This window comes from Cetorhinus maximus, chromosome 19 (genome assembly GCF_964194155.1).
Source record: "Cetorhinus maximus chromosome 19, sCetMax3.hap1.1, whole genome shotgun sequence".
Taxonomy (NCBI): Eukaryota; Metazoa; Chordata; class Chondrichthyes; order Lamniformes; family Cetorhinidae; genus Cetorhinus; species Cetorhinus maximus.
The window spans coordinates 14697633-14769721 of NC_135897.1; the positions used below are offsets into that span (position 1 = coordinate 14697633).

At 47.2% G+C, this 72089-nt stretch overlaps 1 long non-coding RNA gene across 1 annotated transcript; it reads right to left on the reverse strand.

The window, feature by feature from the left end:
- Window positions 1-20498: 20498 nt before the first annotated feature.
- Window positions 20499-52090, reverse strand: LOC144694144 (uncharacterized). The gene is made up of 3 exons (XR_013579656.1): window positions 51991-52090; window positions 29744-29836; window positions 20499-20596 (listed from the first exon to the last, which is right to left on the reverse strand). It is a non-coding gene; the product is annotated as an uncharacterized LOC144694144 (long non-coding RNA).
- Between the last annotated feature and the right edge of the window lie 19999 nt (window positions 52091-72089).

Genomic DNA, 72089 nt, shown 5'->3' on the forward strand with positions numbered 1-72089 from the left:
CAAGCTTCAGCTTCAGAAGGACCAAGTGGATGATCCATCTCGGCCTTCTCCAGAGGTCCCCAGCAACATGGATGCCAGACTTCAGCCAATTCGATTCACTCCACATATCAAGAAATGGCTGAAGGCACTGGATACTGCAACAGCTATGGGCCCTGCCAACATGCTGGCAATAGTACTGAAGACCAGTGCTCCAGAACTTGCCGCGCCCTTAGCCAAGCTGTTCCAGTACAGATAAAACACTGACATCTATCCAGCAATGTGGAAAGTTGCCCAACAGTTGTCCTGTACTCAAAAATCAGGACAAATCCGCAATGTACAATATCCAACCTGGCCAATTACCATCCCATCAGTCTACTCTCGATCATCAGTAAAGTGATGGAAGTGGTCATCAACAGTGCTATCAAGCGGCACTTGCTTAGCAATAACCAGCTCATGGATGCTCAGTTTGAGTTCCGTCAGGATCACACAGCTCCTGACCTCATTACAGTCTTGGTTCAAACATAGAGAAAAGAGCTGAACTCCAGAGGTGAGGTGAGAGTGACTGCCCTTGACATCAAGGCAGCATTTGACCAAGTGTGGCATCAAGGAGCCCTAGCAAAACTGGAGTCAATGGGAATCAGGGGGGAAACTCTCCGCTGGTTGGAGTCATAGCTAGCACAAAGGAAAATGGTTGTGGTTGTTGGAGGTCAATCATCTCAGTTCCAGGACATAACTGCAGAGTTCCTCAGGTTAGTGTCCTAGGCGCAACTATCTTCAGCTGCTTCATCAATGATCTTTCTTCCATCATAACGTCAGAAGTGGGGATGTTCGCTGATGATTGCACAATGTTCAGCACCTTTCGCAACTCCTCAGATACTGAAGCAGTCCATGTCCAAATGCAGCACGACCTGGACAATATCCAGGCTTGGGCTGACAAGTGGCAAATAACATTCATGCCACACAAGTTCCAGGCAATTAATATTTCCAACAAAGAGAGAATACAACCATCTTTCTTTGACATTGAATGGCATTAACCATCGCTGAATCCCTCGCTATCAGCATCCTGGGGGTTACCATTGACCAGAAACTGAACTGGATGAGCCATATAAATACTGCGGCTACAAGAGCAGGTCAGAGGCTGGGAATCCTGCAGCGAGTAACTCACCTCCTGACTCCCCAAAGCCTGTTCATCAACTACAAGATACAAGTCAGGAGTGTGATGGGATATTCTCCACTTGCCTGGATGAGTGCAGCTCCAACAATACTCAAGAAGCTTGACACCGTCCAGGGCAAAGCAGCCCACTTGATTGGCACCCTATCCACAAACATTCACTCCCTCCACCACCGACACACAGTAGCAGCAGTGTGCACCGTCTACAAGGTGTGCTGCAGCAACACCCCAAGGCTCCTTAGACAGCACCTTCCAAACCCACAACCACTACCACCTAGAAGGACAAGGGCAGCAGATAGATGGGAACATCAGCACCTGGAATTTCCCCTCCAAGCCACTCACCATCCTGACTTAGAAATATATCGTCGTTCCATCACTGTCACTGGGTCAAAATCCTGGAACTTCCTCCCTAACAGCACTGTGGGTGTACCTACACCACATGGACTGCAGCGGTTCAAGAAGGAAGCTCACCACCACCTTCTCAAGGGCAACTAGGGATGGGCAATAAATCCTGGCCTAGCCAGTGATGCCCACATCCCATGAATGAATAAATAGAGAAATGAAAAGTTGAGGCACAACAGGAGAGAGAGAGAAGACGGGAGGGGACCTGTCTGAACTGAAGAACCTCAAGGAATTCCAGAAGTAGGCAGCCAAGCTGGCAGGAGAGGAACTGGACCGAGCCTGTGTAGATGGAGAGGTTGGCAGGCGGCCTCCATCCATTAATGATCCATACATAATATCATCATAGAAACCTAAGGGTCATGCGTTCCTCCATGTTGGAGGCAGCTCATGCAGTCACTCACTCTCTCCCCTCTCTCATTTACAGGTGCCAGCAGGAGTAGGGGAAGGGAGAAGAGAAAGCCCTGTCCGTCAGGTCCTGCAGTCCACAGAGGACCAAGGAGATTGGTCAGGGGGAGAAGGAAGAAACTGCACCTGTAGAGATATCACAGCAGTCACCTGCACCCTCCACCAGCGCAGAGACACACACCACAGTGGGTGCCAGGTGTAGATCAGGCCGGGTCTCACATTCTAGTGGTCACCGCATGGACACGTGTCTGCAGCAGGAGGGAGCAGCATCAGCCAAGGTCACCGGCACTCAGGGGGGCTGCTGGACAAGAGGCATCTGTAATGCCCAAGTTAGATGACGAGCCTCTGGGATGGGCCCTGCACGAGATGCTGGGGAAGCTGCGAGAGGCGGGGAAACAGCACGAGATGCTGGGGAAGCTGCAGGAGGCGGGTGAACAGCACGAGATGCTGGGGAAGCTGTGAGAGGCGGGGGAACAGCATGAGATGCTGGGGAAGCTGCAGGAGGCGGGTGAACAGCACGAGATGCTGGGGAAGCTGTGAGAGGCGGGGGAACAGCACGAGATGCTGGGGAAGCTGCGAGAGGCGGGGGAACAGCACGAGATGCTGGGGAAGCTGCGAGAGGCGGGGGAACAGCACGAGATGCTGGGGAAGCTGCGAGAGGCGGGGGAACAGCATGAGATGCTGGGGAAGCTGCGAGAGGCGGGGGAACAGCACGAGATGCTGGGGAAGCTGCGAGAGGCGGGGGAACAGCACGAGATGCTGGGGAAGCTGTGAGAGGCGGGGGAACAGCACGAGATGCTGGGGAAGCTGCGAGAGGCGGGGGAACAGCACGAGATGCTGGGGAAGCTGCGAGAGGCGGGGGAACAGCACGAGATGCTGGGGAAGCTGTGAGAGGCGGGGGAACAGCACGAGATGCTGGGGAAGCTGCAAGAGGCGGGGGAACATCAGGCAGAGGTGGCGAAGGCACTCAGTAGAGTAGCATGCAAGTCGGAGGAGTGTGTCTGCCTGCCCTCTGATGAAGTGGTTCCCACATGTGCACGCATTGAGGTCTCCATGAGGAGGATGGCAGATGCCATGGAGAACCTGGTCCAGCAGAACGCCCAGATTCTGCGAGAGATACACACGTCTGCACTCCATCGCTGCATCCATGGGTGAGATCCTGCTGTGGCTACATGGAAGGGGACGGGGCACCTCAACCTCCCTCTAGGTGTCCCTTCCCCTCAAGGAGTCAGATGGGGGCACTCAATAACTCAAAGGGTGGAGGAGTGGCTCTTGGACACACCTAGGGCCTCCAGTCGGGGCTCTCTGAGAGTGTCCGCCCCTTCGGAAGCCCCTTGCCTGTGACCCCTTCAGCTTCATTCTCTGTGGCCACAGAGGGAGCAGCTGCCCCACAGCGGGACAGGCAAAGTAAGGATGCCCGCTAAAGTCATCCAAGACAAGAGGACAGACTGGTCAGCAGGCTCCCTCTACCCCTGCTGCAGATGTTGGGGGAGCACTGGGAAGAAGTGGTGTGGAATGAGAGATGAAGGAGTTTTGATTTCGCATGTGGTTGCACAGGCGCACTATGATTGTTAATGTTCTGACACTTTTGTAAATAGGGTACACTTGTACTTTAATGAGGTCTGATGAATTGTGATTCATAGTTGTTAGCCCTGTGCGACCCTCATCCACCGCCCCCCTCCATAACCCCATGTTCAGTGACACCCCAGGCTGGTTCTATGTTCCCCGGAATCAGGCATGTGCAGGGAGACAAGGATCTTTGTCCGGGTCCTTGCAAGCCGTGTGCAAGAAGCCCCCAGTGCACACTGAGCCTTTGCCCTTCACACACTCACCTGTAGAAACACCCGAGCATTGTCAGTACTACATGCTGGGGTTCCCCTTCAGTTGTCCAGTGGAGCTGACCTGCCGCTCTGGCCGCCCCCAATGTTCCGACTCCCATGCTTCATCTCAAAATCTCCACCTTGCGCCTCTGGATAGTTGTGAGTGGCCATGGTGCCTGTGAGTTTTCAAGTGGTGTCAAACACCTTCTAACCACCCCCACACCCTACCCCCCACCATAGGTATTGACCCTCCTGGTTTGACCTTAGACCTCCCCACTGTCACCCTACAACCCTCCTCCATCACCCTCCATCCTATGCAGGTGAATGTCCATATCCCCTACCTTCCCAAGGAGCCCACCCCCACGACAATAGATATTCGGGATACAATGAGAAGGTAAAGAGAGGCTTTTAGCAGGTACAAGGAAAGCAAATCAGCAGAGGCATTAGTGGAGAACAGACAGTGCAAGGTGGAGCTTAAGAAAACAATTAGGAGAGCAAAGAGGGGATATGGGAAAGCTCTGGCTGGTAAAAGTAGGGAAAATCCCAAGATATCCTATAAGTATATCAATGGGAAGAGGATAACCAGGGAAAGAGTAGGGCCCATTAGGGACCAAAGGGGCAATCTATGAGTGGAGCCAGAGGACATCGCTAGAGTATTGAATGAATACTTCACATCTATCTTCACCCAAGAGAATGAGGATGAAGGTATGGAACTCGGGGAGAGAGACTGTGAGGTTCTTGAGCAAAGTGAGAGAGGGAGTGACAAGGTATTGGAGGTGTTGGCAGGCTTAAAAGTGGACAATTCTCCAGGTCCGGATGATCTGTGTCCCAGACTGCTGAGGGAGGCAAGGGAGGAGATCGCAGGGGCTCTGATCCAAATTTTTAATTCCTCTCTGGCCACAGGGGAGGTGCCAGAGGACTGGAGAACAGCTAATGTGGTTACGCTATTTAAGAAGGGTTGTAGAGATAAGCCAGGGAACGACAGACCACTGAGTCTCATGTCAGTGGTAGGGAAACTATTGGAGAAAATCCTGAAGGAGAGAATCTATCTCCACTTGAAGAGGCAAGGTTTGATCAGGGATAGTCAGCATGGCTTTGTCAGAGGGAGGTCATGCCTAACAAATTTGATTGAATTTTTTGAGGAGGTGACCAGGTGTGTAGATGAGGGTAGTGCAGTTGATGTAGTTTATATGGATTTCAGCAAAGCCTTTGACAAGGTCCCACATGGGAGACTTATAAAGAAGGCAAATGCACATGGGATACAGGATAATTTGATAAGGTGGATTCAAAACTGGTTTAGTTGTAGGAGACAGAGGGTGATGACAGAAGGATGCTTTAGTGACTGGAAGCCAGTGTCCAGTGGCGTACCACAGGGATCTGTGCTGGGTCCCCTATTATTCGTCATTTATAGAAACGACATAGATGACTATGTAGGGGGTAGAATTAGTAAGTTTGCAGATGACGCAAAGATTGGCGGGGTGGTTAACAGTGAGTTTGAGTGTCTTGGGTGTCAGGAAGATATAGACGGGATGGTCAAATTGGCAGATAAGTGGCAGATGGAATTTAACCCTGAAAAGTGTGAGGTGATACACTTTGGAAGGAGTAATTTGACAAGGAAGTATTCAATGAACGGCATGACACTAGGAAGTTCTGAGGAACAAAGGGGCCTTGGCGTGTGTGTCCATAGATCCCTGAAGGCGGAGGGGCATATTAGCATGCTGGTGAAAAAGGCATATGGGACTCTTGCCTTTATCAATCGAGGCATAGATTATAAAAGTAGGGAGGTCATGTTGAAGTTGCATAGAACCTTGGTGAGGCCACAGCTGGAGTACTGTGTGCAGTTCTGGTCGCCACATTATAGGAAGGGTGTGAAGGCACTAGATGGGGTGCAGAGGAGATTCACCCGGATGTTGCCTGGGATGAAACATTTAAGTTATGAAGAGAGGTTGGATAGACTTGGGTTGTTTTCGTTGGAGCAGAGAAGACTGAGGGGCGACCTGATCGAGGTGTACAAGATTATGAGGGGCATGGACAGGATGGATAGGGAGCAGCTGTTCCCCTTTGTTGAAGGGTCAGTCACAAGGGGACATAAGTTCAAGGTGAGGGGCAGGAAGTTTAGAGGGGATGTGAGGAAAAACTTTTTTACCCAGAGGGTGGTGACGGTCTGGAATGCACTGCCTGGGAGGGTGGTGGAGGCGGGTTGCTTCACATCCTTTAAAAAGTACCTGGATGAGCAATTGGCACTTCATAACATTCAAGGCTATGGGCCAAGTGCTGGTAAATGGGATTAGGTAGGTAGGTCAGGTTTTTCTCACCTGTCGGTGCAGACTCGATGGGCTGAAGGGCCTCTTCTGCACTGTGATTCTGTGATTCTGTGATATGCCACCATGATCCTGCCTACCCCAGAATCCAGTTTTACTTCCATGACCCCCCCAACAACCCTTCACCTGTCATCGCAGGACCCTCACCCTCACACTCTACCGTCTGCCCCCTTTAACCCTCACCACCTCTTCCTATTGACAATTCCCTCAATATGCCCTCCAGGGCTCATCAGTTGATACCACAGGCCACTTCCTCTGAAACCCTTTTCCTTGTTCTGCACCCCCTCCATGCCTATTCACACCTGCACACGCCCCGATGTTTCTTCACACCTGCACACCCCCATGCCCATTCACATCTGCACACACCCCCATGCCCATTCACATCTGCGCACACCCCCAGGCCCATTCACACCTATACACCCCCGTACCCGTTCACACCTGCACACCCCCAGGCCCATTCACACCTACACACACCCCATACCCGTTCACACCTGCACACCCCCATGCCCGTTCACACCTGCACACCCCCCAACGTTTCTTCACATCTGCACACACCCCCATGCCCATTCACATCTGCACACACCCATGCCTGTTCACTCCAGTACACACTCCTCATGCCCGTTCACATCTGCACACCCCCATGCCTGTTCACATCTGCACACACCCCCATGCCCGTTCACATCTGCACACACCCCCATGCCTGTTCACATCTGCACACCCCCAGGCCTGTTCACATCTGCACACCCCCAGGCCTGTTCACATCTGCACACACCCCCATGCCTGTTCACATCTGCACACCCCCAGGCCTGTTCACATCTGCACACACCCCCATGCCCATTCACATCTGCACACACCCCCATGCCCGTTCACACCTGCACACCCCCATGCCCGTTCACACCTGCACAAGAACCCCTTCATCCCGCCCACACTCCACCATGGGCCTTCTCACCTCTCTGCCCTATACTAGATCACCCATTCCATGACCCATGCAGCATCTCTCTCTTCCCTCTGCTACCTCCAACATCCCCTGCCCCACTCTAGGCTTCCACACCAATCTCACCTCTCCATTGTTTCGCTCCTTGTCTAATCCAACCCCCAGCACATACCATCGGAGCCCAACAGTACCTGATGCATCCGCCTGCAGTGAGGAGATCCACCTCCTGGAAGCTCCTGCAGTAAGAAGATCCACGTGGTAGATGCTCCACCCACCCACTGCTGCACGTGGTGTTCCAGGATCCACGGTTGCTGGAGGCCTCCATCTTCCAATCTCTGCAGGCTGCCCCAGGCCTTCTCCCAGGTTAACTCCGACATGTCCACACAATGTTTGTCCGGATGTGTTCCAGACCCGTGTGATATCCTGCTGGCAGCGCCTATAATTTGACAGGGAGGGGTGGATGTGGGACAATTCCGGTCTCATACTTCAACTCTAACTTCCAGCAACTTCGACAGTGTGTTTACTTTTCTCTGAGTCCAAACCCAGGCTAAACCAATCAATCACAGTGAGCATCAATAGTAAAGAGTCTCATATAATCAAATACAGTACAATTGAACGCTACAGTGACTTCCTCCACTCCCTCCAGGCATGCATATTGTTCCACTGACAGGCTTTCTCCTCTCTTCAGTGGCAAACAGGATCTCTGTGAGGGCCCTTACAGCCCCCAGCATCCCATCCAGGGAGGCATCACTAAAACGAGGTGCAGATTTTGAAAGGAATCCATTTGGTCAGCTTCTTCCGTTGCCATCCCAATTCCAAATGCTGTCATACTGCATGGTGGGTGTGTCCCTTTATCAACTGGAGTTTAAATTGATTCGGGCAGTTCATCATCACACCCACTCGCACTAATTGGTTGAAAAGCCCTGAAATGACCTGGTAATGCAATGAGCGGGCTATAAAGCCACGGACAGACATGCTGCAGTTAATTCTGGGTTCCCCATCTCTTTGTGAGCTTCTCTGAACTCCGCATGTCAGAAATCTAGTGTGGAATTTTCCGTGCCCGTTAGTGACCTGTGCATCATGGCAGGTTTGAGTGGACGATATAGCAGGAAAGCCATTGTGAAACCAGTTTACAATCATCCGCTCTGCCCGTCAATGGTGGGCCGTGTTTCCCATCACCGCACGTTGGGAACTTCACTGTAATACATCTGCATATCATTATAATCCCAGCTCGCCAGAATGACCCTCCCACACTGGATCATCCGAGCACGTCGGTGTGATTGCACGCTGACGTGTTTCATAACTGAACAGAAGTGATGTGCACCTGGCAAGCTGAACTTCGAGGGGAGCTCAGAGGTGAGTGCACAGTAACATTGTGCAGCACCCTGAGGGTCACCCATTCAACTTCAAGGTTGAGGCGCCGCACATTCAGGCAAGGGCACAGGCAAGTCGCATTTTCCCAGCTGGCTGACAGTGCGGTGCCAGGGCAAGGGCTGCCCTGCGGTTGGGGTGGGTGGCAAGGCAGCATGGTATGATGGTACGTGCTGGGGCAGGGGCAAGGAAGTGGCCACGCATTAGGGAAACCTTGTATAAAGTGACCATTCCTCTGCAGCTGAGACAGTTCAGGTGCAGCCACATTGACATGCGTGAAGTCGGGTCTCTAGCTTATCTGCCCACCCAAGCAACACAGAGGCATGAAAGTGCCACCAAATTCTCCAGGGCCTTTCACCCCTCGGGCATAGGCTGCAAACCAATGAGCGTTTTAGTGGACTGCAGAATAATTGGATGACTGGGCACGTTGTACAATCTCCTTGCTAAAGCTGGCTATGGGGCAGTCACTGCTGGAGGTGCTCATGGCCCCTTGCAATGTCATCTTCCCGGTTTGGATCAGTCTCTCCCATGGTTCAAGCTAACAGTGCAGCCTTGCAGTGCGGCTTAGGAGAATTCCTGTGCCTGAGCTGAGAGCACAGCATGCAGTCCAGTGGGCAAAGCTGCCCCAATCGATCAAGTGGAGTGGGGCAGATGTGGGTGGGCGTTTGGGCAGCCATGCAGCGCACTAAACTCTGGACATCCAAGTGATGACCAGCAGTCTCTGGGATCCGTTAAGAATTAATCAAGAGGGGTTCTGAGAACACTCATGCTAACCCACATGTCTTTCTCTTTCATCCTGCAGGAGGAGTACATCAGGAGCATGGAGCCTGGTGAACTAGCTGTATACCTCGTGGCGTACAGAGAGTGCAGGTGATGGAGGAGAGAGCAACGGAGGCGCCTGGCTGGGCAGAGGGAGGAGCAGCATCCTCAGGAAGAAGAGGTGGCTGAGGCTCCCATGCACACCGCTGAACAGCCACAGCGAACTGTTGCTGGTTGGCGTCTCGCTAGGCCCAGTGTCTATAGATGGCGCTTGTCCTTCCTGCAGATGACCAACAACCAGTGTCGCTGAAGACTGTGCTTGTCCAGGGAACTGATCGGTCACATCTGCCACCTGCGGCAGGATTTGGTGTCATGGGGACATGGGGGGCATCCACTGCCAGTGGCCATGAGAGTGACCACGGCACTCAATATTTAGGCCAGTGGCTCCTTTCAGGGCTCCACTGGTGACCTCTGTGGGATATCACAAGCCTCCACTTCAAGTGCATCCAGGAGGTCACAGGCACAATCTTCGCTGAGGCACATAACTTTGTGCATTTTATGCGGGATCAGGAATGCCAGGAAGCAAGAGCGTTGGGTTCTGCCCAGATCTCAGGTTTCCCACAGGTGCAGGGTGCCAGTGACTGCACTCATGTGGTGCTCAGATCTCCATGGCAACAATCAGTCAAGTATGTTAATTGTAAGGGCTCCCACTTAAGAACATAAGAAAAAGGAACAGGAGTAAACCATTCGGCCCCTCGAGCCTGCTCTGCCATTCAATAAGATCATGGCTGTTTTGATTTCCACATTCCTATCTACCCTTGATAACCTTTGATTCCCTCGCCTAGCACGAATCCACCTACCTCTGCCTTAAAAATATTCAATGACCCCTCCTCCACTACCTTCTGAGGCAGAGAATTCCAAAGTCTGACAACCCTCCTAAGAGAAAAAAATTCTCCTCATCTCTGTCCTAAAAGGTTACCCCTAATTTTAAAACAGTGCCCCCTAGTTCTGGACTCACCCACAACAGGAAACATCCTTTCCACATCCACCTTGTCAAGGCCATTCAGGATCATGTCTACTTCAATCAAATCACCCCTCACTCTTCTAAACTCCAGTGGAAAGAAGTCCAGTCTGTCCAACCTTTCCTCATAAGACAACCCACTCATTCCAGATATCAATCCAGTAAACCCCCTTTGAGCCATCTCCAATGCATTTACATCCTTCCTTAAATAAGGAGACCAAAACTACACACAGTATTCGAGGTGTGGTCTCACCAATGCCCTGTATAACTGAAACATAACATCCTTACTTTTATATCCAATCCCTCTTGTGATAAAGGATAGCGTTCCATTAGCCTTCTTAAATACTTTCTGCACCTGCATACTAACTTTTTGTGACTCATGTACTAGAACATCTGGATCTCTCTGCACCTCAGAATTATGCAGCCCTTCTCCATTTAAGTAATACTCTGCTTTGAGTAACACTTGCTGAATGTACAGCTGGGGTGCCACTACCACAAATGCATCCTGCAGGTCTGTGAGCATTTCCCAGGGAGTGTCCAGGACTCCTACATTCTCAGTTGGTCTCAGGTCCCTGACGTCTTCCAGGACATTGCCGCCGGCCCAGGACATTCTGGCAGCAATGACAAGCCCCATTGAGGTGCAGGCATGACTGATATGACCAGTGACAGGAGAAGGCGCACCACCAGTGCTGGGAAAGTTATACAAGGTACAGGAAGGAGGCCCTGGACTGAGACACCTGCCTTTATCTTGTGCAGGAAACAAGGTTTCACATCTGAGCGACACAAACACTGCTCATCAGAACAAGGAGCCATAGGCAAGGAAACATCCTTGGAAGGTTATTAACAAAGTGAAAGTTATATACAAGTGATTAACAACTGTGCCCAGGCTGAACAATTACATGTTCTTAACCTTCCTAACGCTGGCACTACGTCGGGAGTTGAAAAGGAGCACAAGAGGATTCGGGTGTTGAAAAGGAGCGCGAAAGGAGTCGGAAGTTGAAAAGGGGCTGGGAGAGCAGAGGTGACTGACGGAGTTTGGTGAGGAGGGAACAAGGTGAACCTTTGAGTACCGTGAGTACTGTCCGGTAAGTATTTACTACTTTTATCACCTACAGTTCTTAAGTTTTAATTTTGTGGTTCATCTTTTGTAAGGGCTATATTCTGTAACAATGAGGAGCAGGGAAGAAGGGCCCTAGAGTAATTGATATTATTTAATATTAAGTATCTTCCAAAAGGTTTAATTTAATTTAACGTGTAAGTCATGCCAGGAGAGCTCAAAGCCGTGGTGTGCGCCTCCTACTCTATGTGGGAAGCTGGGAACATTTCCAATGGCAGGGGCCAGCATGTGTGTAGGAAGTGTCTCCAGCTGCAGCTCCTGAAAGCCTGAGTTTCAGAGCTGGAGCAGCAGCTGTGGACACTGTGGAGCAAACACGAGGCAGAGAGCATCATGAATAGCACCTATCGAGAGGTGGTCACACCGCAGGCTAAGAGTCCGCAGGCGGGAAGTGAATGGGTGACCACCAGGCAGAGCAAGAGGACTAGGCAGGCGGTGCAGGAATCTCCTGTGGCTATTCTCCTGCAAAACAGTTATACCACTTTGGATACTGTTGAGGGGAATGGCCTCTCCGGGGAAAGCAGCAACAGCCAAATTTGTTGCACCACGGTTGGCTCTGCTGCACAGGGGAGGAGTAGAAAGTGTGGGAATGCAATAGTTATAGGGGATTAAATTGTAAGAGGAATAGATGGCATTTCTATGGCCGCAAATGAGACTCCAGGATGGTATGTTGCCTCCCTAGGGCTAGGGTCAAGGATGCCTCAGAGCAGCTACAGACATTCTGAAGGGGGAGGGTGAACAGCCAGTGGTTGTGGTACACATTGGTACAAACAACATAGGTTAAAAAAAGGGATGAGGCCCTAAAAGCAGAGTATAGGGAGTTAGGAAGTAAGTTGAAAAGTAGGGCCTCAAAGGTAGTGATCTCAGGATTACTACCAGTGCCACATGCAAGTCAGAGTAGAAATAGCAGGATATATCGGATCAATATGTGGCTGAAGAGGTGGTGTGAGGGGGAGGATTTCAGATTCCTGGGACATTGGGACCGGTTCTGGAGGAGGTGGGACCAGTACAAACTGGACGGGTTACACCTGGGCAGGACTGGGACTGATGTCCTAGGGGGAATATTTGCTAGAGTGGTTGGGGAGGGTTTAAACTAAAATGGCAGGGGGATGGGAACCTATGCAAGGAGTCAGAGGAGGGGGAATCAAGGACAAGAACAAAAGGCAGAAAGGGGAATAAGAAAAGTGATAGACAGAGAAATCAAGGGCAAGAATCAAACAGGGCCTCAGTGAAAAATAGTGGGAATGGGACAAGTAATGTTAAAAAGACAAGCCTTAAGGCTTTGTGCCTTAACGCAAGGAGCATTTACAATAAAGTGGATGAATTAACCGCGCAAATAGATTTAAACAGGTATGAAATAGTCAGGATTACGGCAACATGGCTGCAGGGTGACCAGAGATGGGAACTGAACATCCAGGGGTATTCAGTATTTAGGAAGGACAGATACAAAGGAAAAGGCGGTGGAGTTGCATTGTTGGTTAAAGAGGAAATTAACGCAATAGTGAGGAAAGATATTAGCTCCTACGATATGGAATCTGTATGGGTAGAGCTGAGAAACACTAAGCGGCAAAAAACGTTAGTGGGGGTTGTATATAGACCCCCAAACTGTTGTGGTGATGTTGGGAATGGCATTAAACAGGAAATTAGAGACGCATGCAATAATAACATCTGTAATTATGGGTGACTTTAATCTGCATATAGATTGGGCAAATCAAATTAGTAACAATACTGTAGAGGAGGAATTCCTGGAGTGTATACTGGATGGTTTTCTGGAACAATATGTTAAGGAACCAACTAGAGAACAGGCCATCCTCGACTGGGTATTGTGTAATGAGAAATAAATAATTGGCAATCTAGTTGTGCGAGGCCCCTTGGGGATGAGCGGCCATAATGTGATAGAACTCTTCATCAAGGTGGAGCGTGACGTAGTTGACTGAGACTAGGGTTCTCAATCTTAAGAAGGGAAACTACAGTGGTATGAGGCACGAGTTGCCTATGATGGATTGGGAAACGTCGCTTAAAGGGATGAAGGTGGATAGGCAAAGGCAAACATTCAAAGAGTGCATGGGTGAACTGCAACAGTTGTTTATTCCTGTCTGGCACAAAAGTAAAATAGGAAAGGTGGCCAAACCATGGATTACAAGGGAAATTAGAGTTAGTATTAGATCCAAGGAAGAGGCATACAAATTGGCCAGAAAAAACAACAGACCTGAGGATTGGGAGCACTTTAGAATTCAGCAAAGGAGGGCCAAGGGATTGATAGAGTACGAGAGTAAGCTTGCAGAGAACATAAAAACTGACTGTAAACATTTCTATAGGTATGTGAAGAGAAAAAGATTGGCGAAGACAAATGTAGGTCCCTTACAGTTAGAAACAGGGGAATTTATAATGGGGAACAAAGAAATGGCTGACCAACTAAATACATACTTTGGTTCTGTCTTCACAAAGGAGGACACAAATAACATACCATAAATGTTGGGGAACGCAGGGTTTAGTGAGAAGGGGGAACTGAAGGAAAACAATATTAGTAGGGAAATGGTGCTGGAGAAATTGATGGGATTGAAGGCTGATAAATCCCCAGGGCCTGATAATCTACATCCCAGAGTACTTAAGGAATTGGCCCCAGAAATAGTGGATGCATTGGTGGTCATCTTCCTAGATTCTATAGACCCCCTGAAACCGTTCCTACAGATTGGAGGGTAGCTAATGTAACCCCACTATTTAAAAAGGGAGGTAGAGAGAAAGCAGGGAATTATAGACCAGTCAGTCTGACATTGGTAGTGGGGAAAATTCTAGAGTCCATTATAAAAGATTTAATAGCTGAGCACGTGGCAAACAGTGGCAGAATCAGACAGAGTCAGCATGGATTAACAAAAGAGAAATCATGCCTGACAAATCTACTGGAATTTTTCAAGGATGTAACTAGTAGAGTTGATGAGGGGAAACCAGTGGATGTGGTTTATTTGGACTTTCAGAAGGCTTTCAACAATATTCCTCATAAGAGATTGGCGTGTAAAATTAAAGTGCATGGGATTGGAGATAGTGTATTGAGATGGTTAGAAAACTGGTTGGCAGACAGGAAACAAAGAGTAGGAATAAACGGGCCTTTTTCCGAATGGCAGGCAGTGACTAGTGGGGTACCGCAGGGATCGGTGCTGGGACCCCAGTTATTCACAATATATATTAATAATTTAGATGAGGGAATTAAATGTAATATCTCCAAATTTGCAGATGACACAAAGCTGGGTGGGAGGGTGAGCTGTGAGGAGGATGCAGAGATGCTTCAGTGTGATTTGGACAAGCTGAGTGAGTGGGCAAATGCATGGAAGATCCAGTATAATGTGGATAAATGTGAGGTTATCCATTTTGTTAGCAAAAACAGGAAGACAGGTTATTATCTGAATGGCTATAAATTGAGAGAGGGGAATATGCAACGAGACCTGGGTGTCCTCGTACACGAGTCGTTGAAGGTAAGCATGCAGGTGCAGCAGGCGGTAAAGAAGGCAAATGGTTTGTTGGCCTTCATAATGAGAGGATTCGAGTACAAGAACAGGGATGTCTTGCTGCAATTATTCAGGGCCTTGGTAAGACCACACCTGGAATATTGTGCGCAATTTTGGTCTCCTTATCTGAGGAAGGATATTCTTGCTATAGAGGGAGTGCAGCAATGGTTTATCAAACTGGTTCCTGTGATTATGGGACTGATATATGAATAGAGATTGAGTCAGTTAGGATTATATTCACTGGAGTTCAGAAAAATGAGGGGGGATCTCATAGAAACCTATAAAACTCTAACAGGGTGGGTGCAAGAAGGATGTTCCCGATGGTGGGTGAGTCCACAACCAGGGGTCACAGTCTGGGGATACGGGGTGGGCCATTTAGGACTGTGATGAGGAGACATTTCTTCACCCAGAGAGTGGTGAGCCTGTGGAATTCGCTACCACAGAAAGTAGTTGAGGCCAAAATATTGTATGTTTTCAAGAAGGAGTTAGATGTAGCTCTTGGGGTGAAAGGGATCAAAGGACATGGGGAGAAAGCAGGCTATTGAGTTGGATGATCAGCCATGACTGCTGACTGCTTTGCCCTGTCTGTGATGATCTCAACAGGCATCCTCTGGATGACCAAGACCTGGAGGGCCCAGGCCTGCTTTCAGGGTCCTGCTGTGTGGCCTGTGTAGGTGGAGCTGCTGGGGTCATAGAAGTGGGGATTTGGATGGGCCGGACACTCCCAGAGTCACCTTGATGGATGGCCCTGGGATGTGCACCTGCTGATCCTCCTCCCTATGGGTGCCTGAGGGGCCCTGGCTGACTCCTTGAGGAGAATGGGGAAGTTGGAGTGAGATTGAGCTGCTCCGCACCCCCCTCGCATACACACTCTTGGAGGCTAACTATGGCATCAGTGATGGAGTTCAGCCCATGCAGCAGTGCAGGACCAATGTCCTAGGCCAAAGTCTCCATGGCGACTGCCAGTGTTGACCACAGTGCATTGGCATGCCAGCGCTATCACCTCAGAGGGAAGGCAAACGGACTCCTCCATCGTGCCTTGTAATCTAAGGAGTGCAGCGGACATCCCTTCCTTACGTTCCCGAGGTTGCCTTTGCAGCTCCAGCAACTGAGGTATGATCGAGTCCAGAGGCTCATCATCTGACTCTGGCTCAGCAAAGTTCTGGCCTCCAGCAGTCTTCCGAGTGCCGGAAACCTGGGGAGTCCCTGCTGTCACCTGCTGTGGAACAGACAGTGAGATGTGCTCACCGCATTGTGACCCTGATGCGACTCTAAAGCTAGGTCCCACCGAGGTGTGTGTCTCTGCGCTGGTGGAGGGTATGGGCAAGCACTGTGACCGGACTTCAATCGGTTTCAACAGATTCCTCTTCTGTGGTTCCTTTGGGGCTTGAGTCAAGGACCTGGGTTATGGACTCTGTCAACTGTTTCCCAGATGTGCATGTGAAAGCAAGGAGAGATAATTAGTGCATGGCAGTGGCCTGTGAAAGAGGACAAATCACTCACAGCATGGTTGTCTGATGGATGTTGCACTGCTGGATCCTCACTTGGTAGAGCACCGCTGACCTCACTGTCAGCACAGGACCGGTCCAGATCCTCGCTGGCCAGCTGGATGGCTCTATTTCCAAAGTCCATGTGGACGTTGATTTCAGGCATTTTTCCACCAGTCTGCAACCTCTCCCTCTTGTTGTGCCAGCTTATCCTGCATGAATAGAGATGGAGCGAGGATAAGCAGGACGCCTGCCAGGCCAGGCGATAACCTGGCATGTGTGGGTGGCAAGTGGTCCCATGGATGGGATGAGGACAATGAAGGTGTGTGAGAGAGTGAATGGTGATGTCCCTTGCACTGGCCCTGTGGATGTGTGATGGGTTTGTGAGTGTGTGAGTTGAGCGTGATGAGAAGAGTGTCTTACAGAGTATCTGGCATAATGGAGGAGATCATTCATCCTCTTTCGTTACTGGGTGTCTGTCCTCTTTTGCAGGGCGTTGGCACTGACTACCACTGCCACCACCTCCCAAGTGGGATTGGTGACTTTGCTGCCCCTCTTGCAGACATGGCTGGGGTAGAGGACATCACGGCGGGCCTCCACAACATCCAAAAGTTGCTCCAGGAATGCATCACTGAATCTGGACGCTGCAGTCTTCTTGCCTTTCAAGGCCATGTGTTCTGTGCAGCAGTCCTGGGCTGGAAGCACCGAGAGGTGTGTGCGCAGCTGCACTCATATGGTGCCTGGGCATGAGGAAGAGGCAGGGTGATGGCATGGAGGGTGAATCAGAGGCTGCCCGCCAGCAAAATGGTATTTCCCAGGAATACATAATCAATGAGGCGAGATTGGGATGATACAGCGTGAAAAGCTGCCATTGCGGCCAACGGGTAAAACATTCTTTTTTCCACCCGCTACTGCACTTAGTGCAAATCTGGGATGATTCCGCCCTTAATGTCCAGCCGCATGGCTCCTGCCTTCCAGAAACTGATTGAAGTGTGAAATACATGCCAAGTGGGAGTATTTAATATACAGCTTACATTTGCAGTAATTCGCAATGTTCAAAATGGGACAAAAATATCCTGTTTGCTCAATGCCTTCTCTGCTTTTCACAGCTTTCTATATAGAAAAATGTAATTTTATTGGTAGGTTTTAGAGAATATTAACTAGGTTTATCATGAGGAGCTGATTTGGATGCATTAGTTTAGCCCTGGACAGTGAAACTCTCATGCGTTAAGTTGCCCCCCACCCTGGCATGGACTAGTAGCAAGTCACCAGATAGGGTCAGGAGTCTCCACCATTGGTGCCAACTCGTGCAGGCTGAACACCAGCTGTGGGCCTCATTACTCCTCCACTTGTGGAATGGGAAGCTGATACACAAAAAAAGCCAGTGCAGTCCCCAAGCAAAGCAAGTCGGCCACAGCAGCTGCAAATCCGGCTCTTCACACACAATCCTTTAGCCCCGTGACAGTTAAACCTTATTTATTCCTCAATATCTTACTCAATTAATTGAAAAACTTATTGCATATGACAGAGATTTTCAACTGATAGGAAAAAGATGCCGTACATCAATGTGAAAGTGCCTGAGTCACAAGCATGCTGCCGGATTCAGAGGGCAGGGAGACCAGTCATCATCAACTTGGGAGCAGGTTTTATCTGTAACTAGGAACAATCTGGTAGCTTCTGGATATGGGTTGTGTCCACACATCAGTCTCTGTCCCTCCTTCTCCTGCCTCAACAGAAGAAACAACATCAGCAAAATTAGCAGCAACAGCAGGAGGAAAGGGTACCATACTTCCAGGACTTCAGGGTGTCTCAAAGCATTTCACAGGTAATGAAGTACTTTTGCAATGTAGGCATGTTCTAATCAATACATGCACAGCAAGGTCCCATAAATTAAAATTAGATTTTTAAAATTCATTTTACGGGATGTGGGCATCGCTGGCTAGGCCAGCATTCATTGCCCATCCCGAAGTGCCCTTGAGAAGATGGTGATGAGCTGCCTTCTTGAACCGCTGCAGTCCATGTGGTGTAGGTACATCCACAGTGCTGTTAGGGAGGGAGTTCCAGGATTTTGACCCAGCGACAGTGAAGGAATGGCGATATATTTCCAAGTCAGGATGGTGAGTGGCTCGGAGGGGAACTTCCAGGTGATGGTGTTCCCATCTACCTGCTGCCCTTGTCCTTCTAGGTGGTAGTGGCCGTGGGTTTGGAAGGTGCTGCCTAAGGAGCCTTGGGGAGTTCCTGCAGAGCACCTTGTAGATGGTACACACTGCTGCTACTGTGCGTCAGTGGTGGAGGGAGTGAATGTTTGTGGATGGGGTGCCAATCGAGTGGGCTGCTTCGTCCTGGATGGTGTCAAGCTTCTTGAGTATTGTTGGAGCTGATAATAACCAGATAATCTGTTTTAGTTTTAGTTTTGGTTCATGGATAGATATGGGCCATGACACCAGGGAGAACTCGTCTGTTCTTTTTCAAAATAATGCCATGGAATTTTTCTGTCTGCATACAGAGCCTCGTTTCATCAGCATCTCATCTGAACGACAGCTGTACGACTGTGCAACATTCCTTTGGTATCACTCTAGGAGTGTCAGTTTAAAATTATTTGCTTAAGTCTGGACTGGAATTTGAACATGCGACCTTCTGAGTCAAAGGCAAAAGTGCTACCATTGGGCCTGAGCTAACACCCACAGCGATAGCAGCTCAACAACCTCAACAACATTAGCAAGATCAATAACATCATCCACATCAATGTCAACAACATCAACATCAACAATACTGGCTTTCTACCTGGCAACACCTCAAAATTAAAATTCTCATCCTCGTTTTCAAATCTCTCCATAGTCTTGTCCCTCACTACCTCTACAAACTCCATCCTGCTGCACAAAAGCCTTCCAGGGTCCCTGTACTTCTCCAATTCTGACAACTTGTACATCATCAAATTCCTTGCTCACCATCGATAGTGCTGTCTTCAGCTGCCTAATGTCTAACTCTGGGTTTCCCTCCCTCATCCTATCCGCCTCTCTCCCCTCATTTAAGATGCTCCTTAAACCAAACTGTTTGGCCAAGCTTTTGGTTACTGGTCCTAAAATCTCTATGTGGCTCTGTGTCAAATTTCATCTGATAATGATCTTGGGAAGCTCATTAAAGGCGCTACACAAATGCAAGTTGCTTTATAACCAACCGATCCTGTTGCACCCAGATATTTATCTAGATCTTATTGAAGGAGTTAATAAGTACATCATTAATATAGATCAGTGAACATCCTCCACATATTCATTATCCTGTTGGTGAGGTGTTATCCTTGATTTACAGTCTCAGGTGAGGATTGTTCATTTTCTGCATGCCTGATTCAGTTCTCCCTCACTGCCTAATTGAATAATTTGCTTACATCCACATTATCCATGCTGTTAAAGAGCTGATGGCTGAAATTTCACACAAGTGCTCTCCTGATTGTTGGGCTTAACTTCAACAGAAGGTAGCATCCCTGGAGAAAATGTGTGAACCCTTTGTATACTATTTCCCTCTAGTTTCTAAATCTTCATCAGAGTGATGGCTGTGGATTGGGAGAAGTTCAGCAGAAATTCCTTGTGCTGATTTATTTCAGCGCTGGTAGAGAGAGCCAATTCAATTCTGTGAAATGAGCATACAAAAATGGTGAAGCAAAAACTCAGTGGAAGTGGCCACTGGTACTGCAAAAGTCTCTAAAGAAAGTCTTTGGTGATCAAGCCCAGACTATGACATGAGTCCGGGGTCTAACCAGGGCCAGGCTGGCAGGCCCTGGTGAGGAGAGGTTGATGGGGGGCAATATTGTCAGGAATGGGCGGGGGGGGTTCGGGGGTGTGGATGCAGGGAGGAGGGGAAAGCTGAGGGCAGTCGGGGGAGATTTAGACAGGGGGCCCAAAAAGGATGTATATCCTCTCTTGCTGGGCCACCAGTCCATTAGGTTTCACCTGGCAGGCTAAATACATGGCAACAGCCTCCTCCACCATGGATTCAGTCCCAGCAGCTGCAGGAGATGGCCCTTCAGTGGCCTTCTGTTTGGCCGCTTAAGGGCCTCCATTGGCCCCCGGTGTGCAGGCCAGCCGACACCTCCCCCACCACTGGTAAACTCACAGCAGGCATGGCACCATTGCTATGGCAACCAATTTTCCAGCCCTCCATCCCACCCGAGGCACCATAAAATTCTGATCAAGGGATAAAATTGCCTACTCCTGCTCCAATGTTCCTATGATTGAGTGACAGTGTCTCTTCATCACCACTATCTTCTTCATCATCCACTGGCTGAGGACCTTCAACATCTTGGGGAGCTGAACTGAAAAGGAATAAGAGTTAGGTGGTGGGAAACTAATATTGTAGCAATTAACAATTTTAATGGTCAAGTAGAATTAGTTACACACAGTAACAAGGCAATAATGACAAATGACAGAATGATATCACACTAATCCTTTAACAAGCAGGTATTAAAGCTAGATTCCAAAGTCCACACCCTCGCCCTCACCGCGGAACCTGGACAATGAGTAAGAAAAGGTTGATCAAAGCTCCTCATGTCCTGGGCCACTTTGGTTACAGTGAAGGCCCATTAGGAACCTTAGAAATACTCAGCAGAAGGGGCTCTCGCAAGCAAGTCCTAAACAACAGAGCAGACTGAGGAAGATGTGCCATCTGGGATATCTCCACAGCTGTTCTGGTGGACAAAGGCTGCAGCAGAATGAACCCTCTGATCGTCTTGGTTGGATCTAGGTTTCATTCTGTCAAGACACATTTGTATGTTGGTTGTGACTAGCTAAGGAACAATTGCTGGGACATTGGTGTGTCTGAACCATCACTGGTTTATTGCATAAATGTAACTAAATACAGATATACATAACTCAGTGTTACTCAGTCTAAGCCATGAGCATTCTCCCTCTTGACTCTTGGTCATGTGTCTCTTACATCATTATGTGAGCGGTACTGTTTCTCCAGTTCCTTACATCAACCCTTTCAATCCTGAACACCCTAATGCTACAGTAGTAATGCAACCATTTCTCCACGCTAAAGGATGTCACATACTGGTGTCTTTCTTTCTGAGCTCATCTCCCAAGCTAGCTTGCAAACATTGGGTGCAACAGAAGAGATCCCCGTGAAAGATCAACGTTGAAGCTCTGAAGGATCCAATCAAAAGAGACCGATTCCAACACTGCCTTAGGGTAAAACTTTCAAACTTCACTTGAGAACAGAAGAGTGCCCACAGTGCTTGGGATGCCCTTAAGTCCAGTATCAACAACGTCTGCAAAGAGACATTTGGATTTTCTGTCAGGAAACATCAGGATTAGTTTGATGAAAATGATCAGGATATCAACAAACTGATTGATCATAAGCACAAGGCTTTCTGCACCTGGTGGAATGACCAAAACTCAAAGCAAAAGAACCTGGCTTACCAATGAGCAAAGGCCAAGATACAAAGGTGCACCCATGACATGAAGAACATGTGGTTCGCAGACAAGGCAAAGGAAATTCAGCATCACTTTGACATGAATGATATCCGTGCCTTCTTCACTGCTACAAAGACCACTTATGGCCCAGGTACTCAAAAACCAGCTCCCCTGAGGCCTAAGGACAGGGGAGGTCTGATCAAGAAGACTTTTTCGATCAAGAATCAATCGCTGTCCAGTGACTTCAATTTCTTCTCACAAGATGAGGTCAGAACTCTGCCAATGCCTATGGAGGCGATGAAAGCCATCATATAAATGAAGATCAACAAAGCAGCAGGAGGTGATGGAATCCCCACTGAAATCTTTAAGCATGGAGGAGAGGAGCAAATGTCCCAGCTCCATGCCCTTATCCTACAGATCCGAAATAAAGAGGGAGTCCCAAATGATCTCAAGGACGCCATGATTGTGACAATCTTCAAGAGAGGGGACAAATCCAACTGTGGAAATTACAGAGGCATCTCCCTGCTTTCCATTGCAGGAAAGATTATTACAGAACCCTTCTGAATGGATTTATTATATCTGCTGAAGAGCTACTTCCCGCGTCTCAGTATGGGTTTAGGTCATTGAGAGGCATGGCCGACATGATTTTTACAGCTCACCAACGACAAGGAAAATATTGTGAACATCAACCTCTCTACATTGTGTTCTTTGATGTGACAAAGGCCTTCACTTCTGTAAATTGTGAGGCACCCTGGAAGATTCTGCTGAAGTATGGATGTCCTCCAAAACCCATTACCATCCTTCGTCTGCTTCATGATGATATGCGAGTGGTGATCCTTGACATTGAATCCATTGCAGACCCTTTTGAGGTTAAGTCAGGAGTCAAATAACGTTATGTCATCACTCCAATTCTTCTTCGATCTTCCTTGCTGCCATGCTCCGTCTGACTAGAGACAAGCTCCCTGCTGGAGTGCAGCTTATTTATCGAATGGACGGTAAACTATTTAATTTCTGATGACTCCAATCAAAAACCAAGACCTGGCCTCAGTCATTGAGCTCCAATACACTGATGATGCTGAAGTAAATTCTGTGTTGGAAACAGATCTCCAGAGAATTGTTGATGTATTTGCTGAGGCAGGTGAGAAAATGGGACTTACACTCAACATTCAGAAGGCAAGCCTCCAAATGCACACACCCCAGCCCCATTGTTTAGGATTCATGCCTGGAAAGTGTGGATCACTTCCAGTACCTTGGAAGTTATCTCCCATAGAAGCTGGCATTGAGGAAGAAATCCACCATCACTGGAAATCTGCTGGTGTAGCTTTTGGCCACCCGAGGAAGTGAATGTATGAAGATCGCAACATTAGAACTGAAACCAAGCTCACAGTCAACCATGTGGTCGTGATCCCTTCCTTATTGTGTAGGGCTGAAACATGGACAATGAACAGGAGGCATCTCCAAGTCCTGGAGTCATACATCAGTGTTGCCTGTGGAAGATCTCACATATTAAGCGGGAGGACAGATGCATCAAAATCAATATCCTCTCACAAGCAAGCACCACAAGCATCGAGGTGATGATTATCCACCATCAGCTTTGTTGGGTTGGTCATATAGTTCGGATATCAGATACCAGGCTCCCAAAGCAAGTCTTCTTCTCCAAGCTCAGTCAGGGCAGATACACCAGAAGAGGACAGAAAAATTCTTCAAGAATGTGTCGAAAGCAACATGAATGCAACATTGACATCAACTCCTGGGAGACCATCGCCCTAGACTGATTGAGATGGCGGCAGAGTTTTTGGGAAGGATCCCAGCATTTTGAGACCCAAAGGCGACAAAATGAAGAGGAAAAGTGAGAGCGGCGAAAAGAACACACCATGGCCCGAACTGATAACACACGACCAGGCATCCCACATGACAACAAATGTCCTAAGTGCCATAAAGTCTGCAGATCCCGAATTGGCCTCATCAGCCATCTTCAGAGACATGGAAGACAATCACCCTTCCTAGCAAGGGATAGCCAATATCAAAGCTGTCTAACACTCTTGCTTCTGCTCTTTGATGCAGCTCCTTTTATATCCAGACTCCATTAGACATCCACATGATCATGACCTATTGAACCCTCAGCCACTCAGTGACATTAGTCAATTTAACCCACTGTGGGCAAATTTCCATTTTGTATTTCCCTAAACTTTTCTGCAATTGTTCAACAGACGTGACTTAAAACAAATTGGAGTAAGTCATTTTCAGATTACAGCATGCACACCCATATTACTGCAGGCTCAATTCAGCAGTGAATGTTGAAACATGCAACATCAGTGCAGGAGTCCCTCAGGATAGTGTCCTGGGCCCAACCATCTTCAACTGTTTCATCAATGACCTTCCTTCCATCATAAGGTCAGAAGTGGGGATGTTCGCTGATGATTGCACAATGTTCAGCACCATTCGCGACTCCTCAGATACTGAAGCAGTCCATGTCCAAATGCAGCAAGACCTGGATAATATCCAGGCCTGAGCTGACAAATGGCAAGTAACATTTGCGCCTCACAAGTGTCAGGTAATGACCATCTCCAACAAGAGAGAATCTAACCATTGCCCCTTGACATTCAATGGCATTACCATCACTGAATCCCCCACTATCAACATCCTGGAGATTACCATTGACCAGAAACTGAATTGGACTAGCCATATAAATACTGTGGCTACAAAAGCAGGTCAAAGGCTAGGAATCCTGTGACGAGTAACTCACCTGCTGACTCCCCAAAGCCGGTCCACCATCTACCAGGTACAAGTCAGGAGTGTGATGGAATACTCTCCACTTTCCTGGATGAGTGCAGCTCCACCAACACTGAAGAAGCTTGACACCATCCAGGACAAAGCAGCCACTTGACTGGCACCCCATTCACCACAATAAACATTCAATCCACCACCAACACACAGTGGCAGCAGTGTGTACCACCTACAAGATGCACTGCAGCAACTCACTAAGGCTTCTTTTACAGCACCTTCCAAACCCGCTACCTTGACCACCTGGAAGGGTAGGGCAGCAGTTAGAGGGGAACACTGCCACCTGGAAGCTCCCCTCCAAGTCACTCACCATCCTGACTTGGAAATACATTGCCGTTCCTTCATTGTCACTGGGTCAAAATCCTGGAACTCCCTCCCTAATAGCACTGTCGGCGTTCCCATAACACAAGGACTACAACAGTTCAATAAGGCGCCACTTTCTGAAGGGCAGTTAGGGATGGGCAATAAATGCTGGCCTAGCCAGCGACACCCTCATCCCATGAATGAATTTTTAAAAAATTATTTGTAATCATAGCTACAAGGCCTGCTTCCAATTGAGCATATGATTATTGAATCACAAGCGAGATGGATGTAGGCTGCTCAAACAGATTCCAATGCCTTTGCAACCCTTTGATACTTAGCTAAGAACCTTTTCCCTGCGAAGGGCACTCCATCAGGCTGTGAGTCACCCTTTTACAAACAACTGGTGGGTAAGGAGTGGTCCTATCAGGAGTGCAGGGAGAGACCTCCCGGTTAGCTCAGTGAGCTGGAGGAGGCCTCTTGTCCTGCATTTGTTTATCATTCCCTGACACAATCTCATCCAGTTGCAGATGAAATTGTGGAGGAGAGCCTGGGCCTCAGTGCTTGCTTACCCTAAATGGACATCCAGAACAGGAGAGATCAGTCGCATTCACAAAGCATGTCCACAATTGTGGGCATTTAAACAGATGTAAAGAGTACACACTCTGCAAATCTGCAGCTTGGAGACTGCAGAGATTTGATAGGCCTCACCAAGTTGTCTTACTTACACTTTCTCGAGCAATCACACACTTACCAACAATAACACAGCAGGCACACGCTGCACTACCACAGCATGGTCCATGCAATTTTACTGTTGAGGGATTCCATGCATTCACTATTCCAGCACATATCCCTGTCCTGTTTCTATCTATTCCCCAAGATGATGAAGAAGTTTCTAATGAGAATGAAGGCTGGACAGCCTGTCACTCACTACGCCTGGAAATAGCACCAGTGAAAATCCATGTGCTCTGGGGATTTAGCATGTAACCCGCAGCGGCAATCAGCAATTGAGGACCGACTTGCACCATTCAACGCTCATGTAGAGAAATAAATTGCATTTCTATAGCGCCTTCCACAACCTCAGGGTGTCTCAAAACAATTTACCATCAATTAAGTACTTTTGAAGTGTAAACACTGTTGTAATGTAGGAAACGTGGCAATCAATATGTAGGAAACGTATGCACAGCAAGATCCCACAAAGTGATGTAATAAGTGAACAGCTGATCTGTTTCTATGATTGTGACTGAGGGGTGAATATCGCTCAGGGCTCCCCCACTCTTCTTTGAATAGCACCACGGGATCATTTATGTTCACCTGAGAGAGAAGGTTCAGTTTAATGCCTCATCTGAAGTATAGTGCAGCATTCTTTCAGTGCTGCTTTGGAGTGTCCGCCTGGATTATGGGCTCTGTTATGCCCACATGAATGGGGGCGGGTGGGGGGGGTGGGTGTGAAATGACTCCCCTATTCTCCCACTCCAGGTTTGACCATAATAGGTTTTTCTATTGAATGTAGAGAGGATGTGCTTTGTCAATTCTGTAAGAGTCCTACAATTTACCCTTTCAGTTTGTAAAGAATTAGTCAGGCAGGTTTCCTTAGGTTAAACAAAGAACATGATAAGTTTATTGAAACTACTTCCTGAGCTAAAAAAAACTAGGCAAATAGCAACCAACATTCACACGACACACGCATGCACCTGGGTCCACACACACACACACACATCTACACACACAAGTACAGATGGCAGAGTAAGAGGATAGGCTAATAGGTTTTTTTTTTACAGTTCATGAAGGATAAAACAAAAGAGTTTACGATTAGCTTTTCCTTGGACGGTCTTGATAGGGCGATTCAAAGTCACGGCTGCTTTGGTTAGCTGCCCTCTGGGTGTAGTTGTATGGAGCAAGTTTCCACATTTTTTCTGAAAAGATCTCAGTTCGCAGTAGATTTCTCTTCTCAGGTTGGTGACTTTGCAAACTGAGCACATCACTTTCAAGTTCCAAGAGAGGAAGAGAGGTAGAGAGGGCACACGGCTTTAACAACCTGTGTTCAGTACGCATTGTCTTTTTTCTCTCTCCTGTTTGGTAAGGGGGCCCTTGAAGTACTTTGCTGGCTGTATATTCCGGAGAAATTCTATCAGTTCATGTTTGCTGCAGTTCTTGTTTCAGAGCAGGGAAATTAGATTTTGATGTCTCATCTCAGAAACATTTAAAAAGCCTCAGGATGGTGTGAATCGACAGGGCATGTGGTCTTTCATGCAACCCAGGGGCCTGCCTTCATCCCACTTGGTAGAATGCAAGATTGTGTGTATTGTAGCATCTGGACAGTTTTGTCATTGTCTGTAGAGGGTGTTCCAATTTTTTTTAATCCAGCCAGAAAAAGAAAATTTTGAAATTGTAAGTTTGTAAAGCACATCCTCGTAACACCTCAAATTTCTGGAGTGGGACTTCAACCATGACCTTCTGATTCAAAGGCAAAAGTGCCAAAAACTGAGCCACAGTTGATACTGGTCACTGATGTTAGTTAAATGGAGTCCATTCGAAACATTGGTGCTGGAGTTTGGGTGGTTATATTGCCTGCTCTTCATCATGTCTACACTTCAGGGAGACCAGTCCTTCAGTAGAGGTACTGTGGCCTCCTGCTCCTGCCCTTCCCCTGGGCTCTTCCTGGCAAACAACACTTCAATCATCGGTGCACTGCTGGTTGACCTACTTGGCCAAGGTCACCGCAGGTAGCTTAGGATGATTGAGTGCCATAGAAATTGAAGGCTGTCTCCACCTCTACAGCCAGCAGCAGAGACATCCCTGCCTTATGATTTGATAAAAGGAGGTGGCATAACTCCATGACAATCACCTTTGCAAAAGAACCTCCTGGCACCCCTCTATCCAGGTATAGACTCTTCAGATATACAGAGCTTTGGCTGGACCCCTTTTAGAGTATTAAGCTCAGTTTTGGGCACCCCCACCTTAGGATGAATATATTGACCTTGGAGGGGGCATGGTGGGGATTTGATAAAATTGTAAAGGGTTAAATTATGAAGACAGGTTGCATAAACATGCCATGCATTCTCTGGAGCTGAGCTCATTGAGGGGCGTTTAAATTAAGGTGTTTAAAATGATGAATGGATTGAACAGGGTAAATATAGAGAAACACTTTTCTCTGGCAGACAATCCAAAACAAAGGGGCATAACCTTCAAATTAGAGCTAGGCGAGTGAAATCATGATGCACATTTTCAAACAAAAGACAATGGAAATGTGGAATTCTCTCCCACAAAATGCTGTGGCTGCTGGAGGTCAATGGAAATTTTCAAGACTGAGATTGTAGATCCAGCTAAGGGTGTTAAGACTATGCAAAGGTGGCTAAATGGAGTTGACTTAAAGATCAGCTATGATCTAATTGGATGGCAGAACAGGCTTGAGCAATTGAATAGTCTCCACCTGTTCCCATGTTTTTCTGACCCAGCTCCTGGGAATAGGGTGGCCAGTAAATCTCTGGTGCCATCACGCCTCTTTCTGTTTCCTCCCCTATTACTCCCGCTGCTTCTCCACAGTGCCAGGGCAAAGTGCAGAGGATTGGCCATTGTTCCAATTTCTCGTTGCTACAACTAAAACTGCAGCCCTGAGTAATACTGTGATAGGAACACCAGTGAACACAGAAAACAAATGTGCAAGGAAAAGCAAAAAATGAATGCTACAGAACCAAAATGCTCCACAAGAGACCTGAGAAAAAGTTATCACAGATAAAGTTCACCTGCAAGTGTAGCAGTAAAATTAATCTTTGAGGAACCAACACTCAAAGGCCATGAAGGGCTTTCATGATTGGACCCATTCCTGACACATTTACAAAGAGGCAGCAGTTCCTCAGCAGAAGACCTGGGAAATCACAGCTGGCAGTAATAACAGTAATAACAAAAGCAGACTCCCAATTTCCCAATCCCAACCCCAACCCCTGTGCCCAATCTGTGCTGAATCAGGAAATAAGATCTACTCACTGTATTCTACAAAACTGTATGTTGATATAACCATCCAGTAACTCATTGAGGTTAAGTTGTGGTTGGGAGGGATAGATTTTCAACCCCCAAGAAAGGGTGGGTGAGCAGCGGGAAAATAGTTAAAATAAATTATTTTCAGTTTGCGACTGCAACCCGGCTCCAACACAGCCACATCCGGGTTTATGGAGGCATGTTGGATACCCATGAATAAGCCACTCTTCAAAGTCAGGGATTTAATTAGTCTGGACAGTGGTTACTAATCACATTAATTAACAACCTCCTGAGACATTACTGATGTCTTTCTGTATTGAATGTTATTCACCTTTAAATCTAATGTCTCCAGTGTGCATTTCCCAGGGCTCATGCAACCTGCCACCTGATGGGAAGTGAGAAAGTCTTACCCAATGGTAAAGTGCCTTTCCAGCCTGGCTTGTAGGCCAGGAGGAGCAGATTCCTCCAGCAATCCTTTGGTATCCCCTCCCAAACCAGCAGTCTCCCCATCTCCCCACCTTCCAACCAGGATCTCTCCTGACCTTTCATCCACAATCCCCCGCCACCACCACTCCCCACCCCCCACTCCCCTCTGACCTTCCATCCATTATCTATTCTCCAACCTTTTGCCCCCGACCTCTCTGGAACTTCTATCCATGACTTCCCCAGGCCTTCCCCAACCTCTCCTTCTCTGCTGTCCACTTCCCCCGGTTGCAGCCTCCCTGCCTGTAATGATTGTAAGCTAAAGCGTTTCTTACTGTTTTGGGAATCATGTGACTGCATAGGCCAATCAATCCTAGGTGTGGGAAACCTTAGGGGCGGAGATTTTAGCCTTGGTCTTGGAACAAGCAAACAGTCTCCTCTGCAGTCTGTTAATAAAGTTTACTGTTTCTTACAAGAAACCTGTCCTGCACTCTCAGCGCCTCATCTCACAACTGTGAGAATTCCAGTACTCCAAGGGAAGAAAATAAAAGAAGCATACTCACCAGCAATGCCTCACTTTGGTAGAATTGACCCGTCTGACTCTTTCGTCGAGGACTGGAGTCAATACATTGAGCAATTCGGTTTCTACTTTGTAGCTCATGAAATAATGGCAGAGGAGAAAAAGAAGGAAATCCTGCTAAATGTCTGCAGGAACAAAATCTCTAACTGAATCCATAACTTGATGACTCCAAATGCACCAAATTCCAGATCCTTCACTGAGCTAGTTGACCTCGTGAAAGGACATTCTCAGCCTAAACCCTCTGTGATCATGCAAAGATTCGAGTTTAATCCTTGAGTAAGGGCCCCTGGTGAGTCGGTCACAATGTTAAAACAGTTAACGGAGCACTGTGACTTTGGTGATACTTTAAACAACATGTTGCGAGATGGTTTAGTTCGGGGGCATAAACAACAATGCCATTTGTTTGCTTGCAGAAGTTGAGGGAGATCTGAGACGCGCCATGGAGATAGCGCTAGCAATGGACAGTGCTGAGAGGCATTCACTGGCTTTGCAGAGTGTGCAATATGGCGCCGTTCTGCAGTTAGGGTGGGAACCTGCCACTGGGTGTGGCACAAAGATCAAGGAGGCTACAGTGAAGCAGGACTTCAAGTTAAAGTGTTACCATTGTGGGGGAAATCATGCACCCAAAGTCTGTAGATTTAAAGAGGCAGAATGCATGTTATTAAATAGTGCAGGACTCAATCAAGACAGCCATTCAGACAGCAGGTCAAGTTAAATGAAATGCACAATATAGAGAAGCCAGAAGTTACTGATACTGACGTTCATTCCCTACACAACCTGAAGGCCAGGAAAACTGAACCAATCACTGTTACACTTCATGTAAATGAGAAGCCTCTAGTCATGGAGATTGATATAGGAGCATTGACCACAGCAGTGGGAGAACACATCTTTAAATACCTCAGAGAAGGTACCCAGCCATTGAGTTTGGAGCAAACCACAGCTCAGCTAAGAACTTATGCTGGAGAGACAATACAGGTGAAAGGAATCACCTCTGTACCTGTATCCTACAGGCAACAGACAGCCCAGCTGCCAGTGATTGTAACAGGAGAAGGACCTAGCCTTCTGGGCTGTGATTGGTTGAAAGAAATTAAAGTCGATTGGTTAGAAACCTTTCAAGTCAGAACAGGAGGAATTCCTGAGTTGTTAAAAAACTATGACAGAGTATTCTGAGGTGAGTTGGGCAAAATAAAAGGTCTACAAGCTAAAATATACATGAACTCTGAAGCAACACCCCAGTTCTTTAAGGCCAGGCCTGTGCCTTATGCCCTAAAGGAGAGGATGGATGTGGCATTGTGCCAGTTGAAGAAGTTAGGATTAATCCTGTCAGTCCCATTTTCAGAATGGGCAGCACCCATAGACCCTGTGATGAAACTAGATCAAACCGTTCGCATTTGTGGGATTACAAATTAACTGTGAACAAGGCTGTGACATTAGACAAATACCAACCCAAGGATTGAAGATCTGTACGCTAAATTTGCAGGAGGAAGATCTTATACTAAACTGGACATGAGTCATGCGCATCAGCAGCTTGAGCTGGACAACACATCAAGAAGCTATGTCACCATAAACACTCACCAGGGCCTGTACCAGTATACATGCCTACCCTTCAGTGGGTTCTCTGCCTGTGTGATTTTCCAGAGCTAACTACAAGGACTCGCCCAAGTTATAGTGTACTTGCATGACGTCCTAATTGCAGGATCCACAGAAGCAGAGTGTGCGGCAAATCTCAAAGAGGTTCTGAAGAGATTTTTAGAGACTGATGTTCGTTTAAAAAAAGAAAAGTTCACCTTCCAAGCAAAGGAAGTTGCATATTTGGGTCATCGTATAGATGCCCAAGGGTTGCATCCATTAGAGGATAAAGTCAGGGCAATCAAGGAAGCGCCCTCTCCTACTAACATCACAGAGCTCAAGTCATTTTTGGGCATGATAAACTATTACGGTCGATTTTTGTCTAATCTATCTACAGCCTTAGCCCCTTTGCACTTAATATTGAAAAAAAAACATTTTTTTGGTCCTGGAAGGCTCAGCAAGAGGAAGCCTTCACAAGTGTGACGAAACTTTTATGCTTGTCGTGTCTGCTGGTGCACTATGACCAATCTAAGGAATGGATACTCACTTATGATGCATCTCCCTATGGAGTGGGAGCGATAATGTCGCACAAGATGGAGGATGGATCTGAAAGACCAATAGAGTATATCTCCAGAACCCCTCCTGCAGCCAAGAAAGGATACTAACAAATTGAAAAAGAAGGCTAATCTTTCATATTTGGAGTAAAGAAATGCCATCAACATTTGTACTGTCAACACTTCAACATAGTGTCAAGTTACAAATCACTGTTAGGATTGTTAGTGAAGATAAGGCATTCCCACTGATAGCTTCTGCCAGAATTCAGAGATGGGCTTTGATATTGTCGGCACACAAGTATACTTTTATGCACTGTCTGAGTGTGCTCATAACAAACGCAGACACCCTGAGACATCTCTCTTTGCCCAACAGTATTACACATGTTCCAGTACCTCAAGAGGTAGCACTTGCATTAAATTTCCTGGACTCCTCACCAGTCTGTGCAAGACAGATGAAGAATTGGATGAATCAGGATCCAATTTTAGCAAGAGTCAAAGAACAAGTATTACAAGGATGATCAAATGCACAAGTTCCTGAAAAGTTAAAACCATTCTTTGTATGTAGATTCAAACTGAGTTGTTAAGATGGTATCTTGTTATGAGGAGCAAGAGTCATTATCCTCGCATGGGCCCCAGTTATGCCTGTCTCTTTATGGGGTATGTGGAGCATTCCTTGTTCCAGTCCTACTCTGGCCCCCTCCCACAACTCTTTCTCTGGTACATCGATGGCTGCTTCGGTGAAGCTTCATGCTCTCGTCTGGACCTGGAAAGATTTATTAATTTTGCTTCCAATTGCCACCCCTCCATCATTTTCACGTGGTCTATCACTGACACTTCCCTTCCCTTCCTTGACCTCTCAGTTTCAATTTCTGGTGATAGACTGTCCACCAATATTCATTACAAGCCTACCGACTCCCACAGCTACCTCGACTACAGCTCCTCACACCCCGCTTCCTGTAAGGACTCCATCCCATTCTCTCAGTTCCTTCGCCTCCGTCGCATCTGTTCTGATGATGCCACTTTCCAAAACAGTTCCTGACATGTCTTCCTTCTTCCTTAACCGAGGTTTTCCACCCACGGTGGTTGACAGGGCCCTCAACCGTGTCCGGCCCATCTCCTGCGCATCCACCCTCACACCTTCCTCTCCCTCCCATAGCCATGATAGGGTCCCCCTTGTCCTCACTTATCACCTCACCAGCCTCCACATTCAAATGATCATCCTCCGCCATTTCCGCCAACTCCAGCATGATGCCACCACCAACCACATCTTCCCTTCACCCCCCCTGGCGGCATTTTGCAGGGATTATTCCCTCCGGGACACAGTGGTCCACTCCTCCGTCACCCCCTACACCTCAACCCCCTCCCACGGCACCTTCCCATGCAACCGCAGAAGGTGCAACACCTGCCCCTTTATTTCCCCCCTCCTCACTGTCCAAGGGCCCAAACACTCCTTTCAAGTGAAGCAGTATTTCACTTGCACTTCCCTCAATTTAGCCTACAGCATCTGCTGCTTCCAATGCTGTTTCCTCTACATTGGAGAGACCAAACGCAGACTGGGCGACGGCTTTGCGGAACACCTTCGGTCTGTCCACAAGCATGACCCAGACCTCCCTGTCGCTTGCCATTTCAACACACCACCCTGCTCTCATGCCCACATGTCCATCCTTGGCCTGCTGCATTGTTCCAGTGAAGCTCAACGCAAACTGGAGGAACAGCACCTCATCTTCCGATTAGGTACTTTACAGCCTTCCGGACTGAATATTGAGTTCAACAACTTTAGATCATGAACTCTCTCTTCCATCCCCACCCTCTTTCCGATCCCCCTTTTTCCAATAATTTATATAGATTTCTCTTTTCAACCTATTTCCATTATTTTTAAATGTATTTCCATCCATTGTTTTATCTCTACCTTTTAGCCTATTTCGATTCCTTCACCCCACCCCACCCCCACTCGGGCTATCTGTACCTTGCTCATCCTTCTTTCTACCCTTAATGTCCCCTTTAGCACATTCCTTAGTTAATATCACCACCGTCAACACCTCTTTGTACTTTTGTCAATGATATCTTTTGGCAATCTCCACCTATCACTGGCCCTCTATCCAGCTCTACCTGTCCCACCCCCCACCCCTTAAACCAGCTTATATTTCACCTCTTTTCTATTTTTCCTTAGTTCTGATGAAGAGTCATTCGGACTCAAAACGTTAACTGTGTTCTACTCCGCAGATGCTGTCAGACCTGCTGAGTTTTTCCAGGTATTTTTGTTTTTGTCATTATCCCTGTGCTAGGAAGAAAACCATTATTAGCAGAACTTCATAGTGCACATCCTAGTATTTTGAAAATGAAGATGCTCGCATGAGGTTATAACTTGTGGCCAGGTATAGACAGTGATATAGAAGAAATGGTTAAACACTGTCTCCAGTGTCAGCAAGAGCAGAAGTTGCCCGTTCCATCTCCACTGCATCTGTGGGAGTGGCCTGTTTGACCCTGGGTTAGACTACATATAGGTTATGTAGGTCCATTTCTAGGTACCATGTTTCTTGTGATTATCAATGAACATTCCAAATGGTTGGACGTGTTTGAAGTGAGATCACCTACTTCGTCTGCAACCATTGAAAAACTGCATCAGAGTTTCAGTGTTCACAGTTTGTCTGAAGTTATTGTGTCAGACAATGGTGTAGCTTTCACTAGCACTGAATTCCAAAGATTAGTGTACCTAAATGGGATTAAACACATCAGAACAGCACCCTAACACCCCTCATCTAATGTCTTGGTAGAAAGAGCAGTACAAACCTTTAAAACAGGCATGTAGAAACTATAAGAGGGAACATTAGAAACACAAATTTCATGATTCCCGTTCAGCTATCGCACAACTCCTCACGCAGCCACTAACACCTTCAGAGTTGTTGATGAAGCGTTGGTTTTGTACGTGGTTGAGTCTAGTATTCCCTAATTTAGAGGGGAAGGTGGTGAGAAATCAGGGTAGTCAGAAAGTAAATCATGATATTCACAGTAAAGGTCGAGAGTTTACTGTGGGGGAGAGAGTTTTTGTACGAAATTTTGTAACTGGGCCGAGATGAGTTCCTGGTACAATCGTCTCTGAAACAAGACCTTTATCTTAGCGGACAGAAGTAGAAAACAGGATTGTTAGGAAAACGTGAATCATCTCAGAAGTCAAGAAACTCTCTAATGGCCAGTTAATCCACCTGAAATCAAAGTCAAAACTTTGACCCCTGAGGTGCCAGATCGACAAAGGATAGACATACTTGATGTCTCTGTTGAAGTAAATAATTCTGAACTGCCAGTGTCGAGGGATGTCTCCAAAGCTGCAGTTCCTGTGCAAGTTGATCCAATGGAAGACCTTCCAGATGTAGATTAGCATCACTCTATCCAAATCAGAAAATCTCCAGAAAACCTCCAGGAAAATCAGGTTGGTAGTGGATCCCAAGGAAAGGATTTTGTGGAATGTCTACGAGATGGCTTTTTGGAGCAGATTGTGGTGGAGCCCACTAGGGAACAGGCAATTCTAGATTTAGTGATGTGTAATGAGGCAGATTTGATAAGGGAGCTTAAGGTGAAGGAACCCTTAGGAGGAAGTGACCATAATATATAATTTACCCTGCAATTTGAGAGGAAAAAGCTGGAATCAGATGTAACGGTATTACAGTTGAATAAAGGCTACTACAGAGGCATGAGGGAGGAGCTGGCCAGAATTGACTGGGAGATGAGCCTAGCAGGAAAGACAGTGGAACAGCAATGGCAGGAGTTTCTGGGAGTAATTTGGGAGACAAAGCAAAAATTCATCCCTAGGAAGAAGAAGCATACTAAAGGGAGGACGAGGCACCCATGGCTGACAAGGGAAGTCACGTACAGCATAAAAGCTAAAGAGAAAGCATACAATGCGGCGAAGAGCAGTGGGAAACCAGGGGATTGGGAAGCCTACAAAGACCAACAGAGGACAACTAAAAAAGAAATTAGGAGGGAGAAGATTAAACATGAGGGTAAACTAGCCAGTAATATAAAAGAAGATTGCAAGAGTTTTTTTTAGATCTATAAAGGGTCAGAGAGAGGCAAAAGTGAACATTGGGCCGCTGGAAAATGACGCTGTAGAAGTAGTAGTGGGGAACAAAGAAATGGCGGAGGAACTGAATAGGTACTTTGCGTCAGTCTTCACAGTGGAAGACACAAGTGACATCCCCAAAATTCAAGAGAGTCGGGGGGCAGAGGTGAGTATGGTGGCCATTACCAAGGAGAAGGTGCTAGGAAAACTGAAAGGTCTGAAGGTGGATAAATCACCTGGACCAGATGGATTACACCCCAGAGTTCTGAAGGAGATAGCTGAAGAGATAGTGGAGGCGTTAGTGGTGATCTTTCAGGAATCACTGGAGTCAGGGAGGGTTCCAGAGGACTGGAAAATCGCTAATGTAACCCCCCTGTTTAAGAAGGGAGTGAGGCAAAAGATGGGATATGACAGGCCGATTAGCCTGACCTCGGTCGTTGGTAAGATTTTAGAGTCCATTATTAAGGATGAGATCCCAGAATACTTGGAAGTGCATGGTAAAATCGGACAAAGTCAGCATGGTTTCATCAAGGGGAGGTCATGCCTGACAAATCTGTTAGGATTCTTTGAGGAGGTAATGAGTAGGTTAGACAAAGGAGAGCCATTGGATGTTATCTACTTGGACTTCCAGAAGGCCTTTGACAAGGTGCCGCACAGGAGGCTGCTCAGTAAATATGAGCCCATGGTTTTAGAGGCAAGGAACTAGCATGGATAGAAGATTGGCTGTCTGGCAGGAGGCAGAGAGTGGGGATATGGGGGTCCTTCTCAGGATGGCGGCCGGTGACTAGTGGGGTTCCGCAGGGGTCAGTGTTGGGACCACAACTTTTCACTTCACACATTAATGATCTAGATAAAGGAACTGAGGGCATCCTGGCTAAGTTTGCAGATGATACAAAGATAGGTGGAGGGACAGGTAGTATTGAGGAGGTGGGGAGGCTGCAGAAGGATTTGGACAGGTTAGGAGAATGGGCAAAGAAGTGGCAGATGGAATACAACGTGGGGAACTGTGAGGTCATGCACTTTGGCAGGAAGAGTAGAGGCATGGACTATTTTCTAAATGGGGAGAGAATTCAGAAATCTGGAGTGCAAAGGGACTTGGGAGTCCTAGTCCAGGATTCTCTTAAGGTTAACTTGCAGGTTGAGTCGGTAGTTAGGAAGGCAAATGCACTGTTAGCATTTATTTCGAGAGGACTAGAATATAAAAGCAGGGACGTGCTGCTGAGGCTTTATAAGGCTCTGGTCAGACCACACTTAGAATATTGTGAGCAATTTTGGGCCCCGTATCTCAAAAAGGATGTTTTGGCCCTGGAGAGGGTCCAGAGGAGGTTCATGAGAATGATCCCAGGAATGAAAGGCTTAACATATGAGGAACGTTTGAGGACTCTGGGTTTATACTCGATGGAGTTTAGAAGGATGAGGGGGGATCTGATTGAAACTTACAGAATACTGAAAGGCCTGGATAGAGTGGACGTTTGGAAGATGTTTCCATTAGTAGGAGAGACTAGGACCCGAGGGCACAGCCTCAGAGTAAAGGGAAGACCTTTTAGAACAGAGAAGAGGAGAAACTTATTTAGCCAGAGAGTGGTGAATCTATGGAATTCATTGCCACAGAAGGCTGTGGAGGCCAGGTCATTGAGTATATTTAAGACCGAGATAGATAGGTTCTTGATTGGTAAGGGGATCAAAGAGAAGGCGGGAGAATGGGGTTGAGAAACTTATCAGCCATGTTTGAAGGGGGAGCAGACTTGATGGGCCGAGTGGCCTAATTTCTGCTCCTATGTCTTATGGTCTTATGGTCCTCAAAGGCTAAATTTATAATGGCATGAACTGTATATAATTGTATATAATATGAGTTAAGATGTTTTGTAAATAAGAGGGTAAAACAAAAGTAAAGGGGGGGAATGTAATGACTGTAAATTAAACCATGGGGATCATGTGACTGTATAGACCAATCAGCCTTAAGCGTAAGCAATCTTAGGGGCGGAGTTTTTAGCCTTGGTCTTGGAACAAGCATGTAGTCTCCTCTGAAGTATATTAATAAAGTATACTGCATCTTCCAGGTTTATTACACTACCCGACAGCCAGACAATCTGTCAATCTGCAATCCCGGGATTTAGGCTCCGTGGGATGCATGAAATCCCACTTCTGTCCACTGCAGCTTCTGGCGCTGCAGGGACTAGGGAGTTGCTGGCCAATCTGATTGGCCAGCAGTTCTCTAAGGCGGGACTTCCTCTCGAGTAAGGGAGGAGCGGAAATCCTACCTGCAGCCAATTAAAGCTCATTAGCTGTGGGGCAGGCAGTGTTGACAGGAGAGTGTGTTCACCACTGACTCTTTGGATGGCTGGACTGAAAACCCTGCCATCTGAAAATTCCTGGCCATGAGCTCGCCATTTATTTTATTGCACTTTGTGGGATCATGCTGTGCATAAATTGCCTACTACGTCCAGCATTACATACTGGCATACCCTGCACCACATTAACTCTCAGCTAGTTGTCAAATGGAGAAAAAGACATAAGGCAGGATGTTTCGCTTGGCGTGCGATCGCACACTGACACGCTCGAGCGTGAAATAAAGCTCATTGACGTCGGCCAGGTGTGCCAACGTCAATGCACACTCTCATGATAGTTCGGTCGGCGGGCGAGCGTGGAGTTGGCAGTGCGCCCACCGACAATTAAAAGACCTATTAGGGCCATTAGGTTAACAATTGTGCTGAATGTTTCACACGGGCAGGCGAAAAGACCAAGCGTCCTTTGCATTTTTTAGGAAATCTCATCCATGGGCGGGATCAGGTTTCCAAAAGCAAATAAAAATTTCACACTTGAATTAAAAACATTTCCCTGCTCATGTGACAGTCACATGAGGGGGACATGTTTTGTGACATTTTTATTTTGCACATTAATTTTTTTTAAACAGGGCTTCATCTCCCTGAGGTAGTTCCATGCCTCAGGGAGATTGAAGCACTCTTTCACGCACATGCGCGAAATTTGCACTTGGCCCGCCCGCGCAGGCAGCGCTCAGCGCTGCCACCCGCCTTTCACGCTGGGCGGGCCTTCATTGGCTCACCCACGTAAAATCGCGGTGCGGTGCCGATCGCGGGCGGCGGCTGGCTTCCCGACTGCCCCTGCCCAACCCCGCTGAGCACCCCCGCCAAGGGCAAAATTCTGCTCATAAAGTGGGATCCTACCATTAAATCCAGCATGACCTCCATGTTACCATCACTTCTGCGATTCCCAGCCACAACAGTTCTCCACCTGTTCTCTCTCTCTCTGTCTGCCTAATTATTGGAGCCTAAAAGCTTCCTTACTTCAATCCATCAAATTATTGATTCAAGTACTTGCTTTTAAGGACAGCTGCTAAATTATTGCAGTGATTTGAAACACGTCCTGTTTAATTTTCAACCATTTTCAATTAACCTCATGTAGCTCCCTATAGTTATAATCACTGCAGGTCAGCCTAAGCTTGAGGTAACCCCCTGACAATGGGTACAAAGTATAAGAATAGTGTGACGTTTCCATCTTTTAAAGGAAATAAGTTTTCAAATAAGAAGAGTTTATCAACTGTAAAGCCCAACAGCCCCAGTGGAAACAAATCAAACGAAGACACTGAGGTAAAATCATCACATAGCGATCAGGACACAAGTGCCCTTTTCTGGAGTTAGATCCTGTTACTCATTGTGTTGTGGGAGTATTTTGTATTCTCTTTCAAAATACTACTTGTCTTGAAACTTGTTTGCACGTATCACACTGATTGGAGGAAAATCAGTCACAGATCAAATTTTCCACCTGTCCTATCGAAGCAGCCTCCACATCTTTCCAAATATTGGGGTCACCGGAGCACAAAATGCCATTGTAGAACTGGGTGATTGTATCAGAGTAGAGCTGAAGAGGATAAACTATGACTACTTGATCTTTGTAGTTCAACGTGACATTGAAGTGAAGTCATTAGGTATTTGTGTGGCACTCGAAGGTAATGTGTAAGCTCCCACTGTGATCAACGGATCTTTACAGGTTGTCACGGAATGAGAGAGTGGGAGTTCAGGCATCTGTTGAACATCACATGTTAATAATATAAAAACAAAAAGCTAAAAGCTACTGTGGATGCTGGAAATCCAAAACAAAAACAGAATTACCAGGAAAAATTCAGCAGGTCTGGCAGCATCGGTGGAGAAGAAATCAGTTAACGTTTCGAGTCCACATGACCCTTCGGCAGAACTGAGTATAGTTAGGAGAGAGGTGAAATATAAGCTGGTCTAAGGTGGGGGAGGGGGGCGGGGGGAGAGAGATGTTGAGGGTGTGGTGATTGTGGGGCCGCCAACTCCAGCATGATGCCACCACCAAACACATCTTCCCTTCACCCCCCCTGGCGGCATTCCGTAGGGATCGTTCCCTCCGGGACACCCTGGTCCACTCCTCCATCACCCCCTACTCCTCAACCCCCACCTATGGCACCTCCCCATGCCCACGCAGAAGATGCAACACCTGACCCTTCACTTCCTCTCTCCTCACCGTCCAAGGGCCCAAACACTCCTTTCAAGTGAAGCAGCATTTCATTTGCATTTCCCCTAACTTAGTCTACTGCATTCGTTGCTCCCAATGCGGTCTCCTCTACATTGGAGAGACCAAACGCAAACTGGGCGACCACTTTGCATAACACCTGCAGTCTGTCCGCAAGAAAGACCCAAACCTCCCTGTCGCTTGCCATTTTAACACTCCACCCTGTTCTCTTGCCCACATGTCTGTCCTTGGCTTGCTGCATTGTTCCAGTGAAGCCCAACGCAAACTGGAGGAACAGCACCTCATCTTCCGACTAGGCACTTTACGGCCTTCCGGGCTGAATATTGAATTCAACAACTTTAGATCTTAAACTCCCCCTCCCCCCATCCCCACCCCGTTTCTCCCCCCTCCCTTTTTTTTCAATAATTTATATAGATTCTTCTTTTCCCACCTATTTCCATTATTTGTAAATCTATAACTGTAATGCCCTGTCAGTCTTTCCACCCCATCCCTACTAGAGCTGTACCTTGAGTGTCCTGTCTTCCATTCTTAATTAGCACTTTTCTTAGATAATATCACCACCTTCAACACCGCTTTGATCCTTTTGTCTGTGACATCTTTTGATTATCTGCTCCTATCACTGCTTGCTTATCCCCACAATCACCCCACCCTCAACTTCTCTCTCCCCCCGCCCCCCCCACCTTAAACCAGCTTATATTTCACCCCTCTCCTAACTATACTCAGTTCTGCCGAAGGGTCATGAGGACTCGAAACGTTAACTGATTTCTTCTCCACCGATGCTGCCAGACCTGCTGAGTTTTTCCAGGTAATCCTGTTTTTGTGTTGTTAATAATATACTTGGGCCTGATTGAGTAGGCGTGGAGATGAAATTTCATGAGCATGCAGGTAAACTTTCTGGCAATGGCCTATTTGACATTTAATAGTTGATGAGTGAATGGCACACCAGCCTCCGAGTGAGAAGGCCATCAGTTTATGTTAGACTCCTGCGAGTAGAAGTCATATTCCAGGCTGATACTCCCAGTGGGGTACTGAGGGAGTGCTGCACTAGCAGGGGTGCTGTCTTTTCAGATGAGACGTTAAGTAAACCGAGACTCTGTCTGCCATGTCAGGTGGACATTTAAGATCTCAATTTTGAAGAAGAATAGGGGAGTTCTCTCACTGTCCTGCTCAACATTTCATCCTTAAACAGCATCATCCAAAACATGGGACTGGATTTCATGCTCCCCTGCTGGTGGTTTTTTGGGGGAGTGTTTAACATGAAATAGCAGAAATGGGCTTCCCACTGTTTTCCTGCCCACTCTGACCTCTCAGCGATTTTATGCTGGGGCAAGTGATGTCTTTGTCAGGCCGTCCGCCCTTTCCCCAATCAAAGCCATTAAGTGGCCAATTATTGACCAGTTAAGGGCTGTTTCCCGCACAGCCTTAATTTCCCAGGTATGGGGGAAGCCCGAAAATAATCAGGTTTAGGCCTCAGGTGGGAAGGGGGGTGGCCGCTGGACCTCCCTCCACACCCCCGGCCCCTCCTCCGACACCCCAATTCTCCACTATCCACCAGCCCCCCCAAAGCCTTCCCTTCCCGCCCTGAGACCCTGAAAACTTAACTTGTCCTGCACTCCCAGGATTCAAGCTCTGTGGGATGCATGAAATCCCACTTCTGTCCACTGCAGCTTCTGGCGCTGCAGGGACGAGGGAGCTGCTGTCCAATCTGATTGGCCAGCAGCTCTCTAAGGTGGGACTTCCTCTCGAGTAAGGGAGGAGCGGAAATCCTACCTGCAGCCAATTAAAGCTCATTAGCTGTGGGGCAGGCAGTGTTGACAGGAGAGTGTGTTCACCACTGACTCTTTGGATGGCTGGACAGAAAACCCTGCCATCTTGAAAATTCCTGGCCATGAGCTCGCCATTTATTTTATTGCACTTTGTGGGATCTTGCTGTGCATAAATCGTCAACTACGTTTCCCAAATTATAACAGTGGCTACACTTCAAAAGTATTCCCTTGACTGAAAGTTGATTTGGGGAGTCCTGAGGTCATAGACGGTGCTACCTAAATGCAAGTCTTTTGAATCAGGCTTACTGATGGATCTTATAAATGGGCGATAAGTGCATTGACAGGCAAGTGCTTTGAAGAGTAACTAATTCTTGCCGTGTAATAGAGGAATCGCCAGGCCTTTTGGTCTGGATTTTTTTATGATTGCTGAATTCAGTTACATCTCTGGTTTAATTTTCAGGGTGGGAAACTCGGATGGTTAGCGCCGCTGGAACTCCTGAAGATGATTGCCTCTCTGGAGGTGGGCATAGGCATGCAGTGACAGTGCCAGAAGCAACTAAATCCGTGCCATGATGATATAATTTTACAAAGTGGGACCACGTAGTTCTATTCAACAAGTTCAGACATCACTCACAAAAAGTCAAATATTCAGCTGCAAGACGAAGGATCAAGAACAAGCCGACACATACTTAAGGTGATTGGCAAAAGAAGTAACGACGACTTGAGGTCAAACCTTTTACTCAGCAAGTGTTTAGGAGCTGGAGTGCACTGCCTGAGAATATGGTGGAGGTAGGTTCAATCGTGGCTTTCCAAAGAGAATTGGATCATTATCTGAAGAAGAAAAATTTGGAGGGTTACAGGGAAAAGGCTGGGGAGTTTTCTTTATTCATTCATGGGATGTGGACGTCGCTGCTGAGGCCAACATTTATTGCCCATCCCTAATTGCCCTTGAGAAGGTGGTGGTGAACTTCCATTCTGAACCACTGCAGTCCATGAGGTGTTGGTACACCCACAGTGCTGTTAGGGAGGGAGTTCCGGATTTTGACTCAGTGACAATGAAGGAACAGAGATATATTTCCAAGTCAAGCATAATGAGTGTCTTGGAGAGGAACATCCAGATGGCGGTGTTGCCATCTATCTGCTGCCCTTGTCCTTCTAGATGGTAGCGGTTGTGGGTTTGGAAGGTGCTGTCTAAAGAGCTTGGTGAGTTGCTGCAGTGCATCTTCTAGATGGTACACACTGCTTCTACTGTATGTCGGTGGTGGAGGGAGTGAATGTTTGTGGATATGGTGCCAATCAAGTGAGCTGCTTTGTCCTGGATAGTGTCAAGCTTCTTAAGTGTTATTGGAGCTGCGCTCATCCAGGCAGGTGGGGAGTATTCCATCACACTCCTGACCTGTGCCTTGTAGATGGTGGACAGGCTTTGGGGAGTCAGGAGGTGAGTTACTCGCTGCAGGATTCCTAGCCTCTGACCTGCTCTTGTAGCCACAGTATTTATATGGCTAGTCCAATTCTGTTTCTGGTCAATGGTAATCTCCAGGATGTTGATAGTGAGAGATTCAGTGATGGTAATGCCATTGAATGCCAAGGGGCAATGGTTAGATTCTCTCTTGTTGGAGATGGTCATTGCCTGACATTTGTGTGGCGCAAATGTTACTTGTCACTTGCCAGCCTAAGCCTGGATCCAAGTCTTACTGCATTTGGACATGGACTGCTTGCCCAAGAGGTGAATTGCTCTTGTAGACAGCTGGCACAGACATGACGGGCTGAATGGCCTTCTTCTGTCCTGCAACCATGATTCTCTAGGCGCTGCACTAATGTTAGTGAAAAGGCTAGACACTCAACTTGCAGGTAAAGGAGCAGAAGCTGTTATCTTGAAGGATTTCTGCTATTGTAAAGTATCTGTAAGTAGTCTGGAGTGTTTTTGAACATTTTGTGGTCAGTTCCTGGATTTAGCAGGGAGTGTTGCTGCATCTTCACTGAGAGTGGAGACAATTTGGTGACCTCTCCAAACAAAGGCTTCAACAGGTATGGGGACTACAGTAATAGCGCCTCTGGGATGGAGCAGAGGCTACAGAGAGAACAGGTTCTGTGCGATGCCCTCTATCAGTTCAGAACTGGAGTCCTCCATGCTCCTTGACAGTGGCAGGAGGTTGTCTGCCAATGCACCCAGGATCTCTCAGAATGAAAAAAACAGTCCGGACCAGTACTCTTATTTCGCAGTTTTCCTGGTGTCCCGACTTAATGTATGCAAGACCAGTTCGGACCAGTATTCTTATTTCCCAGTTTTTACTGCTTTTTCCTTCTGGGCTGTCCTTCACCAGCTGGCTATCTGGATTACAGCAAACACCTGAGTCCTCTGCAGCAGAACTCATCTGAGACCTCGCCCTCTGGTGAGCTGGCACACAAACTATTCATTCCCCCTGCCTTGGTGCAGTCCACTTGTGTCCTATGGCTCACTTGATCTGATCCCAACCCTGCATTAGCTTTCAATACAAGGCACAAGTCAGGAGTGTGATGGAATACTCCCCACTTGCCTGGATGAGTGCAACTCCCATAACACTCAAGAAGCTTGACACCATCCAGGGCAAAGCAGTCCGCTTGATTGGCACCCCATCCACAAACATTCACTCCCTCCACCACTGATGCACAGTTGCAGCAGTGTGTACCATCTACAAGATGCACTGCAGCAACTCACCAAGGCTCCTTCAACAGCACCTTCCAAACTTGTGTGACCTCTACCACCGAGAACAACAAGGGCAGCAGATGCATCTTCCCTTCCAAGCCATGCACCATCCTTTCCTGGAACTTTATCACCATTCATTCATTATCAAGGGATCAAAATCCTGGAACTCCCTTCCTAACAGCACTGTGGGTGTACCTACACCACATTGACTGCAGTGGTTCAAGATGGCGGCTCACCACCGCTTTGTCAAGGGCAACTAGCGATGGGCAACAAATTCTGGCCTTGCCAGCAATACCCACATCCCTTGAAAGAGTAAAAAACACTTACCACAGTGAGTTTTTTTTTTAATTCATGCATGGAATGTGGGCTTCGCTGGCTGGGCCAGCATTTATTGCCAAGCGGTTCAAGTGAATAGTATAGATGCTGGAGGCTGGATAAGTAGATGAGGGGGGAAAAAATAGAGGGGTATGCTGATAGATGAGGAAGGATAGGAGTGGGTCAAAAATGCTGGTGTGGAATCTTCGGGTTGAATGGCCTGTTACTGTGCTATATATTCTATGTAGGTCTCAAGGTTACTAGGTATCATTGCACAGTTTTGTGTAGTTCCTATCAGACTTATTGTAAACGCTGCATGAAATCATAAAACTTACAACACAGGAGCAAGCCATTTGGCCAATGTACCTGCTCCTGTCCTCACTCTTCAATTGGAGATGTCTATGTGATTACATTTTCCTGCCCTCCAAACAAATGGCCAATTCCCATTGAAAAAGAGACATAAAGGACAACAAAGGAATAAAGACAATAAGGTAGTGAGCTCCAAAAAGGAATATGTAAAGAGATTATAGAATAGTCAAGGGTTATGCAGGCTTTTTAAGAAAGGACATGGCTAATATTGCAAATGAAAATAAGGTAACAGCAGACTTGTTGGGCAGGATCTTTGGGTCAGCAAGCGAGGGCGGGCCCCACTTGCCGACACGTAAAATGATGCTCGGTGACGTTGGGCGTGCATCCCAACATCATCGCGTGTCATTCAGATCTTCAGTTCGGCGGGTGCGCACAGGAGTCAGCTGCGCGCCCGCTGAACTGTCAAAGGCCTATTAAGGCCATTTAAATTCCAATTGAAATCATTAACTGAGCTGCCCATCCAACCTTAAGGTTGGCGGGCAGGTGAAGAGCCCAGGCGGCCTTCCCATTTATGATGAAACCTCATCCATGGGCGGGATGAGGTTTCATGAAAGTTTTAAAACATTAATAAAAATTTTTAATTAAATTCATAGACATGTCCCAGCTCATGCAACACTGTCACATGAGGGGACATTGCTTTAGTTTTTTTTTTCCATTAAAATTTTAAAATATCAAACTAATCTCCGAGGCAGCTCTGTGCCTCAGGGAGATTTCTGCGCTCTTTTGCGTGCATGTGCGAAAAAGCGCAAGCCCCGACTCTCCCTCCTCCCCTCGCCCGCACAGGGAGCACTCAGCGCTTCCAGATGCGCGTCACGCTGGGCGGGCCTTAATTGGCCTGTCCACATAAAATGGCGGCGCACAGCCAATCGCGGGTGGCAATTCTCCCCATCGAATAATTACTTTGTGTCAATCTTCACAGCAGAGTAACAAGTTAATACACCTGACATTCCAAGGAAAGTAATCAGGAATCAAGAACTTGAACCCACTAAAGTTAAAGTAAGAAAGAAATTACTAAATGGCATTAGATATTGACAAATCCACACAGCCTGATGTTTCTTGCTGCAGGTTTTTAAAGGAAGTAAGTGAGGAAATTGTCTTTCACCAGTTTATCTGCCACATCTTATGAACAAGTTAGAAATAAATATTTTAATAGCCCTTTGAGTGAAAACATTCCTCTAACTTATGCCTTTGTGTTTTACAGATAATCTGGTTTCTATACTATGCCCCTTTTCTTCCCCATTATATTTAGAAACCAGAGAATTTTCAAGAACAGAACAAGGCCATTTGTCCCAACAAGCCTGCCCCTTCACATTAATCTCTTTAACCTATCTGTCTCAATAGTTAATGAATGATATTCAGTTTCCTGATAACTCTGCTTAACACCACCGTGCTTAATCTATCAACTGTCTATCTCCCTAAACTGATCACAGAGGGCTCGATAAAGCACAGACTTATCGATCTTGAAATTCTGTTGTGATATTTAACAAACTGTCTGCAAATAAATGTCCGATTGTCTAGAGGATTATTGCCCTTACAATCTGACAGTTCTCATGTAAAGAGATGAATTTACCAAAGCAATCATATTCAACCCCTAAGTCAGTGCTGGGGGGCATATGCATGTGACTCTCCCTGATGTCTTTTTAGCATGTTAACTTTCCTCCCGATTTATTTCTAGATTTAATATTCTTGATTTACACAAATTCTTCGGTTCCTTGCCATTTTTGCAGGTGCGAACTGCATTGACACATTCCTGTTCAAAGTCATTGTTAATCTTTGATGCATCCGTCCACATCAAACAAAAAGGAGCTGGCAATTGACAGATAAACTCATCAATGTACAGTAATTATGGTTTTATTTAGTGTGTAATGTACCTTTAAGAATAATACTTGTTAAGGAAGCTCACATGACCTGATTGGCCAATAGGAGAGTAGCACGGGCTACCTCAGCAGTCAGTGTAGAGATAAACAGCTAGAACATTGAGCTCAGCAGGCAGGCGCGTGCCCGACCCAGCTGAGCATAAAATAACGCGTGATGACATTGGGCGAGCGCGCCGACGTCATCGTGTAGTCCCGCGATATTTTGTTTTTGTTTGGTGGGGCCACGCCAGAATTGGCAGCGCACCCACCAACAATTAGAAGGTCTATTAAGGCCATTAAAAAGGTAATTAATTTCAAATCGGCGCTGCCCATCCAATCTTGCGGTTGGCGGGCAGGCGAAAATGCCAAGCGGCCTTTGCACTTTTTAGGAAACCTCATCCACGGGCGGGATGAGGTTTCCTAACGCAAATAATGATAAAATAAAAATTTCACACTTGAATTAAAAACATGCCCCTGCTCATGTGACAGAGTCACATGGCAAAATTGTGCCCTTGGAGTTGAAAGTACACGTGTAGTTGCTACTGAGTATATTGCAAATAAACTTAATGTTTCCACTTAAGAAGTATCTGCAGTTCAACTCTATTACTAATAGTACAACTCAGCCACCCTACAACACAATGTTACCTTAAGAGTTAATATTGTGTCTGGCTGTTGTGCTTTGTGATGTCTATAAATGCATTTGAAGTCCATAGATGCATTTAATGAGAAACTAGGTAAACAGATGAAGGCAAATGGAATGCTGAAATGTTAAGATGAAGCAGGGTGGAAGGGGTCTTGTTTGGAGCAAGAACATTGCATTGTCCAGTTTGGCTGACTTCTGTTTCTGTGCTGGACATTCTGTGTAATGTCATATAAACCCCAAGACTAATTGGTGGGCTTATTTCACCCTGCTAAGCTTTAATAATTGATGCTTGATGGAGAAAATGTACAATTATTGTCAGTAAAAAAAAAAATGGAGGTAAAACAGAACTCGATAGAACTTGCTCAATATGAGGTGACATCACTCAGGTGGTCAGTCGTTAAATGTAGGTGAACTTGCTGAGCTGCTGGAGGAAGCCAGATTTAGGTCACCAATAACCTCTTTTGTAACGTGTCATTCTGTGGCCCCAATTAGTGGCTGAGGCAGAACCCTCAAAGATCTACTCTGTCGGGATGCCTGCTTTCTTTCAAATGGTTTGGCAAGAAAGGACAGCCTGTGAGTTACTTGACAGGTCCAGCGGTAGCTTGCTCTCTATACATCATATGAGTTGGCAGGACATGGACAAGGGACACTGCTGGAGCCTGTCACTGCCTGTCATCCTCCCAGCAGGGCCCTCTTCTTCCTTGTTGACTGGCTGGTTTCTTTTGGACTGCGCAGTGTGCTTGTGGGTGGTCTAAAGTCATTGCCATCTCTCTAAGAAAGGAATTCCAAATTACCAGCACTATTCATATGTTTGTCGCTTTCAACTGGTTCTCTCAATTAGTTTAAATGTATGGCGTCCCGTACAGTATGCCTGAATCCTACCTCCTCCACTGCTGTGCTAACTAAGGAGCTTTGTGTGGCCTGGGTTCACCTCATTAACACAACCTTAATGAGCCTCCATTCTGACTATTATCAGAATCCTCTACTCTGGGGAAGAAAACAAATTCCTGGCCACATTTAGCATGAAAGATATTCCATACTGTTTCTGTTAATACGTTCTGGGGGTTTCTGTGGCTCTGGAAACCAAACTTCAGAACTTAAAGTGTTTCTTTTTGTTCGGGTAGGGGGGGATGTGGTGTTAATGGGCTGCATTTCAAAAAGAATATTCACTCATATATTCTGCAAATGAAAAGTGCATCATGCTGTTTTGTTCCAGTAATGATCCCTAATTATGTCTGTGAAGCCTGCCCTCTAATCAGATCTAATTAATTCTGTTTAAGTATGTGACAGACTAACTATAGATTTCACACAAGGCCAGTCAGACGGGATACTCTGGCTATACTTATCATTTTAACTCTTAGCACACTGGTAATGCAACTCTGTGCAGCACAAAGCCTTTTCTTTCAGAATTAAACCAAACTATGTAGATGCTTGTGAAACCTCAGATGTTCCTTTTCAGGTTCGCTGGGTCAGTTCCCTGGAATCCCTTTGAGAAGTGCTCAGTGTGACATCGCTTCCTGCAGTTGACCTTGCAGATGGAGCAGCCGCCTGCACCTTGAGATAAAGGGAGACCAGCATATTCCTCATCAATGTGTGTTCTCATTTCAGTTTTCAGTGTGATTGTAGAAGAGTTAAGGATAGAGTAACATCAAGCTCTTGCTGTAGTGTAAATGCTTTTCTCATTACACATGTTATTCCCTGGACTGGTTTTGATCATGGATTTCAGGGGTTTGGGGAGGGAATTCCCAGCCTATTTATTTCCTTAATGGCCCAGCATTCTTTCTCGTTTTTCTCTGTCTCCCAGGAGAGGAGGCTGGGATGGTGGGGTGGGTCGGGTCAGGTCAGTGAGGGGGAGGAGGTGGGTAGCAGAAGGTTTAGTCATGATGCTTCAGTCTTAATAAATCTGGAGCCGGTTTAATGGATCAGCTGGCCTTTTCCTGCCTGTTTGTATCCATTCTGTCTTGTGTTTAGGTGCCTGTACTGTGCTATAGAAAATGGATTTAGCAGTGGAGGCAGCGGAAACAATGAAAAGAGCAGTATCAAAGCAATGCTATTTCTTATTGGGCAAGGCGATTAGATCCAGCTACCTCTTTTTGGTGCAGGAAATTGAAAATCGCAGAAGGCCAAGCAGCATTGTGATGGAGGACTAACATTTCCCATGAGGGGAGGGGAGGGGGGTCACTCACACCCAATCCTGTTTTATCTCTGAAGTCACCTGACCTGCTTTTCACATTTAGTATTTTCAGCCAGAAAATCCTAGATGTTCACAATGCAGTCGTTGACCATTTGGGTCATTTTTGGATTTTATTTTAGATTTTCAACCAGAGCATGCGAGACCTTCACAATCAGTCCACATATACAACATCAACCACACGACCCTCATTCACCCTCTGCTACTTCATCCAAAATTTCAATCAAGTTAGTCAAAAAGGATTTGCATTTCACAGGTCCATGCTGGCTTTCCTTCACTAATAATACTTGTCCAAGTATCTGTTAATTTGCTCCCAGATTATTGTTTCTAAAACCTTTCTGAAAAATTAAAGGCTTCTAAAATCACATACATTTAGCCTCTGATATGCTGAAGTTTGTAAATTTTAATGAAACATTAGGTTGGTTAAGAAATCCCACAGAAATCATTTGTTAATGATTCTCAATGTATTGAAACACTGGAGAGATGAACTTGACAGCTACTTGGAAACTGACAGAAATTGAGCTTTTGCTTCAATATATCATTATGTTTAGAGGAGACAATTTAACAGTGTTGTAGTCCAGCGATTGAGGGGGCTAATTTAAAATCGAACAGAGATAGTCTTGTGGCATTGAAAGTTTGTCTTGCTGTGACAGAATCAGTTTAGGATCTATAAAAATGATGCCTGTACGCAACAGTCTTTAGTTAGAGGAAAAGGCCAATCCCTCCCTATGGTAAATAATCAGTTTTTAACCAGGTGAGAAGGGGTGAACTGGCTCCCCTCTACTCAATCCCCTGTGCTGGTCCCAACAAAAGTTTAAGTTCCTTTTTCACGAGGACATGCCTTTTCCAAATCAGAATGTATTTCACTATTTAAGCTGTGAACAATGAGAAGCCAATCAAACAAGATTTTCTTGAGTCAAAAAAGAGCAAATTTATTAGCCACTAAGCCTGAGCAAAATAATAAAAAACACGACATCAAGCATTCAGCCCTCATGCAGTCATTCAGGCCCCCCTCCACACACACACGTACACAGGTGCCAGAAATAAGGGGAGTTAGAGTCCAATAAAAAAAAATAAAAAAATATATGGTTAAGTGTTCTTTGATTGTCATTGAGGTATAGATTTTAAATGCTATGGCCAGTTTGAGTTTAGCTGGTTTCTTGGATGCGGTTAGATGTAGAAGATGTTGCAATTATTATGGTAGCTCAGTTCACTGGTAGGTTACTGGTAGAGTTGGCCTTTGAACTGGGTGACATGCTTAATCCAAAAAGCAGGGAGGAAGAGAGCGAGCAGACCTCAGCCTGTTTCCTCTGCTGAAAACTTTCCTGATGCCGCCTGTGGCACTGGCAATCTCTCGAAATACTTCACACACTGTGCATTTCCAAGAGGTTTTGGGTGTGCCTGTCTGTGGCGGCCATTGTTTCAATATCCAACACTTTGAATTTTTAATGTCTCTTCCTTAGACAGTTATAAGTTTTGATTGGTGTCTGGATTATAGGAAATGTCTCTCTCTTCACACTTCCCTGGAGGTAATTTGTTGGTTTCTCACCTTCAACTTGGAATGTGGTCTTACATTTTTAAGCAGTTTGTTCTGTCTTAGTTCAAATTGCAAAAGTCCCTGTCAGTTGAAAGTTGAAAAATCATATTTTCAAAAATAAAGGCGTGTAGCCTCGTAACAAATTAAGTTCTCTTTTGTTCAACCATCTCACCTTACTTGTCCTGTCCATGAATCCCTCAATCTCTTCTCTCTCCTCAAATCCACCAAATTGTGATTTTCCTTCTTGCTGTTCCCAATTTTAACCTATGTTCTTTGGTATTTGAACACAAAACTAGAATGAATAATTTTCCAAGAACAGCAACAGTCTTCTCTGTAATCTTGAAAATAATAACATGCTCACTGGCTTTACAAAGAAAACCATCCTGAATTTCTTAACTTTTCTTCATAATATGAATTCCAGAACCATCTTTGTTGCATACTTACATATCCTGTCTTGGGCAAAAAATATGACCACATGATCAGAGATGTGCGCAAAGCTTTAATGCCTTTAAAGAAATACACTGCTCAAATCTTGCACCTGTGTTGCACTGGATTTGCTACCAGATCCCAGATTTACCTCATTTGTATAAATGGGACGATTAGAACCAGGGAGAATCATCCAGCAAGTGAATCGTTTCAGGCTGGCTGTCCAGTGAGAAAGTTCTATGTAAAAAAATCGTGATTCTCCTCAAATGCCTTTCAGCAATAAGGATATTTAAACTGATACTTAGTAAATCCTCCAGCTATTCTCAGAATCGTAAAATGTGTCACATTTGTTGTCTACACTATTACAATCTCATGCCAATCATTTTTTATCTTATTGGGCGACCAAGCTAAAGGCCCATTACCCACTGCCTATTAGTTACCCATTGTCCATTGCCCACTGTCCACTGCGCATTGAGCACTGTCCACTGCCAATTGCCCATTCCTTGTTACCTATCGCCTATTGTCCACTGCCTATATTATCCACTGCCCATTTCCCACTGCCCACTGTTCATTGCTCACTGTCCATTGCCTACTGCTGACTATCTGTTGAGGGAGAAAGGGAGAGGAAGAAGGGTGAGTGTGACAGGGCTCTGACAATAGCCCAGAATAGACAGACAGATGGAGGTGTGAGAGCAGACCATTGCTGGTGTAGGGTTCTTTTGGGAAATCTGTCTCTGCCTTGTGTGACCAAATGGCAGAGCTTATGTGTATCCCATATATGCTTTGTTCCAGTCAATCTTCCAGATGCCCTGCCTCTTGCACAAGGTTTCCATGCTTGTGATCCGACCAAAATGAAAGGGAAAGGACTTTCTTCACACAACTCAATTGTACTAAATCTCTCTGCTGTTGCTCTGATTTTGGTGAATTTTGGAAAATTGGTGTTGACATGTAGATGGGAGGAGGAAGCAATGAGCCTCATTTTAAATAGTAAAGTGTTTCATTCTGTTGACTTGTTTGTTGCTTTTACATAGAATTAAACAGGGGGCAGAATTTTACGTTTGTTGGTCAGGCGGGCCCGACTGACTCCGTGGCTGGTGAGCGGCCGATTGCCGCTGGCGAAACGGGCCGCGCCACCATTTTCCGCGGGCAGGCCAATTAAGGCCCACCCCTTGGCTTTGCGACTCCCGTGAAGAACGGGAAAATAGTCACGGGGCGGGCGGCTTCAGACTGCCGGTTCCAATGGGAGCCGGCAGCCTGTTTAAAGACTGACCAGGCAGCCTGCTTGAAGCAGTGCACCATGGCCACTCGTGGAGAGCGAGAGGGAGGTGCAAGTGGAGAGCAGCATGAGCATGAGCAGGAGCATGAGGAGGGGGGCAGGCTGCAGCAGAGGCCAGCGGAGGGCCACTGTGCCCCCCCCGATTTTCCAATGCATGCCTTGCTGTCCTCCTGCAAGAGGTGGACATCCGTCAGTACCTTCTGTATCCTGAGGATGGGAGGAGGAGGGCCGCCCATGTCACCAGCCAGGCGTGGGAGGAGGTGGGTGACTTTGTAAGTGCCCATGATGATGTGCGGCGCGCTGGCACCCAGTGCAGAAAAAGATTCAATGATTTGCAGCGCTCTGGAAGGGTGCGTACCATGTCTGTCTTGGCCATTTGACCCAGAAGGCAGCCTTAGCCTTTGAATCCCCCACCATGTCTTGCTGTTGTTACTGCATTGGGCATCTGTCGCACACTGGGTGGGCAAATGGGTACTGACCATACTTACATCAGCCTTAGTGGTTGAGGAGAAGAAGAGCTTGCTGCGCAGTATATGTTGGTTTCTGTGGCATTTGAGTAGTTTGGGGGCAACCTGCAGGGGAGGTCGGTAGACACATACTCAGAACTCCAACACATGTCATATTGATGGTAATGAGATGATGCAAGGGGTGCCTCAAGGTGTTTTGGGCAAGTGCCATCTGCTGGCATTGATGCCGCACCTAGTTGCGCCTCCTTGCCATGGGCGCTAAGAGCTGTGTGATATTCAAAGTGATGGACGCCGAATGTGTCCAAGGTGGCCGCTGGGGGAGGGGGTTTGGGACCAGCTGTACTATCTTCTGGAGACTGATCACCAGTAGCGTGGACAGGAGCCGCTGGAGGCCTCAGATGGGCCACTGTGGTTGGGGTGCGGCATGCGCGTGCAGAGTACATGAGCAATCAGACCCAATAAATCCTCTTCTCTGTTTTGCAGGCAAAAAGTCAACACAATGCCCGGCAGCGCCAGAGGACTGGAGGTGGGCACACCCTCCTCCAGCACCTCATACCCTTCAAGGAGCAGGCCATGGAGCTGGGCAGGAGGCCAGGGCGGCTGGAGGCAGTGAGGCTGGGGTCCAACGGGCAGGTATTTGAGGTCTACAGTCCCATCCACTCTGTTTGCACATGATCCAAACCACTGATGGTTGCTGCAATCGTTAATCCTGCAACAATGCTCATTCACAGACTGAGACATTCTGACGTGTGGGTCAGACAGGAGGGACCCTGGTCTCCTTGAGGAATCGCGTCTCCACCACCTTCCAAAGTCACCTTATCCCATTTGTGACCACTATCACCATGGCCTAACATGCCATTGGATCGCTGCTGCACAGCCAAAGGCTTATTCCATTATCGGGGGTTTGGGACCTCCTGCACCCTTTCAGCCAGTGCGCCCCACATTACTTTGTCCAGAAGGTCCTCAGCACCTCAGCTGTGAACCTCATGGCACTCAACTTAGATGAATGCCACCACATTACTCACCCCTGCGCCAAGGGGAAATGTTGCCTTCTGCCCACCCGGTCTATGCCCCTCCTTATGGAATGAAGGGCAATAATATGACCTCTCAATCTCCTGTGTTCGGTGGAAAATGTCACAACTGTTTGAGATGTTTCCTCAGCCCCGCAACTATCCAGGCCACAATGCATCCAGGCCAGGTACCCCTGCACTCTCCCCACTCCTCTGGTTCATAACATGCCATGTGGCATTCCTGAGGCCATCTGACCAGCCTGTCTGCATGTGCATTTAATGGGTGGGGCTCGTCATTTCCACCTCACCAATGTTCTTCTCCTTAGAGTCTTGAAGGGCGAGTGACTTATGAAGCTGGGGGGAAAGGGATGAAAGGTTGAAGTGAATGAACACTAACTGATGCAATGTCCTTGTTGTTAATTTCAGCATCACCACCAGAGCGACCCACACGTCCTCACCACAGCCCTCCCTCCACACCTGAAGAGCAACGTGCAGCACATCATTTCAGCCAGCCAGGCACCAGCGCAGACACACACGCCTCGGTGGGGACTTTACCATCGGCTAGTGTCCCGGGTCACAGTGGAGAGGGCACATCACGATCGCTGGAGGAGATGGTGGGGCAGAGAGTGCCGATGGCTCCAGTAGCCGGAGAGCTGCAGGGGACGAGGCACATGCTGAGTCTGGCACTGATGACGTGCCTCTGGAGTTGTCCCCAATGCAGCAGCTGCAGGACAGGCAGCAGGAAGTGTGTTTGCATCTGGCAAGGTTGCAGGAGGGAGTGGTTCAGTTGCTCTCTGCGACGGAGGAGTCTAGGCAGAGGGCACGTGAAGAATCCCCCCTCAGGGCAGAGCTTCAGGATTCCTTCAATGACAGATTGGCGAATCTCATAGAGAGGGGCTTCCACCAAATGGATCAAAATATGATTGGGATACGCTCTGACCTGCAAGCCCTCACAGCGGTTCTGGCCACAGGTGGTGTTTTCCATTGTGGGAGATGTTGTGGACACCAAGTACCGGCACTCGGTGCCCATGCATCTGAGGTGAGCAGGGAGGTAGATTTGGACCTCACATCGGCGCAGCAGCTGCCTGTCGTCGCTATGAGCTCCTCTCATGCTGCTCCGGATGAGGGCAGCATCTCCTCCGCCCCTCTGTCAGTCAACGTTTCTTCCATTGTGGCTGCGATAACTGGGGAGGTCCCAGATCTCAAACTGGCCACTCCCTCCCAGGCGGGGCCATCACAGACTCCAAGGGCCAGAGGACACACGCCAAGGTCATCGAGTCCAATAGGACAGCAGAGTCAGCAGGCTGTCTCACAAGCCACTCCGAGCGATGGGGTGGCACCTAGATGTAACACCCGGAAACGTAAGCATAAGGCACCTTAGGTACTCCCCGGGTATGTCACTGGTGACTTTGTGTTGGCCTTAGAATAGGGACCCATATTTTTGTGATCGCTAACAAGTGGTGTGTGTTTTTGTTTTGGACAAAATAAAGTCAACCTTTGTAACCATGGCTGAGGGTCTTTCGTTTGTGGTGCATTTTTCTTTTTCACATGTTTATCATGAGTGTTTGAGTGGACATTGATGTTTCTAAGGCGATATTTGCAGCTGAACAGGTGGAAGATGTAGCACCTAAATGCCACGTGTGGAAGTTCCAGGCAATGCTGTTCCTGCTGATCCATGTGTGTGGAGCTAGCTGAAGGTTCTTTGGATTAAATTGTCCCGGGTGTCCCTGCCTCCTTGGTGTAAATGCGAGTCATTGTTGTGCCCCTCGTCAACGCCCTGTGCTTCCTCATCCTCTGAGGCACTGCTGGATTCATCATGTGCAGCCTCATCCAGGGCGTCAAGGTCTTCATCGTCAATTCCATCCCCCCTTTCCAGCAGAAGATTGTGCAGGGCGCAGCAGACTACCACTATCACCGAGACACAATCTGGGGGGTACTGGAGTGCGCCCCCTGAGTGGTCCAGGAAACAGAAGCGCATCTTGAGAAGACCGATGGTTCTCTCCACCACAGCCCTTGTGGTTCTGTGGATCCTATTGTACCGATGCTCAGCTTCTGTTCTTGGATGGCGGAGAGGCGTCATGAGCCACTTTCGCAGGGGATAGCCCTTGTCACCCAGCAGCCATCCATCCAGCCGAGCCGGAGCACTGAAGAGCCCCGGCACCTGGGAGTGTCTGAGGATGTAGGTGTCGTGGGAGCTGCCTGGGTACCTTGCACAGACTTGTAGAATCAGCATCCTATGATCACACACTATCTGCACTTTCATGGAGTGGAAGCCCTTCCTGTTGACAAAGGCACCAGGCTCACCCGCTGGCGCCTTGATGTCCACATTTGTACAGTCCATAGCACCCTGGACACAGGGGAAGCCAGCAATGGCCGCGAAGCCTCTGGCTCGCTGTATCTGACTTGCCTGGTCCCAGCGGAAGTGGATGAAGGTCAATGCCTGTCTGAACAGAGCGTCTGTAACCTGCTTGACACAAGTGTGGACAGCTGATTGGGAGACACCGCAAAGATCACCCACCGAACTCTGGAAGGAGTCAGAGGCATAGAAGTGGGGGGCAACTGTGAGCTTCAGAGTCGCTGGCATGGGGTGTCCACCCACACAGTTAGGGGAGATCTCAGGGCCAATGATTTAACAGATGTAGTTGACTGTCTCCCTTGACAGATGGAGCCTCCTTCGGCACTGCACCTCAGACATATTGAGGTAGCTGCTTCGCTGCCTGTAAACCCTGGCAGCAGGACAGTGGTGTCTTCTGAAGACCCTTGCACCTTGGACAACCTCTTGGCCCTGCACCCCTTGTGCCTGCGCCTGGCCTCCCAAAGGTAGCTCCCCTGGAGGCCGATTGTCCAGCCCTGGCCTCCTCCTTATTCTATCCCTCCCTTCCTCCTCAGGGGAGCTGCCTCCAGTGGAGAGGTTAGAACCCATATCCCCAGGCTAAATGGAGGCCTCTGGAAAGCTGCAGGCCCGAGAAAGATTACTGTCTGCAGACTGGATTCAACATACACAGGAAGCTCTTGGAAATCGATGAGAACTACTAACAATTACACAGGCAACTTTTAAACATTTTCATCAATTATAACCTCGTCAAAAACATGAACAACCCCTCTGAGTCCACATATCCCGACATTGCAAAAGTTTTCTTAGATAATCTCTTACTTGCCTGCCCGTTGGGCCTGTGCTCCTACCCGAAGTTCGCACGGGTCCCTCAAAACCGTACACAATTGGCAACTTAAGGGGCTTAACGAGCCCTTCAATTAATAGCGGGCGAACTGAGCGCGCCCGCCCACCGAAATATCGTGATGGCGCGCGCTGACGTCGGCACGCTCGCACGACGTCAGTGCGCGACATTTTTTGCACTGATGTGCAGCTACGCCATCCACACGTCAGCCAGAAAATTCTGGCCAGGGTGTATAGTGCAAAAAGAGGCCATTCTGTGTGCTAATGATCCACGTGAGCCTTTCCCTCCATATTCATCTCACCCTATCAATGTGTTCTTCTATTACTTTCTCCCTTATGTACTTATAGCTTCCCCTTAAATACATCTATACTATTTGCCTCAACTACAGCCAGCGGTAGCAAGTTCCACATTCTCACCACTTTCTGGGGAAGAACATTTTTCCTAAATTCCTTACTGAATTTATTTATGACTAACTTACATTTATGGCCACAAGTGGAAACATTATTTCTACATCTATTCTATTGAACCCTTTGATAATTTTAAAGATCACTATCAGGCTACCCCTCAACCTTCTCTTTTCTAGGGAAAAAAAGACTCAGCCTGTTCATTCTTTCCAACAGGAAAGCATATAAAATCTTTTAATGCCACATGACTAATGAAGCCTTGCAGACTGCAGTATGATGAGGTGCATCTTCAACATCTGGCCCAAGGAGAGTACCTTCTTTGGCCTTTGGGTTTGTGTATGAGTTCTATAAAGAAGCAATTAGAATAAATCTTTCTCTATTTTGCCTGGAATTAATTATCCACACAGCTAAAGTTAATCACTCACCCAGACAGGGAGGCCACCAACACATTGTGTTGCTTTATTCTCTCCCTCTCTCTCTCTAACTCTTTTCCTTATGCATAAACCAGTCATTAATCTTCCTCAAAAACATAGCCTTGACGCCAATGTGACAGTTAAGCTCTGACTCCACAGTGCCGACACTTCACCAGTGAGGAGTCTTCACACCTCACTTAATCCAATCTGTTAACTGTTCGGAGATGTCAGGCTGTGGGGGAAGGACATATGAACAAAGGTGGGTTGGAAAACACTCTAAGAGAAATGCAGGACTACTTGGGGTCAGCCTGGGCCTTGTTGCCTCGTCCAAAGCCACTGAACAGACACAAGTTAAAACAGGGCTAATCAAGCAGAAATCTGTTGAAACTGAGAAAATAGGTGAACCCCACTGTCTCCAAAGGCTGTGGCTCAACTGATAGAACACTTGCCTTTGAATTGCGATGTTCTGTGTTCCAATCCTCCTCCAGGGATCAAGAACAAAAGTGAAGGCTGACACTCCAGTACAGCTCTAAGACCCCATCGTCCTGCAAAAGGTTGCATCTCATTGGAGAGAGCAGATGACTTATCCTGGTGCCCTGGCCAATATTTATCCCTCAATCAACATCATAAACAACATATTATCTGGACGTTATCATATTGCTGTTTGTGGGAGTTAGCTGAGTGCAAATTAGCTGCTACATTTTCTACATTATAAAAGTGACTATACTTCAAAGTACTTCATTGGCTGTAAAGCACTTTGAGACATGGAGTAGTTATGAAAGCTGCTATATAAATGTAAGTCTTTCTTTTTCCTTTTCTTGTTGCTAGGCAGTTCTTTCCCAGACCTCTGTCCTTGTGTTAACCTTGACCCTTCCGATTTTTTCCCAGTTGCTGAGATTTTCGATAAGGGAAAAGCTTCTTATCATGTCACAGCTGACTGATGCCTAGGTACAATTAGGGCCACAAACCCATTCCTTGCAGCCACACAAGTCTGATAAGACCGCAGCACAGAAGATGTGGATTTCTCCACCGAAGGAATTCTGTCATGAATACTGACCCTAAAGCCAGCTACAAACTCAATGACAAGGCTTGAGGGTTGAGAGACAAATGAAGTTTATTTCAAAGTTCTGAACTGACTGGTCAGGTTTATAATACATTGGGGTTCTGAGTACCAGGGCCGATTACTTAGGATTCAAAATTCAGTGCAACTGACCTGAGATCGGAAAGCAGCGTGAAAGTTCAAGACATTTCATGCGCAAATTACATTCAATGCAAATCAAATTTCCTCAGCCTATTACGCTAGTTTACAAAACATTGTGCTGGAAACAGGCCCCACCGCAAAAAACTGGTCAAGCCCCCAAACCAAATTAAACACTAGGGCAGGTTTCTGCCATTTGTACTTACTTGTGGACCCTCAAAGAGCCTTTTAATATTAAGCTCTTGCTTGGCATCAGAACTGATGAAAGCTCATCGACTTTAAACATTAATTTAGCTTCATTCCACAGATGCTGTTGATTATTTCCAGCATTTTCTGTTTTTATTTCAGATTTCCAGCATCCACAGTATTCTGCTTTAAGACAGATGAAAGGCTCTCACTTCAACATGTTTTAAGTTGCATGGTTCTGCCATCGCTAATGTTATACATTAGATAAAAACAAAAAACTACTGCAGATGCTGAAAATCCAAAACAAAAATAGAATTACCTGGAAAAACTCAGCAGGTCTGGCAGCATCGGTGGAGAAGAAAAGGGTCATGTGGACTCGAAACGTCGACTCTTTTCTTCTCCACCGATGCTGCCAGACCTGCTGAGTTTTTCCAGGTAATTCTGTTTTTGTTTTATACATTAGACTTACATTTATATATATTATTGCTGAAAAAAGAGGCTTGTCAAAGTTTTTTGTTTTGCACTCATCAGGACACTTTGCAAGAGTGCCAATATAAGGGGAAAACAACAATTTGTACTGCATGTGAAGAGAGTGCTGACTGGTTGGCAAGTGGACTCTGATTGGTAGAGGTGTTATCATGGAAAATGCATCAGTGATGGTGACTGACAGTTAACTGCCAAGCATTGTTGAAACTTAAACCAGGCAGCTTGACCCTGATTTGTCAAAGCATTGTCCTGAGGAATGAGTCAGCAAATGGCTGTCATTTATTATGTTTAGCTGAGACAGGTGCATCGTGTGTACATTTTCTTTTTTTTCTGCAAAGGACAGGGCCCTGTGTATTAATATATGTAGCTTCCAGTATGCGCAAATGCACCACACTGCGAGCCCATCAGCGTAATTCTTAGCACACAGAATTATTTAGCAAATGCTGTCCAATCGCAGAATCACATCTAATGTTTGATACTGCGCTTTGAGTTTTGCAAGCGCTGGTTGGGTATGATCTAAAAATGCTAACAATGGCTGGAACATGCTATTGGATACGATCCGCTTGCCTTTGGGGCATATGGCCTACACGCCTAGCATCACATTGGCACTGAAATTCATATCCTGCATTACTCATTTGTGTGATAAGTAGAATGCCTTTTCGGCTTGACGGCAACATCCTGTCAGTGGTGAATATCGCTTGTGTTTCTACTGCATGGTAGCAGCGTGAAACAGCTAGACTCACCTGTTGCTCAAATCTTTTGAGATGCCTTGCCCTTCCAGGGTAATCTGAGGTAGACTGGGCCCTTTTCAGGGCCGAAAGTGATGGCTTTAGGCCCGTTCATGAGTTTGCGCAATAGACAGCGTGAAATTATCTGATCAGGGGAGCCATTATCTTGCACGATGCCTTTGATGTGCCCTATTTCAGCATCAAGATTGCATGGTGAGCAAATGGCTTGGGATAAACAAAATATGTGATAGCCAGCCATTCGCTGAATCATTCCTCAGGGCAATGCTTTGACAAATCAAGGTCAAACTGCCTGGCTTAAATTTCAAACAATGCTTGGCAGTTAACTGTCAGTCACCATCACAGTTGTATTCTCCATGGCAACGTCTCTACCAAGCAGAGTCCACTTGCCAACCAATCAGGACTCTCTTTACATACAGTATAAATTGTTGTTTTCCCCTCGTATTGGTTTTCTTGCAAAGTATCCTGATGAGTGAAAGATGAAAAGCTTAGACATGTCTCTTTTTTTATAATACTCAAGTCCTATACTACCAAATAACTATTTCTATATAGGGTCATGTCCTCAGGATATACCATAATGCTTTACATCATGGTGAAGCAATTCCCATATATACCAATGTGTTCATAGACCAGATAATGATACAGGCTCTCCAGCCAAATGCTGTGCTCTTTGCACAGGTCTTGGGCAGAGGCAGTTGGATGGGACTGCACTCTGTTACACACAAACTTGCTTATCCCCCTAGGTGGCAACCCTAGTGCCCACCTATACCTGGGCAATCTATGCAAATTACATTGAAAAATTGAACAGTGAACTCAGGAAATGGCTGTTAGGCACCAGGGCTCAGTGTCAATGCAGGGGTCCTCAGGTGTTCAATGGAAGAGGGGCCTAGACTGAGGGCTCAATCTCTGTGGTCAGTCATCTTCCTGCAGGAAAAGATATATGCCATGAAAAGATCCTTTTAAAGACACAGATAAAAAGCTTTTCAGTAGGGCTGTAGAATCATGTCTGTCCACTGCAGAGTTTCAGTTTAAAGTGTTTCCTGAAAGTCAGTGCTAGTCCTCAGCATCAACCTCAATTAGGAGGATAAATCATCGAGTGGAGCTTAAAGCCACTATTCTCCGACTCTGAGACAGGAGTGTTACCACTGAGATGTGGTGCAATTGGAATACTTCAGTCCCTTCTTCAGATTGAATCTATAGTGCTCTCTGAATTGACATATCCTGTAATATGCAAGCCATCTTCACATCATATAATCAGAGAAGCATGGAACAATTTCAGATAGAATTCCACAAGGTGAAATCCTGCACGTTTAAAACAAAAGAATTTCCAATTGCATAGTACCTGTCACATCCACCGAAGATCTCAAAGTGCAACAGCCCACTTTCTTTCAGAATATCCTGCTGTCTGTTTTGAGACAAGTCATCATACTGTTTGGGGATTGAGATTCTCAGTGCCTGGGCACCTGGCTCTCCCTGTCCATGTCCCTGTTTAGGACAAGAACTTTCCAATACTGAATCTCTGGAACAAATTGTCAACTGATGTGATGGGTGTTGATGGAAGCTGGACCATCCCTCACTGAGGTAGAGATCACATCATATGGAAACCAGGTGTCTTTGTGGAGAATATTTGGCCTTGATTTCGTTTTGATTGCCTGACAGGGTCAGACCGGCATTTTGCACAGGATGTTTCCTTATTGGCCTTGTGTTTTTTCTCTGCTTTTTTGCCTCTCACCTGAGATAAAAAGGTTGTGAGTGTTGATGGTGTTGTGGGGTTGGGAAGGGCAAGGGAGGATCTATTCATCAGATGACACAAAAATTGAGAGGAAAGCCACAGACTAGTCAGGTGGGCAGAACAGTGGCAAAATGGAGATCAGCCTGGAGAAGTGTGAAATAATGTATATGGGGAAGGAAGGCTGACAAGGCAAGGGAACATGTAATAAATGGTAGGATACTGAGAAGCGTAGGGGGGCAGAGGGACTATGGAGTGAATGTCTACAGATCCTTGAAAGTGCCTGGACAGGTAGATAATAAAATGGTTAAGAAGTCATATGAGATACTTGCCTTTATTAGCTGAAGCATAAAATATGAAAGCAGTGAGGTTACGCTGGAACGGTATAAACTATTTAGACCATATCTGGAGTAACTGTGTGCAATTCTGGTCACTTCACTATGGGAGAGATGTGATTGCATTGGAGAAGGCACAGAGGAGATTTACAAGAATGTTGCCTGGATAGGAAGTTTTTTAGTTATGAGGAGATATTGGATAGGGTAGGCTTGTTTTCTTTGGAACAGTGGAGGCTGAGGAGAGACCTAAATGAAGTGTGCAAGATTATGAGGGGTCTAGAGAAAGTGAATATGAAGGCCCTACTCCCCTTGATTGAGGAGTCCATAACCAGAGGACATCGATTCAGGGTAAGAGGTAGGGAGTTTAGAGAGGATTTAAGTAGAATTTCTTTCACCCAAAAGGAGGACGAGGTTTGGAACTCACTGCCTAAAAATAGCACTTGGAAATGCACTTGAATTACCTTAACCGCCAAGGCTACAGACCAAGAGCTGGAAAGTGGGAAAGTGAATGGTTTGTTGCCCGCTGGGGTGGACACAATGGGCTGAATGGCCTCCTTCTGTGCTGTAAATTTCTATAGTCCTTTGAGTCTATGCTCTTGCCATCCTGGTGTGGATCAGACTTGCTGGACCAGTGGCCCTTTAATGCAAGTGCATCATTGATTTTAAAGCCCCTATTCTTTCACATTCAGTGTTCTCCAATCATCTGGGGTGTCTGTCTTTAGCCACGATTCACATGCTCAACACGATACAGGGATGATGGTGTGAATGTGTTTGTTGGAATGTAATTTGCCAGAACCCACCCTCTGTCTAATATGTCTCATAATCCATTTAGTTCTGCTGGCTCTAAAATTAACTCCTTCCCGAGTTGGGACATTCAAAGCTCCTCCCAAATTTGACCTTCTCTGAAGATCACGAGGAAATTAGTCTGTTTTGTTTAGACCAAAGACATTTTTCCATGAAGACCATGCCATTGAATGAAAATGATTCATGAGGTGTGAAGCTGACGTTGCTCTGTAATGTGCAGAATGTCTTTGTCAACCCTTTGCAGTTGCTTTCAACTGCGGAAAGACAGTTAAAAACTCTTTCTGAGTCGCCCTGTTTTATCAAACGCTTGCCTTTGTATCACATAAATTAACAACTGCTAAACCTGCCTCAGGTTTCCATGTCAGAGCCAATATTCGGACAAATGGTCATAACAGATCAAATATATATTAAAAAAATGTTGTGCCTAACGTGCAGCCAGTGCCAATTACCCACTCCAGGCAACTCATTATCAATGTTGTCATCAAGGCCATCTCTTACCTCAACATTATTCACAAGGTAAACCCCACTTCTATCTATTTCTTAGGAACTCGAAAGATTACCAGCATTACCAACACACGTGCCACACAAATACCAGGCAATTACCATCTCCAACAGGAGAGAATATGACTATCTTCCCTTGACATACAGTGGTATTTCATCAATGAATCACCCAACATCCACACCCTAGAGGTTACAATTGACCAGAGTCTTATCTGGACTAGCCAGATAAATACTGTAGTGACAAGGACCGGCCAGTGGCTGGGAATTCTGTGGCGAGTGACTCACTCAATGACTCACCAAAGCCTGTTCACCATCAACAAGGCACAAGTCAGAGTGTGATGGAATATTCTCCACTTGCCTGGTTGAGTGCAGCTCCAACAACACTCAAGAAGCTCCAGGACAAAACAGTGCACTAGATCGGCACCCCATGAGACATCTGGAACCTTCGCTCCCTATACCACTGGTGCTGGTGGCAATACCCACTAAACCGCCAACCTCTCATAGAGCTCAATGCATCACATCCTCATCACTGACCCAGCAGGAGACCCTAGTAATCAGGACTCACACTTAACAATCACATACTCGACCTCACCCTCACACAGCTACCACTAATGTCTCACACCCAACTTGGGCTGCCTCCACATAGCTCCAGCTACTCAACGATGGCAAGCACATCACATAAACACAGTGCCGCACAATCATTGACATTCTTCCTACATACTGGGATGGCAGTTTGCCCAAAACAGGACGGTGAGAGAAAAATGTGGGCTGGCGTCACTATGATGCCATCCATGTAGCCCAACAGAAGAGATGGCACATTTGCTTATGGGGCCAGGTGCAGCAGGGTCTGTGGCATTCAGCACCAACAAGTCATTCAGGATGATGGGAAGTTTTTATTTTCTGTTCCTACTTAATGCTCTACCTAGCCTCATCCTGAAATGTGATACTAAGCAAATGTTGTAGATGGCCTGACCATGGACATCTTGCAGACAGTCTGACCATGGACATCCTGCAGACAGTCTGACCATGGACATCCTGCAGACAGTCTGACCATGGACATCTTGCAGACAGTCTGACCATGGACAACCTGCAGACAGTCTGATCATGGACCTCCTACAGACAGTCTGACCATGGACATCCTGCAGACAATCTGATCATGGATCTCCTGCAGACAGTCTGACCATGGATCTCCTGCAGACAGTCTGACCATGGACATCCTGCAGACAGTCTGACCATGGACATCCTGCAGACAGTCTGACCATGGACCTCCTGCAGACAGACTGATCATGGACCTCTTGCAGACAGCCTGACCATGGACCTCCTGCAGACAGTCTGACCATGGACCTCCTGCAGACAGACTGATCATGGACCTCTTGCAGACAGCCTGACCATGCACCTCCTGCAGACAGTCTGACCTAGGACCTCCTGCAGACAGCCTGACCATGCACCTCCTGCAGACAGTCTGACCATGGACCTCCTGCAGACAGTCTGACCATGGACCTCTTGCAGAGAGACTGATAATGGACCTCCTGCAGAGAGTCTGACCATGGACCTCCTGCAGACAGTCTGACCATGGACCTCCTGCAGACAGTCTGACCATGGACCTCCTGCAGACAGTCTGACCTAGGACCTCCTGCAGACAGTCTGATCATGGACTTCCTGCAGAGAGACTGATCGTGGACCTCCTGCAGCCAGTCTGACCATGGACCTCCTGCAGACAGTCTGACCATGGACCTCCTGCAGACAGTCTGACCATGGACCTCCTGCAGACAGACTGATCATGGAACTCCTGCAGAGAGTCTGACCATGGACCTCCTGCAGACAGACTGATCATGGACCTCTTGCAGACAGTCTGGTCATGGATCTCCTGTAGAGAGACTGATCATGGACCTCCTGCAGACAGTCTGACCATGGACCTCCTGCAGACAGTCTGACCATGGACCTCCTGCAGACAGTCTGACCATGGACCTCCTGCATTGTGTCCAGCCCTCCTCCCCTCTCTCCTCATTTCTCTGCAACTCAATGTATACGTTCAGCTGCTTATAACCGGCACCATGCCAGTTGCAGCATCCTGAGATAGAGGAAAGGCCAATCCCATGTCAGTAATGGAGCCACCCCATCACATTTGATCTGATACTCACAGCCATTATTTCAGGTATTGGCATGACACATTCATTAGAGGCAACTGTATAGTTGGGATCTGCACATGGTGAGTCACCAAACACAAGTGGACTCCAGCCAGGCCAGGGGGAATGGATAGTTGGTGCACCATCCACCAGGGGGAGAGCTCACAGATAGATTCTGCTGCAGAGAATTCAGGTGCGGACTTCAATGGGGCATTCCCCAGGAAGAGACTGATGGTGCTGATGATACTGAGGTGCTTGATGCTTTCTCAAGTGCTAGCTGGGGAGAACCGGGACAGTGTCTGCACAAATGGCTAAACAGGACTCTCACAGGAAGCCAGTTAGGATGCCTCCAGTCTGCAGTTGCCTGATGCGATGACAGAATGAAAAGACAGTGTGCGTAACCATCAGCTAACTCTCTTTTCCACTCCAGGTACAGCCAGCAGGAGCAGAGACGACATCCCATTCCCCAGCTCCACCTCCACCACCATATCTGAGGACGATGACTCAGAATCCTCAGAGGATGGTCTGTTATGGCATTCCCCTACACCCTTCACTAGCTCAGAGGCATTCACCTCAGCAGGTGCACATCCTGGACTCGGCTCGGTGTCACAATCTGGTGAGTATATATCACTGACCGTGATCCGTAGCTGGTGAATGCAGTGACAGCCAAGGTCTCTGGCACTTGCTGGATTGCTGGAGACCAGGCCCCTGCTTGGCCACAGGCAGGTGACAGGCCTCTGGACTAGGCCATAAGAGACCTGACGGAGATGAAGAGAGAGGCAGGGGAACATCAGGCAGAGATGCCAGAGGCCGTCAGCAGACTTGAGCGACAGGTGGTGGAGTCCGTCCACGTTCTGTCTGCTGTTGTGGCTCTGGCATGCGAGCATGTGACTGCCTCCATGGAAAAGGCGGTGGCTGCTTTGGAGATCCAAGTTCAGCACTACACACAGTGGCTGCCAGGCATGCACTCGGACCTGCACTCCATTGCTCTAGCCATGGGTGCAGTGCATCAATAACAAGGTCCCTCTTCTCCTCAAGGAGTCAGGGGGGAGGGGAGGCAACACAGCCCCCAGGGCCATTGAACCAGGGCACTTGAAGGATGACCTGCCGCTCCACCTCCCCTCTGCCAGTGACCCCCTCATGTCCAGCAGGTCAGGCCAAGGAGAGTGCACCTGCACCTGAGCAGGAGAATCTCAGCAGGCCGGAGCCCTCTAGGCCTCAGACCACCAGAGGATAGCTGCCATAGTCATCTCAGTCAGCAGGGCATAGCAATCAGCAGGCTGCCTCTACCTCAGCTGTGGATTTCGGGTCTGCAGCTAGACATGACAATAGAAAAAGGAAAAGAAAGACATTTTGAAGGTACAGGCGTGTCATGAGTGTCCAATCGCTGGATATATGCTTTGCCACCTAAATATATGTTTAATTACACAGTGTTCAAGTTTGCTGTATTCTCGTTATTCAGGGGCATTGCACTTCGTTCCCAATCAGATTCTAAAGATGTGATTCTACAGATACACCATTTATTGCCTCACATCATCAGTAACGTCATCATTGAGTATCCCGACATGGGTATGTTTCAGCCTTGGCCATCATTCATGAATGTGTGGCCTAGGGACACACCAGGCAACTAGCAGGTATTGCTCACTGGGTTTTGAGCTCTCTGAGAATGCTGTCGGTTTGCGGTCATGACATGTCGTGCTGGTGTCCTGCTGTGAGATGTGAGGAGGATGCAAAGAGACGTCAAGGGGAGTTAGACAGCCTCAGTGAATGGCCAGGAACATGGCAGATAGAGTTTGAGGGTGAAAAGTGTCAAGTTCTCCACTGTGGTCTGAGGGATAGCAAATGAGTGTCTTTCCCAGATGGTGAGATAATGAGAGGTGTGAAGGACCAAACGGACCTGGCTGTCTTTGTTCAAAAATAAATATAAACTCACTTGCAGGCACAGACAGCAATTCAGATGCAACTGTCAAGTTGGCTTTGATTGCAAGAGGGATTGAGTGAAGGATTAAAGAGGTCTGGTAGCAGTGGACTCCAGCCTTGGTAAGGGCTCACCTGGAGAATTGTGTGCCCTCTTCACCTCCTCACCTGAGGAAGGATAGACCTCCCATCAATGTTTACAACCGAGGTTCACCAGACTGATTCCAAAGGCTTGTCTTGACAGGTGAGTTTACTGCAGTTCCCAGCCTTGCTGGGATCGTGATGTTATCAGGCCCATGAAGCAGGGAGCAAACCAGCTGCCGTGTGGGCTTCACCATAAAGAGGAGAACACAACAGAGCATGGTTCGCATCCAATTACCTCATGATTATTAGGGTGTCCCTTTAGTCGGTCAATTGTGTTCACCTTTATATCCGACCACCCGAAAGGACCCTCCCCCCACTTTGAAGCATCACACTTTCAGACTGACCACATTTCAACAAACACATTTTAAAAATGGCGCACGTCACGTTTGAAACATGCTCCATCTTTTACCCTCCCCCTGTCACCCACCGACATTCCCCCTTCACCCTTGACCCATTCAATATAACCATTTCTCTCCCCTCTGTTACCCTTCCTCCTCTGGTTACCCTTGAGCCTATAACAACACTCTCTAAAGGCCACCTCTCCCCCCAAGCCTACACCCATTACCATCCCTATAGCCACTCAGACCCTGACCCTTCCCATTATTCGAGCCACCTATTTTGTCCGTTTCTTTGACTCCTCCATGAAACTTTTTGCTACCCGATCATTACCTTGGACCTGCCACTCCCTCCTCTCATTGTGATTGTTTCGACTGTTGCCCGGTACCCTCAGTTCAACCCTCAGGATCTCACTGTAGGCAGCACTAACCTTGCCCTTTAGGACCATCTTTCTCCCACCAACCCTGCCCAGAAAACCCCTCCCTTACCCAACCACAGGTCCCCGACACCCATCATGCAAGGCCCTTCCACTCCTCCCACGTTCCTTGCATTGCCCACCTGGTTTCCTCCCTGCCCTGGACAGTATGGCTTCCTTCCCAGGACCCTCCCACCCTGCCCCGCTGAACCTTGCCCCTTTGCCTGGCCCCAGTTCCACCCTTCCCCTCTGGCCCTGTCTACTTGTTCAGCCTCCTCGAACTTCATCCAGGAGAGTCCATCCTCCCTCCCTTGGTCACCCTCTCTTGGCATTGGACAACGGACCTCCAAAATCAGTCCTTGCCTGCCATAGAAGCACACTCCTGAAAGAGGGTGAGGTAGGGGCCACTCACTCCAAAGTCCAGGAAGATGACTACCCCACCCGCTGCATGCCACTTATATGCCGTTGTGAATCTGAAGGCAGTATTTCTCACTGGCGGGGTAACTTAATTTGGAGGGGGAGTTAGTTGTGGGGAGCTGGCCTTTAAGTGAGCATGCATGACATGCGAATGCATATAAAATAGCTTTGGGAAGCTCAACCCACCATTAAAGTTCCAGGAACTTATTTGCAAAAGTTTATCCTGCCATTGGGAAGCTGAATTTTGGCCTTCCGCACAATTAATTTTCCCCTCCTGCCTTTCTTCCCCACTCCAGGCAGGCCCGAAAGATTCTGTCCAATGGTTTTTTTATTCATTCACAGGATGTGGGCTACGCTGGCTGGGCCAGCATTAATTACCCATCTCTAATTGCCTTTGAGAAGGTGGTGGTGAGCTGCCTTCTTGAACTGCTGCAGTCCATGTGGTGTAGGTACACCCACAGTACTGTTAGGGAGGGAGCTCCAGGATTTTGACCCAGCGGCAGTGGAGGAATGGCGATATATTTCCAAGTCAGGATGGTAAGTGACTTGGAGGGGAACTTCCAGGTGTTGGTGTTCCCATCTATCTGCTGCCCTTGTCTTCTAAATGGTAGTGGTCGTGGGTTTGGAAGGTGCTGCCTGAGGAGCCTTGGTGAATTACTGCTGTGTATCTTGTAGATGGTGCACACTGCTGCTACTGTGCGTCGGTTGTTGGGGGAGTGTGGATGTGGTGCCAATCAAGCAGGCTGCTTTGTCCTGGATGGTGTCAAACTTCTTGAGTGTTGTGGGAGCTGCACTCATCCAGGCAAGCGGGGAGTATTCCATCACACTCCTGACTTGTGCCTTGTAGATGGTGGACAGGCTTTGGGGAGTCAGGAGATGAGTTACTCATCGCAGGATTCCTGGCCTCTGACCTGCCCTTGTAGCCACAGTATTTATATGTCTAGTCCAGTTCAGTTCATGGTCAATGGTAACCCCCAGAATGTTGATATTGGACATCAAAGGGCGATGATTAGATTCTCTCTTGTTGGAGATGGTCAGTGCCTGGCACTTGTGTGGCACAAATGATACTTGCAACTTGTCAGCCCAAGCCTGGATATTGTCCAGGTCCTGCTGTATTTGGACATGGACTGCTTCAGTATCTGAGGAGTTGCAAATGGTGCTGAGCATTGTGCAATCATCAGTGAACATCCCCACTTCTTACCTTATGATGGAAGGAAGGTCATTGATGAAGCAGCTGAAGACGGTCATGCATCTTAGAATAGGGTTGACTGTTTTGGTCAGCACTGAAGGACAGGAGGATGTGACTGTGATAGTCCCAGATAATAGGACCGAGCAAACAGAAGTGGAGAAGCCTCAGACTTTGCAATTATCAAACACGTTTGAGTTGTTTACAACCTGTGTGGATGAAGGCGAGGCCTGCAAGGTAGATGAGCTGGCTGGCCATGGCACAGGAAGCCATTCAAGCAGAGGAAGCAAACAGGACTGTGGTAGTAGGGGACAGTATAGTGAGGGGGATCTGCAGCAAAGAGCGAGAGCTCAGGTGGCTGTGTTGCCTGCCCAGTGCCAGGGTTCGGGACATCTGCTCAGGGCTGGAAAAGAACTTGCAGGGGGAGGATCCAGTCATCTTGGCCCATGTAGGTACCAATGGCATTGGCAGGATGAGGAAGGAGATTCTGCATAGTCAGTATGAGGAGCTAGGTACCAAATTAAGAAGCAGAACCTTAAAGGTAATAATCCCTGGATTATCACCGGAAGTACA